Consider the following 72,089-nt stretch of genomic DNA (forward strand, 5'->3'; position numbering starts at 1 on the left):
CTATTTATAAAGCTTATAAAATTAGAAAAATAAGAAAAAAAACAACAGAGGGACCTTACAGCATCACTGCCTAGAACAACTGCTTGTTACTGTTACTTATATGAAACTACAGTCATAACACACAATATATATAGACACCTGATAAATTAGAAATTATGCTGTCAAAACTAAGCCAAGTAAAACAAAATTATAGGCAACTCAAAATAATCTCAGATAAACCTCAAACCTGTAAGACCTCAGTCTTGAGATCTTGTAAGCTCAGTACAATATGCAACAAAATGAGAAAAAAATGGTAAAGGATTTCTTATACTTTCAGACTATTTTGAAGGACCATTTATTGCTTCATCATTTTCTCACTGTTTATTGTTTTGGAGATGCAGTAAAAGTTGATCAGCAAGAAGTAACGAAAAGTATATATAATCTTGTTGGTTTTTTTGAGAAGAGGGGTGGGTTTTTTTCCATTTTCCACATAAATTCTTTAAAAAATTCTTTACTGTTACCAGACTCAGATGAGGGGGTTATGTTATTTCCTCTAAGTTTAAAGCAAATACCCCTGTTGATTGCAAATAATTCTCATTATGGGTTTACCAAAAGGGCTGGAATTGTCATAAAAGCTTTAGTTTTCTGTTCTTTTCTGCACATCAAAAAAGTGGAGTAAGTACTTGCCTTAAGGTAGTTAGTTACTCTAGTTTTACACTGAGCAGAATCAAGAACTAGTCCTGTGGAAAAGTCAGGTCTCATAAAAAACAAACAGTGCCATTTTCTGTGCCTGTGCAACATATATTTGGTGATCATCAGTAATAATTTTGTTGAATCTAACTTATTATCTCTACTACAGATAAAAGCTGCAGAAAATTACAACTAAATTGTTAAGGTGCTACCAGGCATTACCTCATGAGCAGTACCACTTATTACTGTCATTTGATGACAAACAAAGGTTCAAAGCTTGAAAAAAAATAAAAACAACCTTTACAAAGTCTAGTGGTTTCAGCTGCCTCTGAAAGGCAAGAAGAAGAGAAAAAAAGGAAAAAAAGAACAAAAAATTCCAGAACCAAAGATTTTTTATCATACAATTTTGACTGTAAACTTTGCCATCTTGCACAGAGTAATGATAACATGCATATACTCTCCTAGCCACTGTTATGTTAATTTACTGTTGAAGTTTAATTAGCCATTTGCCACCAAGCAACTAAGATGCACCCAGTTTTTCCAGAAGTCATGTCCTACTTTTAACATACTATCTGTCTATTCACATTCTCATACCTGGTTTTTATAACTGTCTGTAAAACTGTCCTTTATAACCTTAAAAACTCAGGACTGTTCTACTGTTCTGAAAAAAAAACCCAAGCCAGTTGTGCAACAGCACATTTTATAGAGTAGTTTAAAAGCTACACTAAAAGAAAATGAAATTGTATATCTGACAATGAATAAAGGCAGACTGTGAGCCATGGGACTGGTAGAGCTCTGCATTTTGCTTAAAGAGAGAGATGGAAAATATTTTCTCTTAGCTTTCTCAAAAATCAGATTATATCTGTGTTAGTTCTACTTATGGGCATGACAAGGGTCCAATAATAGACTAAACATATTGATCATTGTAGTGCAAAGCACTCTTTTATTATTTATTAGAGTGGCTGATCAGGCATAAAACCTTTTATACCTCTCCAAATGAAAAAATATTTTTTTTAATGTCAAGGTTGTAATTTACATTTACTGGTCTTCTACTCAAAGTCGAGTCTATGAATTTCATAGAATAAGACAGTTCTTTGAGGTGAGTGAAACACTGCTCTCCAGATCTTTAAGTGGAATAACCTTGAGGAACTCCGGTCTGATACCTCATGTTTCTTGTCATTTAAAGTTGTTATCTTGATATAGTAATGACACATGTACATAGACGAACAAACTCAAGTTACTTACCTTTATACTGATAATGTACACACCTATATTTTTAGAACTAGAAATTGTTAACTTTCTCCATCTGAAATGGTGTAGATGTCAGATTTCTTGATGCCTTCAGTCTTTTTGAAGATATTCTGATCTACTGGTATCAGAAATAGAGTCCTTACCCTGATGGATAACACTCACAAAATAATAAAATACAAAGAATTGAGGGAAATTAAATCTTTGTTTATTTTACAAGGATAATAATGCAGAAAATTTGTTTCCCTAATTCCTTTTCTGAAGGGTTGTCCATAAACCAGAAAAAAATACACAAATTGTTAAAGATGTATAAGATGAGGCCAAGATACACAGAAAATAAAAGATATGCAGGCTTTTTCTAGTTCTCTCTACAAGATGAAAATTAACTTGAAGGAAGTAAACTTGAACTTACTGTGTTCTGTGTCATGAATATTTTAAAAAAAAGTCCAAAACTTGTTCACCTGCAAAATGAGATGACAAAACTGTTCAGCAGCTTGTTTACTAAGCAGGAAAATGGCTAACCCACATACATGTGTAGTCTTGTACATACAGTTCCTCAGGTAAACTAATCCCATGGTCAGAATCACCTCCATTTTCCCATGTCTTAGCAGACTGTAATCTGACTCACTGGGATTCATAAAGAAGTTTTTAATGTCTATCTTATACAGAAAGAGTGAATCTTGTAATAGGATCAACACTTATTCTATTTTCAGTTGAATGGTCTTGAGTGACATACTCACATGTCAATCATTCTGAAACAACCAGCATCTATCTTACCCTGTCCAAAGACCCGAGGGAAGTAGCATCAACCCATGATGACTTGTAGGGAGAAGAGGACTACCTCAGTCAGTCCACAATTCCTAGACTTTCGCAGTGCTTTTCCTTTCACATTTCACTAGAGAGTTCTTTGGAAAGAAAAAATATCAAACCTGTGTGGTAACCAGCTTCATTCAAAACTTATACCTCATGCTACATAAAAATAGTATCTACTGTCATTTTAAAAAACATACCTATGGGAATCAATGCTTCCATGTTACACAATATCTCACAAACAGCACTTATTTAAGGCATTGAATATCCAATTTAAATTCCTTATGCGGTCACAGAGGATTTAGTTCAACAAAATCCTTTCTTCAGATGTGTGCTCTTTTCTAAGTTAAAACTTTGAGGTGAGTAAAAGAAGTTATTGAGACAGTCCATTTAACTGTGGAATATCAAGATGCACCAAAAGGTAAGCTATATAATTTGCAGGAAGGCAACTCAATTAGAAAAAAAGATGGATGGAATTCAACTGCTGTTCAAGAGACATTTTCTGCATTTTATGCTGAAGTAATCCTATAGTGAGTAGAACTTGATTCTGAAATTGAAAAATCTGTGATTCTCCCATCCTGTTGATGGGAGCTGCCTGTCTTAATAATTAATCTTAAGAAATATGATTATTTTTTGTATAGCTCTATCTAGAACACATTAGCACACGTTGTTTGTATTTTCTTTTTGTTTTAACGTAAAAGAGAAACATCCTATACCTCACTATATTATCACTGTCTATATGATCTAGAACATGTAGTTAGCTAATTCTCTTGCAAGTTTAATGATGCAATTTGAACGTGATTAGATAAATAATCTGATGTAGATTTTTCATGATTTGAGTGAGATTTTTGAGACATAATTAATTTAATAAAAGGTAAGGTTATATACTGTTTACTCATTCTTATGTGTTTTGAATTGGGATCAGAAAATTTTATTCCTATTTGAAAATAAAATGTTGGAACTTGAACATAAAGATATTTCTCCAAGTAGTACTCAGTAAAATTACTAAATCCTTCATGACAACAAGTTTTGGTAGCTTTCCACTCAGTAAGTTGTCATTCTGCTTGCCTAAAAGGCAAGTCTACATGGCCAGTGAAGTCAATTTTTTCTAGATTTCAAGATAAGCAGAGTGAATCAAACCAACTCAAATTTCGTGGGGAAAAAAAGGTATGACTTCTCCTTATTCTTAATAAGACATGGTGAAGTCACAACCAAGTAATTCAATTAGTTTTCAAGTTGAAAGGGAACAGAAGTTCAGTTTTTTGTACACCTTCATTTAGATACATGTTAAGTCTCTCTAAATGCCTCTGGGGTCAGTAAGATTTTTGAGGCAGATTTACCTATTTTACCTTCAGGGAACTCCCTTATGAGAAAATCATTCAGATTATCTAATAAATGGAGAAAATTTAAGTTAGCAGGTAAGGTAGAAATACAAATTGGATAAAAAATTTATAGAAAACCTACCTTCTGTGTTGAGACTTTGTAGAATGGGTCTCAACTTTCAGGTCTGTTTTTAATTAAGACATTTTATGAGCTGAAATCCCTTAAGGTGCCTCCCAAGTCTCTTTTGATAGTCTCTGCTTGAGTTGCAATTTTCTAGTTCCTTCCTGTCATTCTCATGTTTGCTGTTATAGCCACACCTTGTAGTCTGGTGTCTTCTTTCTTTTATATATACTTAGTTACTTTTCAAGGAAGGATTACCCTTCCCTTCTTCCTGTGTGTGACCTGTCTACAAGATATTTTAAAGGGAAAAAAATGTGCAGTCAAAGAACAAATTCTGATACTGACAGGAAGCATAGCATCTATTTGAAGACAGGATCCCCCTAACAGAAGCCAAAATGCAGGTAAAAGAATGATAAGTAGTTTGGGGTTTCTTTTTTTTTCTTAAGATATGGCCCTTAAATGGCTTATTATTTGTTTTAAAACATTTATCTACAATTGTCTTTTTAAAATACAATATTTACTATTAAAAGTTGCTGCACATTATAGCTGTTAGTGACATTATACAGATAAAGAAACATTGCAGGAAATCAGTGTGCTCAGCACAGACATTTCAGGAAATCATTAGTCTGTATAAAACCTTCATCCATTTACTATTACTGAAATATTGTAGTTTGTTGAAACTGTTTTACAAAAGCAGTTCTTCTAATATTAACGTTTTAGGGTATATTTTTCATTGTCTGTTTAATTATATGCTAATTATTTTGACATCAGAGCCAGATTCTTGCTAAGAAATTAGACTTTTTCACAGACCAAAAATTTAATGCAAAAATATATTTATGTCTGAAAACACTAAATGTTTTTGTGTGGTAGTTAAGTCACCTCTATTTACAGTTTTGCTTCAAAGTGCTTTAAATGCAAAACTTTTTTTGTAGCTGAACACTCCAATTTGAGCCCTAACCATTTCTTCTAAGCTCTTTCCTTCACACATTATAGGATTATTCTGGGGTGAAGAGAAGCCTGTTGTAGTTATGCTGATACAGTCCTTCACAGAAGGGATTTTGTTGATAAATTTTGATTGGCTTTATATTGTTTTAAGAGAAATTTAATCAAACCTAGATACAAGCATACAAAGTAGTAGTAGTAGCAGCAGCAGTAGTATTAGTAACAAAGATGGATCTGTTATTGCAGAGAGAATGCACTTTATAATATTACTGTGATTTAGCAAAGTAATAATCATGTGTAGCTATGATGTGGAGGATTTATATCCATTTGGCAGACTGACCCCTTATACAGCAGAACTTTTCCAATAAATAGGTAATTATGGACAATATTCAACTTGGAAAATGGTTTTAGAAGAAAGCCAGTACAGATGAAACTTACACTTGTACAGCTCTTGCAAATACATTCTTGCTGCTGCAAAATGTTAGAGAAGAACATTGTAATTGAACTGTGGACAAACACAACAGAGCTCTTCTGCCATTTTTACTGCAAACACTCCCGGCCTCTACTCTGTCATTTCATATCTCCAAGTGTTCTTGCAGCCCACAAGGGGTCTAAGACTCTCTGATAGTGACACATTTCTTATAGCTAAGGATAGCAGTGGAAAGCCAATTATAATAGCTTCCCTACCAGGTCCTGTGGTGTTCGAATCTTTGTAACCCTTGTGGCTTAGTTTTCTCTGAACTGGACTGTTAAATTTCTAAAGAGACCGCCCTTCGAGGCAGTCACCATTTTCTGAATCAGAACTGATGAAGAACACAGTAGAGGAAACATGCTGTGCTCTTTCAGGGGTATTTTATTATAGTTACTTCTGCTTTGTTAAGTTTAAACTTTTAAAATGAAGTTGAGGTGAAGGCAGTTATGCTACACCATCACTTCTCATTGCCACTAACTTTAGAAAAGAGAAAATATTTTTAAAAGGTTGTATATACCTGCAGTCCATCCTTCCCTCCACCTTGCTAGAAACTGAACTGTTAAATTACTATACTCTCAAGTCCAAATATTTAAGACTGTGAACTGAATGAAACATGATATGTGCTCTGTCAATAATTAATTATGAATCTTCTTGAAGTTTAATGACATGATTAAGGATAACAGCCAATTAAATCAAATTTCTTCTGACTGGCAGGAAAATTATTATTTCACACACACAGTTGGCTTCTACATCAAATGGGGAGCAGCTTAAAAATTAAACACCAATTCAATAAGAATGACCTTGAAAGGACAAAAAGTGGGTTCTGGAGGGAAAAGCTATTCAGTAGCCTGAGGTGGAGAAAACATCACTTTAGAGGTATATATTCTGTCATTTTCTTTGTTATTTGTCCATGTAAAATCAGATCACAAACATCTACAAGTTAGGACTAATTTTACAAGACTAAATTTTTAGTGACTGCGGTTCTTCATGAAATCAGTCAATAGTTTCACACTGTCTCTCCATCTTGCTCCCCAGAACTACAGGTAAAAATATGAAACTTGTAAAGATTTTATTTCAGCATTTTCAGTATAAAATAGTCCATAAGCCCCAACAAATTTACTTCTTTTCAATCTGTTTATCAAAATGAAAGATTCTTCACCACAATTTGAGAAGAAATATAGCAGGTTCCAACCTTTTCTTTCAATAGCATTTTAGGACAGATATGACACTGTCAGAAAGAAATGGAGGAGCAGTTAAGGACTTTGGGAGATTTACACTGGAAATGAGGAAACATTTCTTTACCAAGGGCACGTTCAAACCCTAGGACAGGCTTCCTAGAGAGGTGGTTGATGCCCCAAGACTGTCAGAGTTTAAGAGGAATTTGGACAACGCCCTTCATAACGTATTTTAATTTTGGTCAGCCCTGAAGTGTTCAGGTAGTTGGACTAGAAGATCATTATAGGTCCTTTACAACAGAAAAAATCTATTCTATTCTGTCATATACAGGCATATACTTTCCATAGCCAAAGTTCTTCCTTTATGCCAGCTCTGTCTTTATTCTACTGAGTCAAATTGAAAAAACATACTTCTCTTTAAACTTAGGACTTTTTCTTTTCTTTTTTTTTTTTTTGGTCCTCTTGTAAGACTTACTTTCAAAGTATTTGAAGTATATAACTTTTATGATTCAGTCTAATTTAAGGTCATCAGAAATCACACGTTCTTGCTTCACAGAATAGTTATCATTAATTTGAAAGGATTTGCTCCTTAACTTTCTGTGAAGTATGGAGTTGCCAAGAAATACATGTATCTAGGGAACCTCTTGACATAATTTTAAATGGTTGGAAAGAAGCTGAAAGAAGTGAGTTTATTAGAACAATTTAAGATTGAAGTCTTTCAAGATTAGAACAGTCTCAGCAAAATACTTTCAACCTCATAGTTTAAATATGACTAATATATTTTAGAAAAAGTTATTTAAAATTAAACAGCATGCAAAATGTTTTTGAATACCATCATTTTGCATTAATAATTACATATTTCATAATTTATTATTTCTCCTCATCTGGTCCAATTCTTTGTTCAAAGCAAGATTAAGTTCAAAATTAGATCAGGTTGCTCTGGTCCTTCTGCAGTCAAGTTTTGAAATTCTCCTAGGACAGAGATTCCACAACCTCTCTGAGGAAACTGCTGCAGTGCTTAACTGTTTTCAGAATAGTGTTTAACCCCAGCATTTACTTTATTTAACATATTTCCTGTGACACATATTTTGGTGTGTCCCTGGTCTACAGACAGAATATAGATTACAAGCCATCATGTTGTTGATTTTTAACCAATTTTCATATGTCTTAAAATTCTATGGCTTGAGGTTTTGATTTGGTTTTCTGTTTGTTTGGGGGTTCATTTTGTTTTTGTGGATTTTTGATAATTTTTTGTTTGTTTGTTTGTTTTGGGGGTTTTTGGTACTTTTGGGGTTTTTCTGGGTTTTGGTTTGGTTTAGTTTTTGTTTTGTTGTTGTTTTGTTTGTTTGGTTTGGTTTTTTTGTGGTTTTTTTTTTAGTTTTTTTTGGTTTGGTTTGGTTTGGTTTTGGGGGTTGTGTTTTTTTCTCAGTACTGTAGCACATTTTCAGTTTTGGTATTACTGGCAAGAAATCTAAAAAATCAGCAGACTTCACACTTGTGTCAGCCTTTAAACATGAATAAAGGAGTTGAGGCAGTGAAGGGTTTCTACTTATTCTAAACTGACCTGAAAGGGTATTTCCTAACTTATAGTTTTTCTTACAGGCTAGTTATTTAGGTCATGCTTTAACAATCTATTTTACTGAATTCATGATTTATGAATGGCCGCCACATTCTGTTTTTCTTCTGAGTTATGTCAGTGTTGCTTCCCAAATCTTCGTTCGCAAAGCCTAGCCATGATATATGTCAGTGTTGGAGAAAACCTGAAATTGTAGGATTTCTGCATATGGTAAGCATATCTTTACATGAACAATGAGCCTTTCATTTTAACAAAAGAAAAAGAATTTACTCTGAGGGTGCTAAACACAGGTGGCCCAGAAGGGATAATGTGTCTCAAAAGCAAACTATACACAATCATAAACAACCAGATCTACCTGACCCGGTTTGAGCAGGTTCAGATGATCTCAAAAGGTCCCTTACAACTTCAGCAGTTCTGTGATTATGTGATTTAATTGCCCTTGGTAATCAAAAGGTATATTATCTCAGCTGATGTCTTATGACATGTTTGTAAATAAAAGGTTCCTTTCTAAGGATCACTCAGAACCTCCTTGGCTCTTGAGAACAGTAAAATCCACTAATCATGCCTCTAACCTGAATCATCAAAAATAAACAAAATATTTTAAAGAGGCATTCAAAGTGATTAGAATAATCTGAGCTCAACAACAAAGTCATAAACAATTAAAAAATAGCAGCTAAAGCAAATTGAGGTAGATGTGTAATTAAGTTAATATTGTGTAAAAATCCACAGGATGCCTTCCAAGTCCATAGGAAACCATTAAAATGCCATCAATGTCAATAGACATTGAAGTAAGCTGCAGCACAAGAGGTAGAGACAGGAACTTAATCATATTAATATAAGGACAAAAAATGCAATAAAATATCTAGAAATGTGCCATGAAAAATTAAAACTCCTTTTTGCTGATAACCTAAATAACCTAAATAAGAGAAATTTCTGTACTCTTACCTTTGAAATAGCCCTTTGAAAATGTAACTGGGCAATCTTAAATAATCACGGTCATGAAAAGTTATTATCAGAACATCCAAGCAAATGTATGAAGTAAAAATTGAACTATTTTCTTTTCCCTAGATGCATATAAGTGCTATTGCCCCCAAGGTATCATTACATTAGTTCTACAAAGACTTAATATTCACTTAGTGCTATGTATTCTATTAAATCACTTTCTCTTTTGGTCTCTTTCCAGGGGGAGATATAAATTAAAAACACACCTCTAATTCATTTTCTTTCCTTTTTGGAATATTAGCATACCAATAAAAATACATATTATGTGTTTTAAAGGGAATTTCTGTAGTATGTAATTAGTTATTCTCTTTAAAAATTTGTACACTACAGTTTTCAGGATTCAAACGTTTAAGAAATTGATTTGGGCTATTAACAATTAGTATTTTAATACTGATATAGGGAAAAATACTCAATCATCCCCTCTTATAACGTCTTCCTTCTCTCAAAGTACAAAATAGAAATATCTATTATATTTTTTTTCTTAGTTAACTTAGTTTCTCTTAGTTAACAAATTTGGCTTTGTTATTTGTAAGTGTTACTATATAATCCACAGGATTTATTTGATTGCCAATATATTCAAACTCCTTACTATTTTTATTTCTATCAGGCTTTCCCTCCTCTCCTTCCAAGAAGGAAGGCTGCCATAACAATATTTTTATTGTTGCTATTTCATTTTGATTTAATTTGTAAAAAATTATAGCATGATAATTATTCTATTACAGTTCAATATATATCTAATAGTTTAAAAACAGGAGTTGTGGGAAATATATAAATAGTCAGTCCTGAACTGACTATTGGACACAAGAAGAGTTACACCGAGGAAATGGAAAAAATCACCAGAAATTTTTTACGGGACACTAGATCACAACCTGTCCTCTATTAATTGTGAGAGAAGTTAGGCTGATTGCTTCAAAGCAGATCTAGACATCTAAATGTAGATGGTTGGTTTCAGATTGAATCTCATCAGGTAACTGAAGGCTTTCATCGCTGATTATAAATGCAGAAAAAGAACTATTTTGAGCAGGAGCCATTGATTGCTCACTTGAAATAATAGTGTTTGCTTAAACACTTCAGCATCTCTGTCTTATCTTCATATAACATCTCCTAAAGATTTTATTTTTGTTTGATATGGTTAAGTGCAATCTTGGGTATATATTAAAAATGTACATATACCTATACAAATACACATGCATATCTCATATACACTTAGAAGGCTTAAAAGCTAAATTCCCTGTCAAAGGATGAATTTTTCCTGCGAAAAAACCCCAAACTAGATACTGGAATTATATATTTTGAAAATGGTGAAATGAAATACCCATTCTGAAATGGATAATTCATAGAATCACATCAACACATTATCACTAAGATGGGAAGGGACTTCTGGAAATCACCTAGTCCAACTTCCCCACTCAGAGAGGAACCACAATGCATCTTTTTAATTCACACCCACCAGGTATTTATACACATTGATAAGATCCTCCTGAGCATTCTTTTTTTTTCCAGGATGAGCAGTTGCAGCTCTCTCAGTATTTCCTCATACGACAAAAGCTCCAGTTCCTTAATCACACCCATAGTCCTTCATTAAACTTTTCTTAGCATGCCTACATACCACTTGTACTGGGGAGTCCAGATCTGGACCTGGCATTCCAGGTGATGCTTCCTTTCTAACTCTTTCCTGGGTGAGGTTTGTGTGTGTGCATGTGTGTGTATGAGCACCCCAGTGCCAGAAAATGGAGTCAAACCATGAGTTGAAGGACTGTGGTTCCATGGTACCAACGACTGAAGCAAGTGTACAAATACGTATGTGATTGCTAGCAAAAGTACAAGGTGGAGCAACTGGTGAGTGGATGAAGTCACTTGGGAGCAGGGGCTTGTGAATGAAAGCACTGGGGGATTGGTTGCTTGCACTCAGGAAGTTGTGGCCAGCTGCATGTGCACATGTGACAGTCTGTACCAGCAACTGGAGCAGGGCTGTGGTTTAATCCTAGCCAGCGACCAAGTACTATGCAGACACCTGATCACTCCCTCAATAGTGGCATCGGAGAGAGGATACTAAGGGTAGAAGGTTGAGGACTTGTGGGTTGAGATAACAACAGTTTAATAGGGCAAGCAAAAGCCACTCACACAAGCAAATCTAAACAAGGAATGCATTCACTGCTTTCCATGGGCAGGCAGGTGTTCAGCCATCTCCAGGAAAGCAGGGCCTCATCATGCATAACGATTATATTATATATATCAATACCATAACGAATTTGAAGTTGGACTTGACGATCCATGTGAGTCCCTTCCAACTCAGCGTATTCTGTGATTTTGTGAATAACCCTTTGGTCAGTTTGGGTCACCTCTCCTAACTGTGTCTCTTCTTAAACTCCCATGCATCTTGAACCTTGTTGCCAGCGTGGCAGTGCAAGGAGCAGAAAAGGCCTTGGTTCTCTGTAAGGCTTGCTCAGGAATAGCAAAAATGTCTCTATATTATCAACACCGTGTTCAGCACTGTCGTGGTTTGAGCTGGTCAAACCCAGGGGTGGGGTTCTTGGTGTTGACCCAATCAGCACCCTGGAAAATTAACATATTACAACAGACCGGAAAAGGAGATGAGATTACGTAGCTGGAAGAGGGGCAGCCATGGTTTCAGACGCCACATGTTTGAGAGAGGGGCCAGTGAGCCCTGCTGGGGGCCAAGGCCCCCAGTCCCCGACCAGGCTGCGGGGGGCCCGGTGCAGTGTTAAAACTGGACCGGTGCTGTGGCCAAAGGCTGGGTGGAGTTACTCCACTGTGAGTGGACAGCGGAAGAGTGGCGGCAGAGACAGCACTGAATAGAGAGCTGTGGCTGAAAGTCTAGAAGATAACCAGCAAACAGCAAGATGGCATGGAGCCCGGCTGAGAGATGCAGAGATGTCCTGCAGGAGGGAGAGCCGGCAACAGAGCAGAGAAAACTCAGTAGAGACTGTTTTGGGTAAGATTGAACTACTTTCCCAAAACCCTGAGACCTCTTAAAGAGGAGGGGTGGGCTTCCAAACTTTTAGGGAGTCCCAAAATATAGCAGCAGTTAGGGAGAGAGAGAGGAGCTGAAAACTCAGAGACGTCCTGTGAGCTGGACCAGGATGGAATGTGGGGGAAGTGGCCCTCCCCTGCCACTTTTGCAGATGGAGCAAAGGAGCTCTGTTAGAACACTTGGGGCAAAAATTGAAGAGAGACCTAAATGTTCTGATTCGGGGGAACTTGTTCCCCCAAGGAAGGGACTTTCATGGGATTTGCACCCCGTGATCTGATTGTGGTGAGGCGAGTTTTGTCCCTGTTTTGCAACCCACGGAGAGACCTTTGCTTGGAGCCGAAGGGCCGAGAAGGGTGAGAAAAAAACCCTGTGTTGTAATGAAGAGAGAGAGATATTTTTCCAGCTAGGACAAATCAGAACTACTGCCTTGAAGAGGAGAGACACTGCTGTCCTGAAAGTGAAAAAGACTTTTTCTTCTTTCCTTCTGGACATTTTATAGAGGGAAGGAGGGACGATCTATGTATATGTATATTGCTTTACTATAGGAGAGATAGTTAGGATTGTTATATATAGAAATGTATTATAGTATTTATTATGTTAGTAATAAATCTTGATATAATTTCCCCATGTCAGTAGTCATGTTATGTCTGAAACCTCTTTCATATTGAGGCAAATTGTGGGGATTTTGGAAACTGGATTTTTGGGAAGCTCAAATCATGACAAGCACAAATTCAAAACACGTCCCTGTGGTAGCCACTGTGAAAAAATTAACTTTACCCCAGCCAAAACCAGCACACCTGCTCAGTAAGGTAGGAGAAAAGGAGGTCTATTGGTTCTGCCTATGTTTGTGTGAGTACTCTGTGTGTCTGCCTGAGACCTGTGTGGTTGGCAATGTAGATATATTTTTACATATATATGTTTTTTATGTCTATATGTCATATATACATTCGCTCTGCATGTACATGCTGGTAATATATCTTCAGGCTCACACTGGCTGGACTTCAGAACAGAAAGCAACAACAGCCACACCTCTTAGGCCGTTGAATCTGGCATGATATATCTTCCTCTCAGCACAGAAACACTCTTGATCAGAAATCCATGCTGTGAGTTATGACTTTAATGAATTTTAAAATACTATGACAAATATATACTGCAAGCTACTAAACCCTGAATCTTAGAATTTTAACCTCATAATTACCCTTTGTCTGCGATTTTTACTTTTTATTATTACTTAGAGAAAATAATTTTTATTATAACTATTCATGAGTATATCTGCTTACAGAACCTACTTATATAACTGCTAATCCTACAATAGTAGATACCAGTTATTAATTTCTTTCTACTGATGAAGCAAAACTTCATTTTACATTTTTACCTAACAATTTCCAGAATTCTTAAGATCACAATAATCTTGAAAATAAGTAATATTTTAAATAATAGTTTAAAATTATTGATGTAATTGATAAATATAGTACTTTGACATATCAGATTTTAGATATTCCAAAATCTTTTACCAAAATCCTGACTGAACGAAAAATATGTACTAGACTCACTAGAAAGTTCATATCATTTGAGTTTTAAAGATCTTCCTTTAAACAGAGAACATCTATAGATATAACCTTTAAGAGCAGAATATGGCATTAGGAAGAAAGATTAAGGTAGTACATTCAATTCTTTTCTAAAGAGAAATATGAAGTTTCCCTAAAAAATATTATTGGAAGATATACACTTCACAGTAAGTCAAAGCAAGCGTAGATATATAAGAAAACTACACATTTCTCATGAAAACAAAAGATATCTCCTCTAATATTCAAATATTTCACATCTCTTAAACCATTTATCCTGTTTATTAGAGACACGTTGCAACCAAAGTCCCAGGGAAGTGAGGATTTTAGATATTTTGATATCTAAATACTTATTTTTTAAGGTCTTAAATTTACACAGTAAATCAGGTTGTAACAATGTCTGATGGGAAAAAAAGTAATGCATTATAAACATAGAATGTATTAACATATGTTGTCTTCTCTTTGTCTCTTTTTCAGAATACAATGAAGTAGCCTTTGCACTAAATAATTATTTTTATGGTAGTATTAATTTTATGGTTTTATTGATTTTATCCAGGTCACTTCCAGAAGTAATAAGCTAGGTTACCTTATAGCAAAATAATTCCTAGATAGGAAATGGTTTTTAAATTTTTTTCCTATACAAGTATTTAAAAAAAGGTATGATGCTTATTTTTCCAATAACAACATATTTTACTGGTTTTACTGCAGACAACAAATTTACACTGTAGACATCAAAACAGATTTCAACTCAATTCCACATTCTTATTCTTGAGTTTTTATCAAAACCCTTAAAAAAAGTAAAAAACTTTTTTTATTACAATAGTGTATTAAAATAAATTGTGTATTATGGTTTTGGGGGGTTTTTTAGATGTTCTATTCTTAAAGTAAGACACAGAACTTTACTCTTTCAGTGGATGCTACTTTGCACGTGCCATTTCTCATCATGCTGATCACTAAGCAGGTTTTCTTAGATTCTTTCAAAGTCATTTACATTATTCTCTGGTTTGATTAGCTAAAGTCAAATTTGTGTCATCTACACAATGTGGTTTAAATTTACTTATTGGTTTTAAGCAGATTTTGATAGCAGAATACAAAACAACAGGACTTCAACTCCAGTAAAAGAAAAAAAATAATCAAATTTTCTGATGTGGTTTAACCCTGTTAGGCAACTGAGCACCACACACCTGCTCAGTCATTCCCTACCCTATTGGGATGATGAAGAGAATCAGAAGAAAATTCATTGGTTGAGATAAAGATAGTTTCATAGGCAAAGCAAAAGTCGTGCACACAAGCAAAACAAAATATGGAATTCAATCACCGCTTCCCATGGGCAGGCAGGTGTTCAGCCATCCCCAGGAAAGCAGGGCTCCCTTACACATAGTGGTTTCTTGGGATGACAAATGTCATCACTCTGAATGTCCATCCTTTCCTTCTTCTTCCCCCACATTTATATGCTGAGCATGATGCTGTATGGTATGGAATATCCCTTGGGTCAGTTGTAGTCATTTGTCCTGGCTGTGTCCCCTTCTCATGCACCTCCAGTTTACAGGCTGGTGGGGCGGGGAGAGAAGCAGAAAAGGCCTTGACTCTGTATAAGCACTGCTCAGAAGTAAATAAACCATCCCTGTGTTATCAACACACTTTTCAGCACAAATGCAGAACATGGACCTATACAAGCTTCTGTGAAGGAAACTAACTCTATCCCAGACAAAACCAGTACACTCCAACAAACAAGAAAACAAAAAAAACCAAAAACCCCAGTATTATTAGAAATGTAATTTTTTTCCTGTTTACTTTCTTCAGTCTTGAAAATTTGTAGTTATTATTTTTTTTTAGAATCTAAAAAGCATAAATTGGCTACAAAATAAATACCTTACAAACCAAAACATTACTCAAAACTGAAATAACATTTTCTCCAGCAGTCAGAATACGCATAAAAAACCACTATGAGTTTAGTTGAACAATAAGGTGAAGGTGAGTACTATGGACAATCTTTTTCAGAAACACTGCTTAGGCATATAATTTTTTTGTACCATGTTATGCATGCTGTTTAATATGTGATGACATTCTCAATACATTATTTTGAAGCAAGTCCAAATGGCAACTCATTATATTGCACACGAATATATCTTTAACTCCAAACATTTATGGTTCATGAATTTATAGTGGAGATAAATTAAAATAATTTATTCCAGGGAAAGTTAGTTACACTTGTCCTTATCAGTGACTTGACCAGTGTCAAGCAGTCAATTTATAGGAGAGCCAAAAGTTAGGGCTTCCTGCTCCAGATCCTTTTCCTCATGAGTAAGTTAATTCTAAGAGATATTTTCTGAATTCCAAAAACTTATAGTCTGGAAATATACATGCTTATATCTTTCCGCTGAGGTTCAGTTAACTCACTGACATTTTTCTTTAAAAAAGAATTACAACTTATGGAAAATTAAAGAGAGAAGACCTGACTGTACCATGTGATAATTAATGAGACCTTGTTTACATCTTCACTTGGAAGACATACTTATTGTCAAGCTCTGCAGTTTAAAATATAGTAGACAGAAGTTACCTTAACACCTGTTTGTTGGTACTCGCAAATTCAGAAAAGGCAGCATTACCTTGACTGAATGTTGCCTGATTAAAACCGCCTTTCCAAATGACAAGTCCTATTGTAGGCTAATGAATACCTCTTGCTCATCCACATAGCAAAGTTCTCTGTATATATTTTGAAATTGAATTTCAATTAAATTGCGAAGTTAGACAATATAACTGCATACTGTCTAGGTATTTAGCTCTCACATTCCAAGGACCTGTCAATTAGACTTCAGTAGAAAAAATGATACTACTGAAATACATAGACACATCCACACGAGCTGTTTGAAACATGCAAATTTAATTTAACAGTTGAAACAACAGTTCTGCTGTTTCATCTCTTATCATCCCTAACAGTAACCAACAGGGGGTTTAGCGGTTTGCTACTTAATGAGTTATAAATGATCTAATTAAGTGTCTCCTTGCAATTGTCTTTACACTTCATTAGTGATGTGGTTGTTTATTAAGATTGGAATTTTATTGTCAGTCTAATAATTCATTCAGTTTTAGTTACATTTATAAAGATTTTGATGGTATTATTTGAACAAGGATTTTACAAACTACTTAAAATATTTTTCTTGTATTATTTATTCTTCAATAACAAATATTCTGGGGTTTTTTTCTTCAGTGTATTGAACTATATGTTGAGGATGATATGCATACTGTCTGTTTTGCAGATTATTTTACCCAGATTCCTTTTTCCTTTTAACTGTGGAATTTGGAGAAAATGACATTTCCTATAAAATACTTGTATCAACTTAGTAAATCAACTGACAACCGTCCATCTCAGGACAGAATGGACACAAGGAAATGATATTTTCAATGGAATTTGTATTATTAGATTGCAAAAATATTTCAAAGATTAACTTTCACTTGTATGCATCTATTCTGTGATGTACTAAACTAACTAGCAAATGAAGTTCGTGATGTTCAGCAAATGCTCCATTGAACCTAGACAAGACAAAGTCCTTTTCTAAGCTTATACTTGAATAGTCAGCATCCTACTTTGCTGAATGTAGAATCATTGCAAGGCCAGTTTACAGACTGCTATTTGTCTATAATGAAGAGTGAAGATCACAGGCTTGTCTCTCTTTTGCTGTCTTTTGAGAAAACCAGAAAAAAAGAGAAATGTAAAGGGTTTTTTTTCCTAAAATTGGATTGAAACTTTAAAATTCAGTGTTAAATCCAACTACAAAGATACATTAAAAAAAAAAATATTTTTTTCATGTTTTTGTCAGATTTTCACTTTAATATCTTCATGAACCCACACACATGGTGCCCGAATAGATAATGATATTGGAAAACTGCCAGTTCATATTTTAAAAATATACATGACAGACCATAGGAAACAGTTGGCTTACACTAAATCTTCTTGTAGACAATAGAATTTGATGTGCTAAGAAATAAAAAAATGTATAGCTATCAGACATGGAAATGCATTTAGGAAAGAGAGAAGTGTATTTGTGATATCTTAAAGGTATAGGCAAAGAGTTGTTCCAGAAGGTAAGCTAAACCCAAAGTGAATGCAAGACTTAGTAATTATACGCTGGGAATACACACACAATACAACTCAAACCAAAAGTAAATATACACCTATATTTTGGATTTAATTACTTTTTTTATTTGCAAAACTAGATCTATATTTACTTTTTTGTCATGATCTTTTCTCCCTGTGTGATTTTGGAGAGTAGGGTCAATTAGTACTGTTTTCCTCCATGAGGGCTATCATTCAACAAGATCTCTATGATGAGAAAGCTCAGCTGACAAAAGATTTAGCCACGATCTGCCAATCAATATGAGGCTTTGTGACAGAAGACAAGCAGGAATTAACCTACTTAAAATTATGTACTAAAAATTGAGATAGGTATCTCCCTAAACATCTACATTTAGTCATAGTTCAGTCACTCTAGAAGAATTAATCCTGCGTACACATTTGCTTGTACTGTGAAGGGAAAACTTCCATTGTAAGAAATTTATATTCTTTTAATCTCATCTGAACATGTAACCATATTTTTCTCCCCTTATTTTCTGTGTACCTGCATAAAGGCTCATCTTTTCATAGAAGTACAGAAGCATGCAAGTTGAAAAGGACCTTGAGAAGTCATACAGTCCAATGTCCTACACAAAGCAGGTCCACTACGAGCAGGTTACTCAATATCATGACCAGTCTGGTTCTGAATATCTCCAAGTATATCACCAAGAAGACTGTTTCCTGAGTTGAATCACTCACACAGTGAAAGACCTTTTCCTTTCATCAAGTCATAATTTCCCATGTTTCAATTTTTGCCCTCTCTGCTTTAGCAACATAATTTGTCATCCACTGTCTACCCTGGAAAAATCTTGTTCTGTTTAGTTTGTTCTTTTTAACAGTCTATTACTATTGGAAATTGTAGGCAGTAGTAAGATCCCTATGATATCCTTCAGTTTTCAAGGCTGAACAAACCCAGCCCTCCCATACTCCCCTTGTACACCACGGGGCGCAGCCCGTGTACACTTTGATGGACTTCTACCATATTCACTCCTGTTTGTCAGTGTCTTTTTGTACTGTGGAGCCCCCAGTAGGGCACAGTTCTCCATATGCAGTCTTCAGACATCGAAGAGAAGGGAATAATCATTTCCCTTCATCCTCTGGAAGAGAATTAAAGGATTAAAAGTAACAGTTCCAGTGCAATAGCTTTCTTAAATTGTGCAGCATTTCTCCTTCAGATCATGAATAAATACTTCACTTTCTGTTTCTGTCTTCTAGTTCTGCTGTGTCACTGAATGGGTTGTCTCTTTTCTGTCTTCTGAGATAATCTGGATAGCTAAACATGGGTCACATAAATAAGAATCCCTTATGGATACCCCAACTCTCCTCTCAGGAAAACCACAGTTATGGAATACATGTAGAGTCTACATAATTGAAGACTCCTTAAAGAATGAGAAATGAAAAGAATGGGAGAGTATAGCGATTTTTTTGTTCCTTTTCTTTCTGAATCTATCTTGAAGAAAGTTGTCAGGCGAAACAAAGATATATTCAAACAAAAATTACAGGTTGGTGTTAAAAGAATTACTTAAAAAACCTACTGTTGAATGTAAGGAAAGTCCTAATATTTCACAGTCATCGCACAATGAAATATACCAGTGTAGAGGAAATACAGGAGGAGACCTCTAGAAAGGCCACATAAAGGGAATCTGCCAACTCCTGTAAATATATATATATGGGAACTGCTGCTACTCCACTAAAGGATTGGGCTGACTAGACAGGATCCAGATGCTCATAATCAGGAGCCATAGAATGAAGATACTCCAAACAATGGTCACAGTATAGCCTTAGCCTTCCAAAGTTCCTTTGTAGAAAGACTTCTAGTCAGAGGTCAGAAAAACTGAGTAGGAAGAAGAAAGATCCTAAAGAAATGTCATTCAAAATTACTTTATCTCTTCTTATGTTTGCCATCAGCAGAATGTCTAAACTATCCATCTCCAAATGGTGCATAAACTAGTATCTTTATCTACTTGTTCAACTTTTAGATGGGAGAATCCAGTTCTGAATAAGCCTGGGAGAAAGGATTACTGAGTGTTGGACAATACTAAATGTTAACTATTGTGTAAAATACCCCACCAACCAGAGGAACTGTTGTTGTGGTTTAACACCAGCTGGTAACTAAGCATCACACAACTTCTTGCTCATTTGACACTGCTGCAATGGGGGAGAGAATTGAAAGAGTGAGAAAACTCATGGGTTGACAATCTAAATAGGTAAAGCAAAAACTGCACACACAAGCAAAGCTGAATAAGGAATTAATTCACCACTTCCCATGGGAACTCAGGTGTTCAGCCATCTCCAGGAAAGCAGGGCTCCATCATGCATTAGGATGACTTGGGAAGACACACACCAGCACTCTGAACATCCCCTCCTTTCTTCTTCTTCCACCAGCTTTATGTGCTGAGCATGATACCATATGGTGCGGGATATCCCCCTGGTCAGTAGGGCTCATCTGTCTGTGTCTTCTCCTAGATTTTTTTTTGCACCATGAGTCAGCTCATGGGGTGGTGTGAGACTCAGAGAAGCTACGTAAGCACTGCTCAGCAATAACTAAAACATCCCTGTGTTATCAACACCATTTTCAGCACAAATTTAAAACAATAGCACCATGCCAGCTACTATGAAAAAAATTAACCCTATCCAAGCCAAAAAGAGCACAGTTGTCATCTCTAAAGATGAATAGTTACAAAACAGACATACATATCTAAAATTTGTTACCTTAACAGCTTGATTTTTCTTTGAGTAAATGTCATCTAATTTTCCAATTTAGAGCTCTTCTTTTTCAGTATTTGTACCCTTCAAAGGTTTCAAATTACTATTCATATTAACAATTTTCTGTAACAAATTTACAGTATTCAGATTTTCTATTCTTCAATATTCTCATTAGTTCTTCCGGACAGTGAATTTGGTTTAATTTCTAATTTTTATCCAGTTTGTCAAGCTATTCTTCATTATAAAGTGTCACATCTGCTCAGTGTTCTAAAAACTAATTTCTAATACCAAAAAACAAGGAATATCTGAATTTACTTTTCTACATCTTTATTTCTGCACTTTAGTGTTGCTTTATTTTTTTATTGCTACGGTACCTTGGAATTCACATGAGGTTTGCTATTCTCTTCACCCTTAGTCTTTATTGCCAACAAAATTTCCTCCCTCTCTTATATGGTCTTTCTGAATTGTTATTCCCCAGATGTACAGCTTGCATATTTCCCAAGATTAAATATCATTTTATTTCCTTCAAATAATTCAAACTTCCTTTGGTCTTGCTAGATTATTCCTTTATCCACAATGGTATTTATAATACATTCCAATTTAATATTGTCTGAAAATTTAATTAATGTGCAATTTACTCCTCCATCCAAAATAGAAATAAAGTTGATAAATAAAACTAGGTCTAACCCCAATCCTGGCTACACCTCCTTGGCCACATGCAATTTAACATAACTTTGCTGATTGACCTTTAGCGGTTTTCTGTCAGTGTGATGGTACCAGTTTGAATTCGTTTAGTAAACAGCAATGGGGATTTCACGTTAAAAATATTCAGTACAAGATATATGAATGCTAATTTTGAAGACAGGTTGTATTTCAAGTCATGAAAACTTGCAGACCAAGTTTAAGTGTCTTTATTAGAAAGCCGAAGTTCTGAAATAGCAGAGGTTATTTGAGACCTCTGCATGATACTAGCAGATATTACACATGTTCTGCAGGAAACCACCCTGAGACCAGAGAGGATATTCTCTACTATTAAAAGTGACACTAAGAAACAATATTTAAAACAGAATTACTCCTTTATTTTTCATATTTAGTCAGTCAAGTTCAATAAGAAGTTCAGAGAATGTTCTTGGCTTATAAGCATACATTTACTGTATTTTCTCCTGGAGGAGTCCACTTTTTTCTCTTTGACTAATGGAAAGACAGTAGACTTCATTTCAGCTAACATTGATTATCCAGAAGACAAATATTAATAGCTCAATATGGCTACCCACGCAGAGACATCAAGTAACATTTCAGGTTCCCTAGAATATATGAAAATATCCTCACAGGGCCAACAGAAAAGATACAGAACCTATAGGAAAATCATGCTCATCTGGAATAGCTACGATATCCTAAACATCTCAAAAGCACTAGATTCCCATCTGTATGCAATGGAATTAAGCCTCTATTCCACTTTATGTTTGAATAGATCACCACCTTGCTTTTCCCTTTGTCTCCTCACCCTTTTACTTGTAGTTTTAGTCTATAACCCTGTACTAAGATCCCTTCACCATTCACCTTACAGCCTTTAGTCTATACATTCATATTACAATAAATAGAACCTAGTAGATAGAAAGATAATAGTAATTTTCATATTTGATAAATATTAACCAAATAATATACATGCGCAAAGATTAACAATCTATTAGCATGCAAACCCCACATTTAATTAAGTTTCTCTAACCAGCACTAATACAGTCAGAAACAGAAACTACACTGGGGATCTTGAAGTAGTCTCACCGAAGAGTGTAATTATACTAGGGAGAAAACATGAAGATCATCGTTAGCATCATCTTCATTGTTATCACTACCCAGTGTGTTGTAGAAGATGCCCAAAGAATTCTTGTCGGGTGACCCAATTGCTCTTCTGACCTGGCCACTGGAGAGAGGTTTCCCTTTAGCTTCGTCTTTTCCTTTCTTTCTCTGCTTTCTGCCTGGTAGCTTTACATTGATGCATGCCATCAATTACAGATCCTGAAAAGGAAGTTTTCTTCATTTAAGATTATTCCAGCTTTGTGCAAGAACTGTGTTATCACTCAGAGACTTACTGAAATATAAAAGCAGTTGCACAAAGAAAAAATGGAGAGGAAGATGGTACGTCTGAATTGGCTTGATGTAAAACTGGGATGTAGCTGGTGCATATATCAAGATCAGGCATCAAGAAAGACTTTCACCTTTTTCAGTGTGCATGAATTTAGATTAGATAATTTATCTCTTAGAATATAACTACAGAAAAAAACCAGATAGAGATCAACAAAACTTCTTGTAGTAATGTATCTGATGAAAAAAAGGTGTAACTCCCTTCTTTGCTTTTTTTCTCAGATTTATAGTTAGAAAATTGCCTTTTTTTCTAAAGTATCTGTACATTCTTCTTTATTGCAACATCTAGATGTTTAAAAATTCATCACAGTAAAATGTGGTATCACCCATTATTTTTCATAAGGATTTTACTTTTTAAATAACATATCCTCAAAGCTCCTGAGAATAACCCATATGTGGTTTGTAGCAATATTGAAAGTTTTCTACTTGTTTGTTATGTTTAGTGCTATAGTGTTCCTTACATTCCTACATTATTTATGTGGTTTGTAGCTGCTGGAGAAACAAGCATAAATAAATCTCAATATCTCCAGAAAAGGAGCTTACCAACATACCTTGAGAGAAAGAAGGAAGATAAGACATCTCAAGTAGATCCTTTAAAGGTCTATTGCAATATCTTCTTTTTAGCCTGAAGGTGAAATAACATTTATGAAATTATTAATCTGCTTTGGACAAAGAAAGTCCTAAGAAAGCATCTGAAGCCACTGAAATCATCTCCATTTCCAGAAAATAGTAGAAGAGATAGCTAGCTGTTTAACTTGATATGCAGATTACTTTGAAAATAATTAAATAAATTTTCTAATTTTTTGTGGTTCTTTCTGTGGAAAAGCCAGACCTCGGGCTTATATGAACCTTGATTTGAAGAATTGTTCTCAATTGTTTCTGTTTGGAGCTTTTGAGGGCCATGAGAGGAACACACCTATCTTCTGCCCCAGTTCCCTTCCTGATGCAAGTCTTGCCCTCCTGGTGACAGCATGTGTTGACTTGGGGAGCAAAGTTAGCTGGATGCAACACCCCAACAAATCTTGGGCAGGAAAGGGAGCAACAGCCCTTTGTATAAGGAGGTGAGGCAGGAGCACCTGCTATCCTAACCTGCAGGGCCCCAGTAGGGAGATATCAGGGAGAGAGGGAGGGAGCAAGAGGGGTAGAAGAAGCACATTACCAGAGCCTTGAGTAGGGTCCTGTTCCAATAGGACTACATTTGCCATGGGCACCCTGGTCTTTCTCACCCTGGGGCCTGAAGCACCAGTGAGCTATGGTCACATCTCCCAGCCCAGCAACCATGAGAACAACTGACAGTGACAACCTTTAGGCCTAGGGGGAGTGTGGAAGGTTTATTTTGGCACCAGAACTAAGGTGTGGATACTCAGAAGAGTGCATATGGAAGGTCAGTTCTGGAGGGCTAAGGGCCAAGCTCCCACTCAGCTGCTCATTCACCCTCTCTTCTTTAAGGATGGAAAATAGAAAGTTCATGGGTTGAGATAAAAGCAGAGAGATTGCTTATCAATTACTGTCATGGGCAAAACAGACTTGACTTGAGGAAAATTAATTTACTTCTTTGCTAACTAAAATAGAATAGGATAGTGAGAAATAAAGTCAACTATGAAAAGACTTTTCTTCACTTGTCTCCCAATAGGTGATGGAAGTGTGATGTTGGCATTAAAGTGGTAGATACTCAGAAGTGTGCATGTGCAAGGGGGTATAACAGTTTCTTTTGTAATATTACTAAATCTTTGTGTTCATTGGATAATTTGGATTTGTAAAACATTAATTGGTTTGGTATTCAAATTTTTAGTTTTCAACATATGGTGTTCCCTTTTGCCTGTTACATGATTCTGAGTGTAACATTCTGATGCTCCTCCTGGAGTAATTGAAACATTGTCACAGAGCATTAGCAAACGTTTGGTGACAGACATCCTTCTCTAAATTGCCTCTCTTTTAAAGTGGAAGAAAGTCAGATGTGTGTACCTAACTCAAGCCCACACACATATCAACATCCAGTCATCTTGTACTAACATGACAACACAGACTAAGCCTCTCCTGTTCTGCAGGGCCATTCGTTTATCCAGTATCTGATAAGACAGAAGTAGTACATTGCTAACCCTCTCTCTGACATTTCACTTAACAGGCTGTTTTATTTAAGAGTAAGTAATAATTACATTTATTTTCTTTATCTTCTCCTTCAAAATTATTGCTGTTCACACTACACTAAGTAATTTGTGTTATTGTTGATTAAATAAAATGGTCTTCTCATGCATCAGCATGCAAGTCACTGCATACGTGTGACCAAGCAATTGCAAAAAAAAAAAAAAAAGTTGTAGATAAGCCTTTGTGAGAACTGCAATATAAATGTGATAATAGGAATAATTTCTAGTCCACTGTAGCTTACTGGTTTTTAATACCTGTGTAATCAAAATACCAGTCAATTAGCATTTAACCGACTTATCTATGTAGGAATTTTTGAACAGAATTGTATTTTCCAGGTACTATTTTCATGTTTTCCAGGTAAACTCACTGGGTGAAATAGTTACTGGGTAATCATCTATGCATAGAATAATAAGTAGTAATACAAAAATAATTTTATTTAAACTATTAAAGTCATTGTTGCTTAATAACTTTGACCAGCAGCAAGATTTTAAACAATTCAGTTGCAACATCTACAGCTTAAAATAGTAACTTAAATAAAAAACATGTAATAGGTTCTGCTCCAGTGTTATACTATATAGAATACTTCTCCAATACTAGACATATAACTATTTTTCCATAATTTTAGAAAACTATTTATTCACTGGCATTAATATCCTTAATATCCTAGAATGCACATTACCTTAATATGGTTCTCTATCATCATCATGAATAATGTGAATCTTAGTGTGGTTTGCAGTTATTACCTACCTTCTTTATGTCAATTATTCTTTGCAATTTTTATTGCTTAATGTGAAACACTGTAATTTAAATGAGTAGTGTACTGGTTTTAGCTTGGACAGTTAGTTTTCTTCATAGTAGCTAGTATGGAGCTAATTTTTGTATTTGTGGTCAAAACAACATTGATAACACAGGGATGTTTTAGTTCTTGATGAACAGTGCTTACATAACATCAAACCTTCGCTGCTTCTAATCCTACCATGCAAGTGAATACACTGGGGGGGCATAGAGAGAGAGACCTTTAACCAAGGCCTGGAAATGACAAGGGAAGGGACAATAGGGAAACTGAAAGAGGGTAGGTTTAAATTGGACACAAGGAAGATTTATCTTTTACAGTGAGAGGGATGAGACTTTGTAACAGGTTGCCCAGAGAGGTTGTGGATTGGAAATGTTCACAGAGAGGTTGCATGGGCTTTGAGCAATCTGATTTAGTGAAAGATGTCCCTGTCCATGGCAGCAGGGTGTGTTTAAAGGCTCCTTTCAACCTGAGCTATTCTGTGCCTTTATGATTCTAGGAAGTTGTCAGGGAATACAGCAAGGACAGCTGACCTCAACTGACCAAAGGGATAACCCCCACCGTATGCCATCATATTCAGTAAAAAGAGCTGGGAAAAGAAGGAGGAAAGTGAGGGGGACTTATGATATTCGCCTTTCAAGTAACTGTTACACATGATGGAGTCCTGCTTTTCTGGAAGTGGTGAAGTAGTGAAACAATTATTTTTATTATGTTGCTTGCATATGCTGCTTTTGCTTTTGCTATTAAACTGTTTTTACCACAATCCACAAGTTCTTGCACTTTTACCTTCTTACTCTTTCAAGTTCTGCTGCAGGGGAGTGAGCAAGCACCTATGTGGGGTTTAGATGCTTGCCAAGGCTAATCCACAACAAATGGAAAACTGTGCAATATTAGATTTTGTCTCTTTCTTCTTAGACCTGAACATGCCTTTTCAAATTATTCTGATCATTATTCTCTTTAATCATAATACTGACAGGTGTTTGCTCATGAACACCATGTAGTCCTCTTTTTATGATATATTTAGACTAATATAAGCACTTTCTTCTCAGAGGAATTACAAACTAAACCAAGTAAGGCCAGCTACAGGAAAATAGGAAAGACTGATTGTAGCTTTCTTCACATACTGGAATGACTGCAGATGTGTTATCCAGAAAATGGAACCAATTAACTTGTCTATCTTACCAAGTTTGCATATTTTTTTAGGACACCTGTTAAAAAATTATCTTTCCAGTTTAACACATTAAAAATAATGAATGAGAGCAACATATTTTCTAGACTCAACCTGTGAGTGTTTCTTTTTTAAAGAACCAGATGCATTTTTGCCATATTTACTTCATTATAATATAAGAGTTTCCATTCTGCTTCCTCATTTTTCTGTGGATGAACACAATTACTCAAAAATCTGTCATACACTAACTATAAAAATTGTTTTGTATAGCAGATAATTTGAGTCAGCAAGACTTCATAGCTTTTGCTGGCAGTTTATCTTTGACAACTGGGATTAAATGACAAAGTTAAAAATCTCATAGGCAAGTAGACTGCATTGATGGAAATAGATACATAGAATACTAATATTTAAACTATGAAACAACAGATAACATTGAGAATTTCTTATATTTCATGCTACCTAGTTCATGGTACTCCATAAATGCTGTTAAAAATATAATCCAGTTTTTGTTCATACTCAGTCCCTTTTAATATGAGTTAGGACAGCCTGACAAATGATTAAAGACTTTGTACGGCAGGATATTTGGTTATGATTCTAATCTCCACTGTTTCCTTTTGTCATTTTAAGGAAATCATTTTAATCTCCCACTATTACCTGTTCCAATCCTTTGGCTATCTTTCTGTCTACTGAAGAGAGAAATGTAATCCCAATGAGTTGGTTTGTCAGAAGGTAAAACATGCTATTGGCATGAAAATTGCATAAATTCTAGAATCTGGCTTCAGGATTATGTTCTTTAGTCATCCTTCTTAATGCTCATATTTGAAAATACGTGTTTAAGTATTTTGGTATTATGATTTCTTATAGCTTTATTGGGAAATAGAAATGTATAGTTTATGCATCTACTTGCAAGATATCATTATTAATTCAGACACATAACAAATGTACCAAAACCAGAGTACAGTTTTACCATAAAATATGACTACGGAGTCTTAAACACTGGACTGTGTTTATTAATAAACTATTGGAATATTCCCTGGCATAATTTGACCCATTCCAAATAGCACTTGGTCCCTAGTAATTCCTGGACATGGTTTAGGTCCTAAGTTGTTCTCACCCAGTAGGCAGTGTTTGGGAGTCTAAGGTACTTTGCTAGCACAGAAACAGGCTGTATCATGGAATTGCCTTCAGAGCCCAAGAACAGTTCAGACCACTTTTAGTGCAGACTTAGCACTATTAATGTAGATACAGCCATAAGATCTTGCTGAAACGTTTCTTATTTCTGAGGATCTTCAATCTGAGATGTAAGAATTGTACTTAAAAATAAATATGGGTACAAGACTAAGAAATTTTAAACCCTGATAGCCTGCCAGGCAATATTTGCACTTCATGTGAATTAAAATGAATATATTTACTCACAAGCATAGCATTTTCTTATGTCAAATATGGAGGAAAGGAACAGTGATTTGCTAACATTTTAATAATCAGAAGAGAGTCACTCTTTTGACTGACTTCCTTTTCTATGTTCACAAATTTTTCTTCTCAAGCATATGAATTTCATTCTGCGTGCATGTCCAGTTGTGACTTCAATCTCATCCTCGTTCTTCATCCCTTTTTTTTTCTATTTTGAAGCAAAGAGAGGTTTAGAATTCATTGGTTTTTTTCTAGAATGTAATCTGGGGTAAATATAAAAACAGATGAATATTATCTGCTGCTAAAATCTTTAAACTTTTAGATCCTATATATAAGAAATTTCTTTTTTATATCTTTACACCTTCTATTTCTGTGTGTTCTTTTTAAGTGCAAACACTGACATTTTCCTTAATGCAGTCATTATACACTAATTGTGTGCAAAATACTGAGTATTTTGGTGAGATAATTAAATACAGGTTAAAGAAACCAAACAAACACATTTGAGTGACTTACTTGAAGTCACCAAAGTAGTCAGCAGGAAGACTGGCTCGTCTGATCTAACTGAAGGAGTCTGTTTTCTCTATAATGAGCAAAACAGGATACTAGGTCTCTTTGCAGATAAACAGAAAGCAGAGATCACTTTCAAAAGTTTGAAATATTTTTTTTTACCTAAGTATATTGGAATATCATTCTTCATTTCATATACCACTGAGCTCTTTCAAATGTTCTCATTCAATGGAGCATAGCTTTCATCACTTTCCCCTACTTCTTCTCTGAGTTTTAGACAGTGCTTTTCACAAAGAACTGGCAAAACAAATACTTATTTCATAATATTTTAATGTTGAAACCTTTACTGCTTTTGGAAGTTCACTTACCTAACATTCTGTAGTGTCATTGCTTGAAGTACTTCATGGACAGGCATCTAGAACTTGTGCCTATAAATTTACACCTACCTGAAATATTGTAAGAAGGTAGACAGGTATCAGTTAGTCAACTCTCAGAATTAACAACCCTTTTACTCAGTCTTTTTAGAGATGAGCTTGAAATAGAGTCAGTTTCTGTTCAATTAGTGAACATATAATCAGTAATATAATTCTTGCTTTGGGCTATGTAACAGCCCACTAGCAATTATAGCTTGTACAGACTGTGTATGTGCTTATGTGCATGTTATGCATGTAGCTGTATGTGCTTTGGGCTTTGTAAGAGCATAGTATCAATAATGAATATTTGAGGTGGTGTCAGCAAGAGCCTTACTCTGAGAGGTTTAATATTGGAGGAAACAAAGAATCCCATACAGGACTTAAAGAGACAGCAGTTACGGGACAAAGCTGATAGTGCCTTGTAAAGTATGTGATAAGTTTCAATAAAAGTGTACGTTCAGTGTTATACACTTTTTCCTTGACAACACTAGAATCACAAGTAATTAAGATACAACAAACAGTTGATCCACTGTTCAACTCAGTGCAACAAGTTTTTAAAAACACTGTTGTCTTATCTGGTACTTGTCCTGAGGGAGTTGCCAACTATTCTCCTCCAATGACCTTTTAAAGATTAAGCAGTTGTTACTTACAAAGGATTTCCAATGTAGGTACAGAAATACTCATTTAGCTTTTCTCTTATTCTTGGACCACTTTTTTCAGTATTATTTTTTTCCTGCTATAAATGTGTTGCCTTAATGTGCAGGCTTAAATCTCGGCATACAACGAACAGATGAGTCCTGAAAATACTATTTCATTCTTTCAACGCTTTGCAAATGTTTAGGGCCTATAATACAATTGTCATCAGATAAGGGTGTTAATGAATGTGAAAGCTGTAAATGCAATAACCATACAGACAGAATTATATTAATCTTACTTGAATTTCCATATTTACAATGAATGCACAGAACTAAGTTATAGGCTATAAATACAAAAAATGTAGATGTCTAATGTAAGTTTCTAATTAAAAGTCATGTTATCTCTTTAGTGGTAGTGTAGATTAGTTGTGGGATTCAGTTGTCTAAACATGTGCATCTAATGCCATTTAAGACATTCTATGAAACACAGAAAGTCTACTTAGAATTAGAAAACATGTTGCAGGGTTTAAAATAGTCCCATACATTTCTGGACGTGAGGCCTAATTCTGTTGCCCATATGTGGGAAGTGTCATTTGATATTCCCTTGGGGATATTACCTGATCTTCAATTGCTGCCCAGAAAAGACAGAGGTCTCCTGTTGGTGTTCAAGCTATGTACAAGGTTCTAATAGAAGACCAACAGAAAAATCCGTGCCCAGGTTGGTAGCTGGACATCAGGAGAAATACTTTAAGGTATCTCAAAGAGCACAAGCCATCTAGTTGGTGGCAGCTGCACTAACTATTTGTTTAGACTCCTAAATCTATATGTCTTGAATCTGGAGCTGAATGATAGTCCACAAACTGTGGATGCCATCATTAAGCTTTAGAAAGTCTGACCTGAAAAATAGTTGACATGAATCACACTGATACAATTGACCAGGGAATCAAGAGTCACTTCCTTTGTTAGATTAAGTCAGCAGCGTAGATGTCACCTAATATTCTCCATTTATTTTGCAGGAAGTCTACAGGATTAACTCAGCTGTATAAATGTAAATCATAGTTGCCCACATTTGACTAGATGAATGCAACTCAGGTCGTTTTATATGGCACTATTCATTCCATTCTGATGACTGTCCTGAAACGACTATTTATTTCTTTCAGCATGTAATTTCCTATGCAGTCTTGTAAGTTTAAACAATCTCTTGAAAGGTTAGACGTTGACTACTTCGATCCATTTCAACATTTATAAAAGGTGATGTTTAACATGGTTTCCTGATAAAACAAACCTCATCACTTTTGCAAGAAATGTTTACTGTATCAACCTCTGGAACTCTAGCAATTCTGAACACAGGTGACTTAACAAGGTCAGTTTTAAACACATATATGTATTCTTCCCTAAATTCTATATAGCTGAGGGAGTGTATTTTGTACACACAGTTCAGCACCAAGGAAACAAACAGACCTCCAACAACTAAGTGCACTGCTGATAACAAATATAGAGACCACCTCTGTTCTATAACAAAAAAAATCATGACAAAGAGCGCAAAGAACATAGAAGTTGCAGAGACATTACTATTAAAGTGGAAGGAGTAATTAGGTCATTTAAGGAGATAAGGGTGCACACAAAGACTATCTGGTGAAGGTCAGACAGCCTTTGCTGCCACCTCAGTGGGTGTAGGAGGACCACAGTGTTTGTTCTACCTCTTCTGTCCTTTCCATTTCATGTTATGAAACATGTATTAGTAACATTTGAAAGTCCATTCTCTATATTGTTTCTTTACACTTAGCAGTCCAACGACATGTTGGAGGGTTTACGTGTCCCACTTCTATAATCTGACTTCCACAGAATGAAAAGGGTGTATACACCCCAAATAGCTCATGACTTTAGACTGCCTTAACTGGATAATTTTAAGTCATACAACATGCCATCAGCCTACTGACTCTTCTTAAGTACACCTGGCAAGTAAGTGAAGAAATAATTGTCATTGATAGTAACTTGACCATTGTCAATGAATTTCTAAGCCTTACCAGTCTATTTTGATGGTGGGAAAAAAAGTGTTCCTCAACTATAGAAATCAGTTCATGTTGTTTCCTTGTGAACTGGTTCAGCCTTGACCAGTACATTGCTGTGTAGTATTTTTACAGTATGCAGACCTATCTTTAGAAGCTCTTGCTCTTTATATGGATACAAATTAAGAGGTGAGGGGAAGTTCTTTTGTGAGAGAATGTTAATCAATGCATTTTGCAACAGGACAAAACAGCCAAGAGTAAATAGAACATGTCAATGGAAAAAATTAATCTGAAGTCCAACTGCTGACTGAAGTCAATATTGATATTAGAGCAAAGATGTTCAATTTAAGCAGTAGTATTTGGTTACAATTACCTCCCTAAGTATGCTCACTGAAATTATAGAATAACTATACAGCTTAAAATACTCGCTGAAATGTCAGTACGTAAAGAAAGTTTGATTCATATATGATAAGAAGTTCATCCTATTGTGGCAAAACTTGTTTTTATATACAAACACTGTTTTATTTCTTGTGTTTATGATGTGCATACCAGATTTACTTTATTTTTAAATTCTTCTCCTTTTAAATATACTGGTGACCTGACCTGTGGAGGTCAATAAAGCTAAGAAGATCCCAGGGAGGCGAGAAAACTGAAATATTTATTGGACTCACAAGCTCATATTTAAAGGGTGTAGGGTTTACATATTCAATAGGGGGTTTTCATACTCATCGTGTGTTTGCATATTCATTCTATTAAAATTAGGGGATTTCACAAGGATGACATAAGGGAAAAACTCAGATTAACAAATCTTGGGGTCTTACAATTACATCACAGGAAACACCCTACTTTATCTTGAGGGATTTTACAGGGGAGGACAGGTAACACAAAGGGAGAGATAAAACACAAAAGGTTTGCTGCACAGGTTTAATATCAGGGCATGGTTTCTCCAGGTTTGGGCAGGACATTCCAAACCCATGACATCAATGGATCCTTGTCTGGACTCTAGATGGAGGTGTTTCCCTAGTCTCTGTCAGACCAAGGCTTTATTTAAACCTAACAGTTTTTCTCATATCCAATTTTTGGAATCCAACACCTGAACTGATACCTAGGAAGTGCATTTTAAATAAAAAATTCCCGAAACAGCATTATTAGCATGTGAATGATCAGTTTATCCCAGAATATAAAAACTGTCATACTTAATTGAGAAAGTCTAGTATCCAGTCACTGACATTAGTAGTAATAGTTGTCATATGAATTTATACATTAATTTGCAGCTATAAAATTTTATTTTAGCTCCATTAGGTGGATTTACATCATGGGCATAATTAAAGAAAAAACATATTTATAATATTTGTTAAATGCTCAGGAGTCTAGCTGTACACTCCCAACAACGCTGATGGCCAGACGATGGGGTGAAGAATGCTGCCCCATGTTACCTCAAGAGAGAGGAAACCCTTGCCAAAGGGGTTGAACCTACATGCAACCCACTCCTCCTGGCACGGGATTCAGGGTACTGGTAAGGTTCGATCACAGCCCCTAACCTTGCAACCCTAAGGATGTCTGACACCAATCTTCAGGCGCAAAGGTGATTTCAGCACTAGAGCAAAGAGGTAGATATTCAGAAGTGTTGATGAGAGAGGCTGTATAATTTTTATCTGTATTACTACAAAATCTTTTCTGTATTCATTTGCATGGGTAACACATTAATTGGACTAACCTTTGGGTCTTAGTTCTACATATATAGTGTGTTCATTTTGCTGATAATGAGATTTTGAGAGCATCCAACATTTCTTTTTGTGATGTTCAGGTTTTCAATCCCACTAAGTGGACCTCCTTCTCACAGAGTGAATAGAAACAATACTTTTCACTCCATTTCAATGTGTCTTTGTATTTATTCACTGTCTGACCTTCCCATTTAATAATTATATAATTATCTTTTTCAGTCACATTGAACAGAGAAGAACAACCTATTTAATACTGGACTACATCAAAAACAGACTAGAAGGAGATCTCAGAGGGCATTTCATTGTTTCCAACTGTACCATCTTAAACAATATAACAAACTATAAAATGGTGTCATTTTTCTTTCCACTTGAATCATAGCTCTTACCATCCAAGGATTTTTGCCCCTCAACAAATGCACCACCAGACTGAGGGAATGCTTTCACTTCACTCATTATTGGTTCCTTCAGGAGGCTGGCAAGAGAATCACTGCAGTAAGGATACAGCTTTTCTAGCATACCTCACATTTCAAGCACAGATTCAGCAAGAAGCACAGAGGGACACATCCTGCCACCTCAGTTTAACTCTGTTTCTATTAAAAATAAGCTATGTTATGCTTAGTCATAACACAAAGAAAATGCAGATTGCCCCTTCCACATCCCCACAGGGTGTTTGAGATCTAATGTTTCCTCTTGGGTTGTGACACTGTTCCTGGATACTCTTAGTCTAGGACCACCTAGCCTATCACTTTCTGCTACCACATTTCTCACTCTTTGCAAGCTCTGCTAGGGTCTGTACAGAATTTATGACTTCTTCCTAATCATAGACTTCATGATTTCCACCACAGACTATCTGTGACAGATCATTTTCAATCTAATGTTTTCAATTTCATGCAAATTAATATAAGAGAAATAGTAGTAAGTTGCCATGTGAGTTATGAGGACATTATCCCACATATCTACATGTAGTAAGGCAATTCAAAAGAAAAATTTAAAATCTCTTGTGACTTTGTTATTTATCATTTTCACACTTGGTTAATTCTGCCTCATTTTCTCACTACCTGATACATACAAAACTAGCTCAGCTTGAATGTTACACTCAATTATCCTGAACACTTCATAAAAACACAGTGTCTGTTCTCCTGGTGTTTCTGGGGTGATGAATGTACTTTGCTGGCCCTTTGAAACGGCTACAGAAAATTCTGTTTAAGTACAGCCTATCTCATTTATCTTTGTCTGGAAATCTTCCCCTTGCTTATGGTCATTCCTGTAGTCCATATTACTCAGTCCTCCTGCTGTTCTCATTTCGGGGAGAAATAAATTATGCTATTTCCCTGAATCAAGGGAATCATCAGCAAAGGTTACCTTGTTATATTTTTGTTTCTACTATATGAACAGACGGAGAAACAAAATTCAAGATCCATTAATAAGAAGACTGAATAGATTACTAGAAGAGTCTAATCAGTTATTACACATGTACAAAATATATGTGTAATAACAAAATATATAAATTAACATATATATACAATTTGCAAAATCACAAAGGTATTGGAAATTAGGATTTCACAGTACATGCCTGTGTCATACTAACTCTGCTTCCTGATTGCTAGTGGCTTGCTATCTTTTTTGTGCAGGATTTCATAGAATCACAGAACAGTTGAGATCAGAAGGTACCCCTGGAGACCACCTTTTCTAATGCCCTTATGCAAGGTAGGGCCCAAGTCCAGGCTGATCAGCATCTTCTCCAATCAGGTTTTGAACATCTCCAAGGATGGAGAATACACAGCCTTCTTGGACAAGCTGTGCCAGTGTTCAATCACCATCACAGTAAAAAAGCTTTCTGATGCTAAAAGTAATTTCTTTTATTTGTGTTTATGCCCATTACTCCTTGCCCTTTCACAGGGCAGCACTGAGAAGATAGCAGCAGCACTGGCTCTGGATAGGTAACAGATATCATTCAAATTTATTTAGGACAAACAGCTGGTGAAATATTTGGGTAATCCAGTAACTGTTTTCCCACCAAGACTATTAACTGAGTAATAATTCATACGAAAAGTCAGAGAGGAAAACTGTGTGTATTCAAAGATTTGAATTGAATTACTAGTCCCACTCTAAACACAATCTTTTTCCTTTTTCTCCAGCGAGCCAAGAGGAGGGAAATAGTTAGCAAACAATGTTACAGCTGCTTCTATTTACTAAAATGTCAGACAGTCTTACAGGGTTATGATATCTTGCAAAGATAAAAAAAATATATGATCTGTGCAGTGACATATGATCACAACGACATTCCTGAAGATTAGTCCCTTAGGTACCTCTGTATTTAAACAGGGATCTCTCGAAGTAGGCTGGAGAGTTATATAATAAAATCCTTGATGCTGAATAGCTCATAGACCTGCTACAGGAAGTTTGTTTCTTGTAACATTTCTTTTTTTCCTTTTTTTTTTTAATATACGTACTGCTATGTTAGCTATTAGAGTTGTAATTAGTCACAAAACCCTGTATTTATAGTTAAATCAGCCATTAATACTCATTATTTAACTCACTGTAAAATTGCAGCTGATATTGAATAAGACTTGGTTTTGACTTTGATATAGTGGTGGAAGGTCAATGGTATCATTCCATGTTGTCCTCATCCAAAGGACTGTAGGGTCTTATAAAATTTATAGCACCCAGTATCTATTTTTGAGTTTTTTAAAAAAGAAAAGTATATTTGTGAATGCGCTTGTAGGTTTGGACACAAGAGTAATGAGAGCCATGCCCTGTAGCAGAAGTTGCTCAGTCAGTCCATTACACACTATGTACCCCTCATTTTTTAAAGTGATGAACACCAACATCCTCTAGCGTCCTTCAGCCTGACATCAAAGAAACTTTTGGATTTGTTGTGTTCATTACATGGTTCTCTCTAGCTGGTGAAAGTCACTGGAGAAGAGTGATACTCTATGCAAGTAAAGTCACTTTGAGAAAACTTGGCTCCCAAGTTCTTCAAAGAATTCAGTCTGGTCCAGAGATAATATTGGTAATTCAAATTTTCACTAATGATGGTAACACTTCAGATTGCTTTTGGAAGTCCTGGTCATAGTTTAAATAGTTTGAAAAAAATAGTGGTCACCAAAAAGATCATAGAAAAGTAAAAAAGCCAGCTTGAGCTTTCCTAAGTTGTATGAAGAGAAGGGATAAGTGCCATTGCAGCAGACCTTCAATGGAGTCTGTATTCAGGTCCGTGAAATGATAGCTACAATTTATCTACAACAGTAGTGATCCTTCCAATAACCTTAATACACAGGGCAACAAATGAACCACATCCAAGTGTCTAGTATATTTACAAAGAGACAAAAGTCTAAACTGGAAGGAATGTTAAATCATTCTAATAGAGAATTGGAGGATAAATAAAGGATATCTCTTCCTTTAACATTAATTTCGTGTAACTAAAATAATTAAAAAATATTCAGTTATTAAAATTTTTTTCTTTGCTGCTTCTGTTTATGGTCTAATAATTCCAACACTGAAAGACAGCATTTGTCACTGATATTTTTCACCATTAACTTTATTGTAAAAAGACTTAATAAATAAATAACATATTCTATGCGCTATGTGGCATGTATCTGATCAGACGGGGTCTTCCAGTGCCCCTAGTTTTGGGATAGTGTTTAGGATGCACCACAAACAGAAAGGAATCGTTTGCCTGTAGCACAATTAGATGATTTTCTATTGCCCTCCTCTACATTTCCTTCAGGCAAACATGGGTGCAAAGCTTTTGTGGTTATTTCAGATCTGTTAAGAGACATACCCATCTGAACATTTTAGGATGCAAGTGGATTTTATTGTGTTTGATATTGACATCGAAGTGTGACCTTGCTACCTCGGGTTTTTTTGTGTGTTTAATTCCAGCTGGTTTAAGTCTATAAATTGCTCTCTAAGGCATGCTGTAATTTAACTCTCTGTGAAAAGCAAACAAACCAAAAAAACCAACCAAACATACTTTTACCTTAAAGTTGTTTAGAAACCACAAAGTCACAGAATATGCTAAGTTGGAAGGAACCCACAATGATCATCGAGTCCCAGCTCCTGACCCTGCACAGGACTATTCCCAAGAGTTACACCATGTGCCTCAGAGCATCATCCAAATGCTTCTTGAACTCTGTCAGGCCTGGTGCTGTGACCACTTCACTGGGGCAATAGCTTGAAAAGATGCTTAGGCCTATTCATAACACAGCCTCGAATGAGTTGGTTTCTGGCTATGGTAGGGTTTTATCTTTTGAGAATGCAGTCACCTCTTACCTGAGGTTATCCTATCGACATCCTAATGCATCTTAAAGATGTGTTTTGGAGTACCCTTTGACATCCACTAAGATTCATAAATCTGTAGTATAAACAGCTCAGAAGTGGTTCTTTCAGTACTTTGCCCTTGCTACTCCAGTTTTTCCCCCAGATCTTCTATCTTTGAAACTTCTTTTCTTACAGAATGGAGCTTACTGTAATTACAGATTCTATGAATCACACTTTTGGAGTAGAGAGGGCATGACATTATAAAAAAAAGTCCCAAACTGCAAAAAACTGGAGATCTGTGTTTTCTTATTTGGTGCCCTTTTTTATAAGAGCTCAGCTTCAGAATTACTTTTTCCCTTAATGCACGTGAATCTTTCCACTGTTTACTCTTATTTTGGTTTCTAAACTCTTATATCACCTAAGATATATACCTCACTTGAGTACTATTTATCCCAGTTTACTGAGCCTTTGTTGGTGAGTTTGCTAATCTCTGCATTGTAAAATAAATGCAGCATGAATGAGATAAAGTATTAAAAATGAGTTGAGCTTAAATAGAGCTCCTGGCCCCATGGGTTTGGGTGAAGGCCCCAGGTGAAGCTGGTCAAGATCATGAGAACATATTAGTGCACACAGGGATTTGACAACATCTATGTTTATTTCAACTTATATGTTTATTTTCAACCAGTGGAATCATTCCATCACCTCCCAGCAGAAAAGGACCTAGGGGTGCTTGTTGACAGTCAGCTGAACATGAGCCAGCAGTGTACCTGGGGGGCCAAGAAGGCCAATGGCATCCTGGTCTGTATCAGAAATAGTGTGACCAGCAGGACCAGGGCAGTGATCGTCCCCCTGTACTCAGCACTGGTGAGGTCACATTTTGAATCCTATATTCATTTTGGGTCTCTCACTACAAGAAGGGCATGGAGGTCCTGGAGAGTGTCCAGAGAAGGACCATGAACCTGCTGAAGGGTCTGGAGCACAATCCTATGGAGGAGTGGCTGAAGTTGCTGGGGCTGTTTAGCCTGGAGAAAAGGAATCACTCTCTACAACTACCTGAAAGAAGCTTCTTCCAGGCAATTAGCAGCAGGACCAAGGAAAATGTCCTCAAGTTTCACCAGAGTAGGTTCAGGTTGGATATTAGGAAAACTGATTAGACATATTTGAATGAACAAATGATGCAATACTATTTTTTTTATAGTTTCAATAAAGGAAACTTACTACTGTAAACAAGTATATTCAGTTCTATTATGAAAAGATTAGGTGGATGAAATAGTCATATTTGTAACAAAAGTAAAATATTACTTTTTCATACATTATTAAGAAATTAGATTTAACATCGTGTGGCTGAACTTGTGAAAGTAATCTTCAGAAACAGATATAATTTTTTTCAGATCTGTCTTATAGCCTACATTTTTGATATCTTTTCAAGCACTTTCTCCTTCTGCTGAGTTGTTTCCAAGAGCATGTGTTATTTTAAGACAGGAAGAACAGATGCAAAGCAGTTTTTATACTGTTGTTGTTGCTTGATGCACTGCTGTAAGCATCTCAAAATGAAGGAATTGCACACCTTGGGAAGGTATAGATGAAGAATTTCTGCAATCCCTCTTTGCTTATCTGAAGCAAAGTGTTATCTTTACTTTGCTAGAAGTTTGGATACTGATCTCTGTAAGGAAGCTATTTAGTGGCTATTGCAGTGCAGAACACCTTGAGAGTGAATTAAACACATGGATATTTATCTCATAACTTTACCCTCTAACGATCTATAAAGCAGACAGAATAATTTCTTTATCTGCATGACTTTTACAATAGTGCATACACGTTCCTGGAAACAGGAACTGAAACATACTACTATTCACTTCTAAGATTAGCCTTGCTATGTTTTAGAATATAAATTCCACCTGTTTCTTCCTGTTTTATTGTGACTTATCATCATATTTAATCAAACAATCCTTGCATGTCTGTGTTCCAACCTGGCTTCCACCTTACTCCTTCTAATAGGTATGAGCTCAAAGCTGAGAAGAAAAGTAAACAGTATCTCAGTTCCTAGCTATTTCACTCACCTAACATGACACATTCTGGAAGTGCTTAATATTGGAAAGAAAATCATCCATACGTATATCAACTCATAAGAATACGAGTTAGATAGGTTGAGTTGTAAGAAGGAATTTTCAGACAGTCCTCAACTGGTATAAACTGCTCTTATTTAAAGAAACACAGAGAGAATCCCTACTCTCTACTGCAGCCAACCAGACACACGCCAGCAGAAAGAAAACAAAGACACCATTTCATGTTGCTTAAGACAACAAGATATTCTTGGTGGCAGGAGATAACGAAGTTATACTGCTTATAGGGGTGAGCCTCACTCTCTCTGACTGCATTTCAGCCAAACTTTTGTCTATCTGCAACCTTCCTTGAAATATTTTGGGTATCTAGGGCAATCTAATCCTTCCTAATTTTTGCTGACTTAACTAACCTGGCTCAATTCAATCACCCACACATAGGTACGCAGTACCATTTGGCTGTTAAATTATTCCTTACAGCCTTCACCTACTGCTTCAGAAGAATGTGTCTGTTACAAATCCTCTGGCAGTTCTGTGAACCTCACATGATGTCCTAGACTGTTCTAAGTGACATTAAATGTCCGTGCCTTCTTAGCCAAATCACACTCTGAGAGTCTGAATACGGATGACATTTTGATTTTGCATTTATGGCATTAGTGTTGTAGGATAGGACTTTAATAAAAATAACCAATATGGCATTTGAAAACCAGAGGACTGAGAGCTACACAAATATTTGTGAGATAAGTAATAATTCTGTTTTATTTGAAAAGGTTTTTGAAAAGTATGTGGTTAATAAAGCCAATTGCTTCTCAGAGAACAATAAACATAAACCACAGTAGTAAATGAGAAGAGTACTGGAAACTGGAATGGAATAAGAGGCTCACTGGAACTCATGTTCATGGAGTTAGGGGCAAATACTTTACATTTACATCTAAAATTCTTCAGAGAACATTGATTTCACAATTCTTCCTTTTAGAAGGTTGAATTTTCAACCACGATGAAATTATTTTGAAATAATTTACGGATTTTTTTCTTGTTTTACCTCTCAAGCAAAAAAAACCCCAAACCTATGGTATGACATCATGATGATATCAGCAACACATATTAAGGAGGATGCGATGGGTTGACACGGGCTAGCATTCACTCAAATGCTTACCTCCTTCCCCTCCACCTCCCGAACTGGAGAGCAAAAAGGACTGGAAAATCAAAAGCATTTTTTATCTCATAAGTCAATATAAAGACAGCTTAACAAGCAAAGCAAGGAGAGAGAAAAAAAAAAAAAAAGAAGAAGAAAAAAGGGTAATGCAAAGGCAACCATCCACCACCTCACAAGGATACTGATACCCAGCCAGTATCCAAGCAACAACTACCTTGGATAGAGTAAACACCAAGTTCCACCTGCTGAGTGTGTTATGTGTTGTTATGTGTTGTGAAATATGTCTTCGGTCAATTTGGGTTAACTGACCCAGCTGAGTACCCATCAAACATCTTGCCCACTCCAAGGTCATCTGCTCTCAGGGGCAGAGGGAAAACAGGAAAACCTTTGATATTGTTCAGCAGTAGATAAAACATTGTCATGTTATCAATGCTGTTTTAATCTCAAATCCAAAATACATCACCATGTAATCATTAAGAAAATTATCTCCACTCTATTGAGGCCCAGTACAAAGAAATAAAAATTTTAGGTTCAGGGCACAGACCCGTCTTCTTCAGGTAACAGAGGAAATATGAGAAAAAAGACTGTATAAATCAGATCAAATACCTTTGCAATTCATACACTCTTTCTTGTGGCAGATGTGTAAGGAAGAGTGAAGGTAGCTTAAAATGTCAATACTTCCCTTGATAGGCTGTCATTCTAACAAAATTTTTTGTTCAGAGCCACAGTGTTTTCTTTGTATCTAATAGTCCATCGGGCTGTTGTTTTCCAGGAGCATTTCCAATCTTTCTTTGAAGTTTTTAAAACTGTTATCAGCCACAATAATTGATACACCTGAAAGTTTGTTATTTTAAACCTTTAACTAAAACTCATGGACAATTACAATTTATTTTCTTGATAGCTTTACATGTATTCAAAATGTACAATGAGTAGACATCATTGTCTAGAAAGATACACTAAATAATGCACACAGTATTATTACGTAGTGCATTTGTGCTTATTACAGTTGTTGTGCTTATTACAGTTATTTGTCTTAAATTATATTTAATGCACATTTATACTATGTGTGATAATGGTATCACAACCTGTATATGGAGTCATCTCTTGACTCTGCAAGCAAAATTGATCATTCAGGCTTTCTGCAACTATGAAAATTAGAAATCTTATAATCTTAGAGGGATGCAAGCTATTCTCTAACCTCTGTACAGACAAGAGTCTTTCCACCCTGCAGCACAGATGCTTTGCTACCAGAAACAAAAGAAATTTAAGGAACTTCAAAATAACAAAAAAAAATTACTAAAATGGGTTTGGATCAATGGTAAAGGTGTTAAACTTTTCCTAGGAAATGTGCTCAAACCACACACTCTTAGTGTGTCTGTCCATCAGTATTCCCAGAAGAAATTCCTGAACAGGTATTTAAATGTGCGATGTAAATAGTTATAAGAAAGATTGCAAGTATTTTATTTTAAAAATTAATTAAAACAATTTTCTCAAAAAAAAAATAGTACACAAAAACTAGTTAAAATAGGCTGTTGTGGTTTAACTCTGTTAGGCAGCTGAAACCAATGAAGATACTTCCTCACTGCCTCCCAGGATGAGGGAAAGAATTGGAAGAACAAAAGCAGGAAAACTCATGGGTTGAGATACAGAGAGCTTAATAGGCAAAGCAAAATCTGTACTCTTAAGCAATGAAAATAAGGAATTCATTCAATGTTTCCCAACAACAGGCAATTCCAAAAATAGGGATCCACCACATTTTACTTGTGAAGACAAACATTATTGTGCCCTCATTCTTCCCCCATGTTTTATTGCCAAACATGATGCTGTATAATATGGAATACCTTTCTACCACTTGGGATCAACTGCCCTGGCTATGTCCCCTCCCAGCTTCTTGTGCACCCCCAGCCTTCTCACTGGTAGAGTGGGGTGAGAAGCAAAAGAGGTCTTGACTCTGTCTAAGCACTGCTCAGTAATAGCTAAAACATCCCTGTGTTATCAGCATTGTTTTCAGCAACAATTGTTTCAATTTGCTAGAAATCACCATATTTTTATTACATATATATTCAATAAATTATATATATATAATACAAATAATCAGATCCTGGAGTGTTCAATTGTTTCCTGATGACTAGACAGTGGAAGAGAAAGGTTTTGAAGACTTTTTTTTTAATCTTCTGGAGTGCTTTTTAAGTATCTAGTCATGGCTATCAGGAAACAGAGAAAAAAATACAGGTGGATCTTTAGACTGCCAATACACTGGGATAGCTGATAGACTTTAACTATGACAATTTTGTAAATCCTTCTGAGTAAAATCCCAGAGATAGAGTTAAAAATGTACATGAGCAGCAAAACATTTTTTCATCTTCCATGCTCTCTGTCTCTTCCCTTCCAACCCACTCTCTTTTCCAATTCCTCTACCTTTCTGTTTTTATAGTTGGTAGTCAGTCATTTAAGACTTTTATATTCGGCTAGAACACAGCTAATTTAAATCAGACTATTTCTTAACACTATGCTAGAAGTATTCTTTCCATTGCTTTTCTTCATCTAAGTTGTCTCAATTACATATACTAGTTCAGCCTGCCCTGGAAAGCAGCATACTATATCACAGGTGAATCCTCAAAGCACCAGATTTTATATCCCTATATCTCATGATTAAAGCCAGCCTATCCTTTCAACCTCAGGGAAGGAATGTAATTTTCTTATCTTGCTAACATGCACCTAAAAGAAAAAGATATGATGTTGAAAAACTCAGGACCAAATTTAATTGTTTAAATACACAGTTTAGTGTTATTTGCGATGCCTCAGGGTATTCACGTGTGGCTGGCAGATAGCACAGGACTATTCTATTTCTCTATCTTTCTGACATAGCAGCAGAAGAAAGGGTAGGATGCTCAGGTACCCACATATTTTATGACTTTTTTCCAAACACAATAGCAAACAAGTATTTTTTCTGCTCTTCAGCATGCTTTAATTATTGTTATTTGGTTGTTGTACTACAAATCTCAGGATCTTAGAAGAAGAAATTACTGAAACTTAGAGGCTAACATTTTTCTTAAGGATATATTTAGATTAACCTGTGAGAATGAAACTCTGTGCATGTCCCCCAAAATGTGTTAGCAAACTTCACCTATATCAAACTTCTTGACTGGTCTCTGGAAGGGAAGAAGAGGTGATGTATATCTTGGTCTCTATCATGAACTCTGTATGCACCTCTGCGGTGGACCTATACTAGGATCTCTGGACACAATAATACAAACAGTCTGCTATGTGAATATTTCATTTTGCATAAGTAGCCAAAAACAGTTAAATTTATTGTTCTGAAATTGCTCTAAAATAAAGAGGTACCAAAACTATTTATTTTTCTTAGAAGGATTTGAAGAAAAGTTCTTAGTAGTAATTTTTTAGTACGTATGATGCTATTTGATGCTTTAATTAAAACAGAATTTCAGAAAATCTTTGCAATTGAGAATATGTTTGTCCAAATTTTTCTCTGAGGTACAATTCCTCTAAGAGGATATAAATGAGTAATATCTTAATATTCTTAAAATCTGTAGTATGTCTTAAATAAAAAAAAATATTATCTGTGTATAAAAGTTGTCAAACTGGAATTATTAAGTACTACAGTGAGTATTAAAGATGAGAAAATTCTTTGATGTCAATTTAAACTCTTTCTATCCTTATTTTTCATAAGGAAATGGAAACCAAATCAAGCATTTGTCAGCTTAAGTAAAGTACTATGTCAGCCTTGACAAAATGCCAGTCTATTGGAGAAGAGTGAAAATCTACTTTCACTTAATTTTAAGTTTGTTGTTTTTAACAAATCCATGTGTAGTATTAAAGTCAAAGTCCACAGGAGAAAGAGATAAGAAAACCATACGCAATTTGTCATGTATGGTAGATTTGCAAATATTTTTTTATGGTTTAGAGAATTGTGAATGACTCCACTAGCTTATGACTACAAAGAAGGATATGTTAACATGCATAAGGGCTGCAGAAAAGAGATGCAAAACAATTTTTTTCCTCATATAACCCAGCAGTTCCACAAAACAGTAAGCAACCCAAAAACCTATGTGGACAACAAAGTAAATGTACAGAAAATATAGGCACTCTTTCCTATTAATCTTCAATTTTCCTGCAATTCTTTTGGGAAATGACTTGAATACTATCACAAGATGCTAATTTTTGTATCAAAATATCTTGCTTCCACTTTTACCCTTTCATAGCAAAGCTGGAAAGACAGTCATTCTGGGTTGTGACACTGATAACCATGAGTATGAATGAAATATTTTATACCTCTGGTTCAGCATTAGAACAACATAAAGCAGGCCTAAAAACTAACAACACAGACACAAATAACACCCCTTTTTTCTCAGAGACTTTTCCAGGAATGGTGGAAAGGAACTACTTCCTGCAAATCCCAGCAAGAGATTTGGATCAATTCAAAGGTTGCCTCTGGAATTTTGGAGGTAAAAGGAGTTTCAATATGGTTCTTCTTCTTTCATGTTGAGAAAGAACTAAGGATATCACAGAAAAAGTGTGTATTGGTGGCTTTGGGGTTTCTTGGGGGAAGTTTTTTTTTTAGGGGGGAGGCGAAGGGGGTATATCTAGAATGGGATGGGCCACAAGAGGAACCATATGGTTAGAATTGATGTATAAAGTAATTTTTTCATCCTATCCTACCATTTTATCATAAATATAGTTATAAAGAAATCTTGATTTGCATACCTGAATAGTCAAATTAAGTGATGTGTGCCACTTTCCACACCCATCATAAATGTGGTAGTGGATAAAGGAATGTTTCCTCTTAAATGAAAGATTACACTGTGGCTTTTACAGTTAGAAAACAGCTGATTTTAGAGGTACAGGGACATACCCTCTTCTCACATAAGGTAAATATTTCTAAGTAGAATTCTACTGTTATATCATCTTGAGCTTAAATGGATGCTATATACTGTAAAGTATAAAAATAAATTGTAGAAATATCATCTTTTTCATTGTTAACAGACATATATAAATAAGTTTGATGTACTAACAGTAACTAAAGTAACTGTGTTTAAATGGAACACAAAATTTTAGTGAAAACTCCTGGTTCAGCAATTCTTGATGCATAAATACACAGTCAAAAAAAAGTATTATGAAACAAACTTAGAAACTCTGAAAATGTTTCATTTTCCCCTAAATGTTTTCATTTAGGGGAAAAAAGAAATTCTTATGTAAAAACTCCAGAAATTTTTCATACTATTTATGTATTCGCAGAAGTTCTGAGAAGAAGATTTTGCATTCATTTATTAACATTTATAATTCTAAACTACCAAACGGTAGACTACCATTTCTAAATAAGCTCAAAAGGTAAAATTAAACTATATCAGAAAGAGATGGTAAATAGTTTTCTCTGCTTTTTATTTTCATCATGGCACACAGTTCACAATGATATGTGTCCTGAGTAGGTCTCTGGTGCAAAATCTACCCTTCCTTCTCTGGCTCACCAAGGAGTAGCATCTTCATCTCTCTGGCCTGCCATCAGGCCAAAAACAACTCTGCAGCTCAGTGCCCAAACTTGGGAAATAGGTAGCTGCATGCACCCCTCTACCATGACAGGCCCTTGCCCTGAGACAGCTTCTGCCATGGCCTCAGCTTCCAGATCCTAATGCCCATCCATCCCCATGTTACGGATATCTGATTATAGTATCTCACTTCTGATATCAACATTCATTCTTGTGGGTTAATACCAAATTGATTGTGCAGAAAGTAAATGGATACCAATGCCTATTCTGTTACAGACGTGTTTAATGTTAACAAAAGATATGACCTCCTTTTCCTATAGGGAAGACAATGGAGAAGGGTCAGGTTGGTCAGTGCAGGAATCCTGTCTGTGCTATTTGTTGTGATCCTGGGTTTGGGCCCTGAGATCCCGTCTGTTTTCTCTCTCCAAGGTCTCTCAGATTTCTCCTTGTTACTCCAAATCATGTCAGTGAAAGGATTAGGTAGAGAATACTTATTTCTGATAAGTCCATTCAGATTTCTGAAGCACCTGAACAGGCTGTCACCATTGCAGGTCCTTTCAGGCTGCCCTTCTCAAATGTTGTCTGCATCTCTCACAGAAACTGGTGTGTCTCTTGCCCTTAAATTATTATCTCATTCCTGTCTAATCCCTTATGATTGAATTTCAGCTGCTCCCAACCCATATCAATTACCACAGGAGCCCATGGAGTATGAGAAGAGGGTGAGACAACTGGATTTGTTCAACCTAAAGGAGAAAAGCCTACAGGGGGTTTACTGCTGTCTGTACTACTGAGTGGGAGAACATGGCAAAGATGGAGTCTAAACTCTTCCCCAGTGTGGAGAGAAGAGAATGGAGGAGAGAACGAGAGAGATGGATTTTGTAGGTATCAAACAGAAAGTAAAAAAGGGAGATCAACACATAGGAAAGGTAAATATGAAGCAAACAACAAAATTTAAGAAGCAATCAAAAAATCACAGTATTTTTTTCCATCTTGTGTTTGCAAACCCAGTCTGTCAGGGCTGCATGTCTTTTCTTTTAAATGAGTGAAGTTACATGTTTACATTTAAATGACCTACAGTGGAGTGCAGGGTTTTCATTTTTAAGATGATTTGTGTTTGTTATTGCCTTCAACTCGCGTGTATTAACTGAACTGTAGCTTTTGAAAGAAGTAAAAAAATCCTCCATAGGAGCCAAACATTGCCATAGTTATCTGAAAATAAGTTTATAAAGACTTAAGGACCTGGTTCAGTTTTTGTGTGATCATAATCTCAAGCAACAAATGTAATGGGTTGGGTCATTTAAGGTAAACATAAGTGACATATTTAAAGTTTTTTAAAATTGTAGCACAATAAATGATTTAACAAATCAATTTAAGAAATTAAGAGACTGCAGAAACCTATTGATGCAAAAACCTATTGATACAAAAACTAAACTCTGAATTTGGTATTGAAAAGGAGGAAAAGAGGTAATGATCTGTCTCACATTGTTATTGCCTCTAATAAATAAATAAATTTCTGGATTAAAGTTTTGATTAACTCTTATTACAAGAAGTAAAAAAGCAACAGTATAAAAGGCCTTAGTTTAATTTAAATGAAGATTTCTGGATGTTACTCTGTATCCAAAGTCTAATACAAACCAGCGTCCTAGTAGATGTTATATTTTTTTCACTAGGAACATACAGAATGGGTCAGCATATTGTTTTGGGAAGGTTTAAATAGTTCAGTGAAAAAAATAGAAAAAAGAAAAAGCTCTTGAAAATACTGCAGCCTTTAAGGGAGTTATTATATGTTTTGTTTTTTTTTTTTTTCTCGTTCAAAATTCAACTTTAGTAATCACTCGGTTTGAACCTAAGATGTTCAGGTATAGTAGGATGTCACTTAAAACTGATGTTGATAACATAATTTGAGTTTCACAGAGATTAATGGTGCCTTTCTCAGGTGACATGTAAGATTTGTCTCAGAGAAATGTATATGGATCTGTGGGACTACATGTGAACCTCAGTTGTCCCTCACATGAAGTTACCATGAGTCCTCTATAAAACTGTTGTCTATGTGTGCATAGGCATAGTATAAGCTCTAAACTGGTGATGATATACAAAACAAAACTTCAACCTAATCTAGAGACTTGGAGGATTATGTGAATTTCAGGTCTTCCTAAATTGCATGATCACTTCTGAGCAGGAGTTTCTGCATCTGTATAGGTGTTCGCAGACTGCATGCCAACACTGTGTGTTCTTTGTTCTCATCTCATTCTTTTCAGGTTTTCAAAAATTTATGTTGAATTTCTTTGTAGCAAACCACAGGAGTAGCCTTTATTAGCAGTTCTTGGTGGGTGTTTTGTCTCCTGACTTTTATGAATCTTCTGCAGATTGAGAACAGAGAACAGCAAAAGAAGAACATGTTATTCTTTTTCAGCCAGATGCCTGCTGTGAGGAAGTCATTGATAAGGAAGAAAATAATAATTGCAAGATTTGTGAGGCCTTATTGAGAGAAATAATATTTTAAATGAAAAATCTATTGTATGTATTGCACTTCCCTCTTTTCAAAGATACTTACCTTATACTTATGAATGGCACATTAAATTGTGGACATTTTTGTGCAAAAAGTTATTGTGAATGTAAAGAATATGATAAGTTTTAAGAATTTTCAGGCAAATTAATGATACTCACAGTTATTAATTACCTTCTGTAATAGGAAGTGTCTAAATTACTGGCTGAAGGAAAATGAAAAGGAATAGTTAATGAAGGGAGGTTTTTAAGCCTCATTATTAACTACTGGCAGAAAAAGGAGAGATAACTTTCAATTAAATCAGTTTTGATTTTGGTCCATGCTTAACATCAGTGGTCATGTGCTCTGTTTAGTCGTAGGCAACAGATTGAAGAAAGTTTCCATGCAAGTATACAGCTGAGAGAAATGATTTTCATTGATCTTACTGATCTTAGTAGTATGTTAAGGGTCTCCCACCTACCACTTTCCTCTGTATTGCTGGTCAGTGTTCAAATGGTTGTAACTCTTTTTCACTCGATCTCACAGTCAAACCCAAGTTTACTATGAAAAGGCTGGAAATAACTTCTGATCTTTAGGGGAAAAACATAAAGTAGCATTAATCTCCACTTTCCTTAGCCTTTACACCTCTATTAATTTATCTTAACAGGGCAAAGAACTGAAAGCTTGTTAAAAAAAAAAGAGGTTCTTCTTTTTTCTTCTTTTCTGTTTTTTTTTATTATTATTTTTTACATTTGAAACTCTAGCATTATGAGTAGGGTCAACAACTTTTAGACTTTGTTAGATCATTCAACCTTTTCCAGGTTTAAAATGGATTCTCTTGATGCCCTGAAATATCTCTTCTTCCTCTTTTTTATCATCATGATCCATCAATAAAGGATTATGGAAAATATTCGAAGGTAAATTGCAATCCTCTTGTGAAATACATTTTTATTATTACCCAGAAAGTAAATAATAACCACAATATATTTCTATAACTAAATTCTAGAAAAATCAGCATCTACCTTCCAGTATCTTATTTTTCCTGTCAACACTTTCATCAAAGGTTATTCATATAACTTCATGTAAAATAAGCATATTTCTTACTTTCATTGTGTTTTGTATATATCCCAGTGTGACTCCATCTCTTTAAAATACAATTTTATTTTCAATGCCTGTACAGTAGAATATTATACAGCAAAGGAGAAAGAGATAACTCATATCATTTATATGGGTAATTTATTCAATATAATTGAATGTACAGGCTAAATAAATAATTATTTTCTCGTTAATTTGAAATTCTGCTATAATTACAGATCTATACTTTGTTCAAAGACATGTGAATATCTGTCTTTGAAAGCCTGCATATAGTTTCCTAAAATTAGTAAATACACCACTTCTTTCTTACTACTCCCAATTGTTTGAACAATATGTAGCTAGAGGTTTGAGATTACAATCCTAATTAAAATAGAAGATTGGACAACCATCAGTGGGGTTACTTTACATAACTCAATTGAACTCTATGGAACTGTGCTGATTTATGTTAACCAAGGGTATAGTTTCACATTTACAACTCTATGCATAATAATAATTCCTATTGAACAAAAATTAGGCTTTTCTAAAACAAAATTATGGATTCCGATTTCACTGTGTCTCGGGTTTGTGTAGCCAGGTTTTGATAGCAGGAGTGGGGAGAGGAGTTCACAGGGGTGGCTTCTGAGAAAAGGTGCCAGAAGCTTCCCCTATGTCCAACAGAGCCAATGCCAGCTGGCTCCAGGATAGACCCACTGCTTGCGAAGGCTGAGTCAATCAAAGGTGGCAGTAATGCCTCTGTGATAACATATTTAAGAAGAAAAAAAGTTATGACATAGAATTAATTGAGGCCAGAGAAAAGAGGAGTGAGAGTATGTGAAAAGGAACAACTCTGCAGACACCAAGGTCAGTGAGAAAGGAGGGGAAGGAGGTGCTCTGGGTTCTGGAGCTGAGATTCTCCTGCAGCCTGTGGTGAAGATCATGGTGAAGCACGGCTGTTCTCCTGCAGCCCATGGAGGAGCCCCATGCTGGAGCAGGTAGATGCCTGAAAGATGGCTGTGACCCCATGGGAAGCCCACATTTAAGCAGGTTCCTGTCAGGACCTACAGACCCATGAAGAGAGGTTTTCCTGGTAGGATTTGTGACCCAGGCTGGAGCAACCTGTTCTTGAAGGCCTGCGTTCCATGAAAGGGACCCACATTGGATTGGTTAATGAAGAACTGTAGCCTGTAGGAAGGGTTCACATTGGAGAAATTCATGGAGGACTGTCTCCCACAGGAGGGATCCTAAATTGGAGCAGAGGAAGAACTCCACCCCCTGAGAAAGAAACTGCACAGAAACATGTGATGAACTGAACATAGCCCATATTCCCCATCTCCCTGCACAACCTTTTAGCGGGGAGAGGGAGAGTAGCAGACCCCAGGAAGGAGGGATGGGGGGGGGGGGAAGTGTTTTTAGGGTCTGGTTTACTTGTCATTACCCTACCCTGATTCTTCTGATTATTAATTAAACTAATCTCTCCAAGTCGAGTTTTGCCCATGATGGTAATGGATGAATGATCTCTCCCTGTCCTTATCTCAACTCATGAGCCTTTCATTATATTTTTCTACCCTGTTCAGTTGAAGAGGGGAGTGATAGAGCAGCTTTGGTGGGCATGTGACATCCAGCAAGGGTTAACCCACCCCACACTGTTATTGATCTAAAACTAGAATAATGTCAATTAGCTCAGTCCTTATGTTACTGAACACAACCTACCCATATGCAGTGAACAGAATAAAAAGACTCACACATGAAGTCATCCTCAGGGAATTATTATTATGATTAATTTAGTTTGAATAAAAATTACCAACATTATTATATGTTCTGCAGTGTGGGTTTATTCAGTTTTCAGCAAGTCAGCTGTATGGAGTCAAGAACGCCTTCAGAGCTCCCTTCACAGAGCCCAAAGGGAAGAAAAAAGTAGCAACCTCTCAGTAAACATGCATGACCTTCAGCTAAAATGTATATAAATTCTATTATAAGATATCTTTCCATTTCTAAAATCCAAATTGAACATTGAAATAAAATAAATGTAAGTTTATACATCTGGTGTCTGCAAAAGTTTTCTAAACTTCTAAGTCTCTGTGTTTAGTTCATGATAGAAGAAGCATGCATTCTCCTCTTTGATGATAATGCCACAGGAAACAAAACCAAGCAGAGAAGCAATATAAATGCACTGTTGGAGTCTTGTTCAATGTTATGTGTTATTTTCTTAGCTTTGAGAATTGGAGGGTATGGAAATAAAAGCTTTCTGCAGAACAGCCCATATGGTGAATTCATAATGTGTGATCAGGACAAAACAATTACTGTGACTAGTCCATGAGTGTACATTTCAGTGATTTTAATTAGAGATAAAAATATTTTCATGCCCTCAGATGTTTGTCATGATTTTTGTCTTGCTATCCCAAAAATTCCCCTTCTATTTCTATCAAAGTGCAATTACAGAATGACAGTTATTAAGGAGAGTGGACTACTAAGGAGAGTAGAGCACTGCATGCTTTACATGTTCTTTTATTAACACTACCATAGCTATTGCACTCGGGAAGTGACACAAGCACAGCCATAGGCCTTTATTAATATATGAAATAACTCCTGGAAAAGTCAGAACTAATTCCTTCAAGGTCTTTATCTATGGTTTTATGATGCACTTAGACAACTTATCTGCAGACATGCTGCAATACAATCCAGGGAGGTTGACTATTAACTGAGTAGATTAGATACCTGCTGGAGCCCGAGTTACCCTTTTTGTAAAAACAAGGATACATAGTAGCTTGCAGTCAGTCCTAACCACGCTGTGGAGATGGGAAGTGGATATGGCTGGATTCCGAAGTGGAAAATGCATCTGCATTCTATAAATGAGATTTAGACAATATCTTCTGAACATGAAATTTGTGTTATAGACAATATTGTGGAAGAAGAGTTATCCAAGACAGCCCATAACAAATAGTAATGAGATATATACTGCTAAGGTGAGACAAACAGCTACCACATGTTGCCATTGATATACAGAGAGAAATTATGTATCAAGTAAAATCCAGTAAACTCTGTGCGTTATAAAATCCCTAGCTCAAATCTGTACAGTATGCAAAGTCATGGTTTTCTGACACTGCAAAGTACATTAAACAGCCTCTGCAGAATTACAGCTAAGGAGATACTCAGAAGATCACTGTTACCAGTAAGCTACCTTGTAGTAAAAAAAAAAAAAAAGAAAAAAATGCTTGCAGTAGGATATAAACACTGTTTTCCTTGGCATGCTGCCGTACTGATCAGCGCTAAGTAATGTATGGTCTATACCTCCTAATAAAGTCATAGTCAGTTGTAAATGTGCAGCAATTTTTCAATGAGCTCTTGATCATTTGTCTCAGATGATGCATTTTTAAAGGTACTTAGTGTGGGTAGAAAGGATTGTAAATGAAGACTTCACAATATAAATCTTGACTTACTACACAACAGCAATAAGAACTCAAGATGTTTGTACAAGATGGATACTAGTAGTGTCTTCCCAGTGCATACCCTTAGTCCTTAAATAAACCTACAAGAATTCACGTCTGCTGATTTTTAGAGCTTTTTCTTCTATTTTCATACTTTTTTTTTGTTCCATTCCTTCTTTTTTTTTTTTTTTTTTTTTTTTTTTTCCAACTTTTTCTCCTCAGATGGCTTTTGGTATCATAAATTACATATGCATATGATCTCATAATCTTTTTCTGTTTCTAACAAAACCACAGTCCCCATCCCACAAAAGAAATGCATTTGCAAAGAAAACAAACAAAATCAGGCAATGCCTTTCTTCTTACTGATTATTTTTTATACATGGGTCCCCATATCCACTGTTGCCTGCAGGGAACCACATGAGTTCTTCCAGCTTAACTTCCTGCTTAAACTATGTCTAATTTCAAAGCTAGATGAGATTGCCCTAGCTCCCAAAAAGTTATGTTTTGAATATTCTGAGGAATGAAGATTCCATAGAAATTTAATTCCACAATCATTATGGGAGATGACATCCAGTCTGGGCCAACATGTCAATAACTTCTGTGTGAGTTATGTGTTGTTATTAACAGTCTATATGGTGTTACAACCTGCCCTTGAAGTTGAGAGTAACTGAGTTTCTTGCTAATAGAACCCTTGGGGAGGATTAGAGTCAAATGACACCAAAGGACTGGTGTTTATATAAATATATATATATATACACACACACACACACACACACATATTATATATGGCAGATTTATTTTAGAACACTTTGGTTGAAATGGAAAAGTCATAGGTAGCCTTTTTGTTATTATCTATAAAAATGTAGCAATATAAAAGTATAAACATATTACTTAAGAAAATACATGAGGAGAAGAAAGAAAGAAAAAAAGGATAAAGAGTAGATAGTGGAGAGGAAAGATATCAAGACTTGGTTGTTGCAGTTTAGAAGTCCATTAGTTGAAGTGAAGATGGCAGTCTTGTTTTGTTGGGGATGGGGGAAGTCCACAAAAGAAAAAGTTCAGTGGTTAAATATATGTTCAGGTTTAGATAGGAATACGTAGGTACTTCCCCTGGGTGGCAGGGAGTTTTACACTGTCAGTTAGAACGCTGTGGATCATGTGCAGCCTGGTGGAAGGTCCCAGAAATGAGTCTGGGGGAACTTTAGGGGTCTTTGATGATTTATGGCTTCTCCTAATGACATGGCTGCTGTTTGGCCCTGCTTTTCAAAAGCTGTGTAGTTGAGCCAATTGTGCCTTATCAGAGGGAAATGGCATTATAGAAGACAACATCCCTCCTCTGCAGGATCTGCTTTTTATTGGCATTTTCTCTTACCTGTCCAGAAAACAGCTTGTTTAAGACATCAGTCAGAGGTTATCAGGCACATAATAAATTGCAGGGCTCGGACAGTATCCGATCAAAAGTCGGTTTGTCGTGGTCATCCCCTGGTTTTGGCTGTGCACCCCCTATGTCTTATGCGGATCAGAGGTTTCACCACCATACACAAAAAACTCTTCTCCTCTCCTTTGGTTGTGGGGTGCAAACCCTGCTGCTTTTGCAAAAGACCAGTTGTTTGAGTCATTAACCCTTAACATTTCAGTCTCTCACATATGGTATAAATGTGTTTTTTGATCTAACACACCTCACAGTTAAAATTCTTCTGAACACTGCAGAGATTTAACCTTTAAAATTTTGGGGATTTACCTCATTTGTCTCTAGTTATACCTATTTACTCTTTGCTCAGTAATAACTTTGAAAACAAAGAGGACTAGGATAGGAGTACCTTTTGCATTTCACCACAAATTCAATACTCTCTGAAAAGGTATGAAGCCCTCTCATTCCTCAGTCTCTCTAAAGACCTTTCTTTTATCACTTCTATTAGAGCATAGATGATCTGGAATGCTTTCCTACTCAGTTTAGCTCCATGTCTATTACAAAGATGTTATTTTATGGTTAAGAAACTGTTGATTACATCTCTCACATACCTATAATGAAGGCTGAGGTTCAATGCATCTTTCTGTATCCTGGTACTCTTCTTAGAGGATGTTAGGTCAGTGCTAATAATTTATTCTCTGCATTTTCCTACCACAGTAGTCATTCTTTGTGTAACCTGCTAGGGACTGTGCAAAATTACTTCATTTTAATCACGGATGTCTTGTTGTCCACCACAGATCTCAGTCAGCTCTTGTTTCACATTTCTTTTCACTTGTGATAACTGTCATAACATCCAAAATCTAGTTTAAGTTATTATTATACTGGGTTAGAGATAAATAATGAATTTGTGTTAAAGAGTCAACTATTTATCAGTTCCTCCCTTTTAATTTTAACTGACCAGATGGCTTTACAACTTGGGGTCTCAACTCAATACCACTTGAGTGACAATACCTCCCACTGCTTCTGCAAAGTGTTTGTAATTCACCATGTGTTACAAACACTTTTGGGTATCTTCCTTTACAATCAATGCCCTAGATGCTAAGGAAGCAGATTCAGAAGTGAACTGAGGGATCTAAAAAAGTTTTATGTGGGCATTCAGACTAAATACAGATGCAGAATTAACCAAATTTTACACAGCCATAACTTTATGTTTTAAAAAAAAGGAATTAAATTTGAGATACAACTTTCCCATTTCCTTTTCAAATTGTTTACTAACATTAGGTTCTGAGGTTTTAGATTTTTTTATCCTTAGAACTAGCCTAGACGAAGGAGTGCCTGTTTTCAAAAATCTACCAAACTTCAAAAATGCTGAAAAACTTACTAAAAAACCCTGTCTAGCAAATATACTTTGTACAAACAAAAACTATACAAGAAGTACTAGGTCCATTCGTACCTGTTTTCTTATTCTGTTTTCAGCAGAAGAATGCCTCCATTTCAGAGCTAATGCTGTTTTTTGTTATTACAGCCTCCATACTACTCAGTAAAGTGTAGGATACCAGCTCTTTGTTGCTTGGTTGGGCATTGCGTTGTTGCTGTCGGGTTTTTGGTTGGGTTTGTTTGTTGTTTGTTTGGTTGGTTCATTTGGTTTTTTAAATCTGGCCATAAATTAAGCTTCATACATCATTCTCCTTCTTTGTCTATGTTATTTAGAATAGGACATTTCTCTCTCCTGCACTATTTTCATTTGAAGTTGATACTGCAATACTTCATACATAATCACAAATATTATCCAAACAAAGGAGACTAGTTTTTGGAAAATGAAATCTGATACTACACCTTACAATCTTAAATGTTTCTTTTAATTCTTTCATTTACTACATTGCTTTATACATTTTATCCTTCAAAATAAAATTTAATGATGATTGAAACACAAATCATATATCTCTTGAATTTCTTGCTGTACTTTCCTATGTTTATGTAACTTATAAACTGATATATTATAGTTGTAAAGCACTGTAAAAAGCTGCTCAATCTCTTAATATTTGGAGCAGATTTTGATATCAGATAATTTCAGGACTGGATCAGTTGCATTCTTGAACACCGTCAGGAAGATGAAGTGTATTTTCAGAAGCAGACTAGCAATAGCACAAGTAGAATCAGGTAATCAGAAATGATGGAATAGTGTCAAGATTTCATGAGCAGAAGACACTGAAGGTAGCAAGACAAAGGAATCTTATACATCAGCAGAAAATGAGAATGGGAACATTTTTCACATCTCTTACCTGGTGAAGATCACAGTTAAGACAATAATATAAGAAAAGGTAAAGAGGGAAAAAATGGCAGAATGACAGCAAACAAGAAAACATATGTTGTGCTGTTCTTCTTTCACTACCTTATGATAGCACTGGCCTAAAACAATACATAGAAAGAGAGTAACGCTTGTTAATGAGAGAGATAATAAAAACCTTTTTGCTATGTAGCAGCTATATTTGGTGCTGATGAGATGGGCTCATAGAATTCAGAATTACATGACTCTTTGCTTCTCAGCGTCTTCTGGATGAGAATAAAAGCTACTTTGAAGGAAATCGGAGAAAGTCTATCTCTGCAAGTTTCTTTCTGATATTTCCACTGGTACTATGGTGCATTTTTGTCCCTTGTCTTGCACAGTAGTAAATGTAATCCATAATGAGGAACAGCAGGGAAATAGACTGTATTTTTAAGAAACTACAAACACTTAAAATAGCTTTCCATTCATTGTGTGAATAATACAAATATCTTGTATAAATTTTTAGTTCCTTTCCAATGTGTACTGTGGTTCTGAGCACCACTGAAACAAATTTGGTTTAATTCCTTTCTGTTCAAGATCACAAAATACTTTAAAAGAAATCACAAGAGAGATTTAGATTATACTTGATAAATTAGGTCATCCAATAGGTAAATATGTACACACTAAATAGGTAATTTAAGTGTGAACCTATATGTCTATACATATTAAAATTTGTCTCTACCATTATCACTTCATATGGCTCATTGTTACCGATTATAGTTGGAAATTACGAAAAGTTTGCAAGAATGAACAGTGTCTTAAGGCGTATATGTCTCTTACAGAGTCCACTATGAAAGGACTTCAAAAATCAATAAGTTGGTGTATGGTGCTGTACATTTTCTAATAGAAAAGAGCTGAAAAAGAAATGCAACAACTGAAAAAACCACTCTTTTCTCGTTACCTTCGTGAATTTTTAGACTTAGTTTGTAAATACTACAGTAAGATATATAAAATGCCAATATATCTTATATAAAATAAGATACAGGTCTTTCAAGATGGGCTTTGTCCTCAGATTCAGACACTAGAACTAATTGTGTCGACAATACAGCTGTTAATAGCATTTTGTAAGCTCTGCACTTTTGTTTGGTTTGGGTTACAAACTGAACTTTTATTTAATCTTAATTTTAAGTGGGATTGCTCATGACCTTAAAAATATCAATTGATGTTTGCACTGCAGTTTTAACAAAGGCCATTTGAGGGCTAAGTTGAAGACATCTGTCATTACACTGGGTGGTAGATAGAAGTGAAACACACTGAGTATAAGCACACAAAAATCACTTCAAAATGGGGAAAAAAAAGATAAAGGAGTCTTTGACCAAGAATATATTTTGATGTAAAAGTTATCTATATGTATCAGTCTACAGTCACGATCCTACAGATCATGATATTACATAGGGATTCTGAGTCAGCATATCCTTTCAGACACATATTTACTCTACTATTTACAGCTATCCGGGTGACTTTTATTTTAAGAATGATATTTCAAAATTAAGCATAAGCTTAAATATATTATGAACATTTAGCCACGTTCTTTAGATCTGCATTACATTTCAGGTTGATTTTCACAGAAAAATTGTAACAACTTATCAGAGTTAAGTATCCTGGTGCAGATCAACAGAATGCTGAAAACCCTTTGTTTCAGCTGAGATCCTCATATGTGTTTGATACTTTTGCATAGGTCTAAGCTGCATTAGTTAGTATACATTAACATAAATTAGCATAAGAACTTAAGTTAGATTAAGGAGTAATGCTATAAGGAAATACATGAAAAGGAAATAATCATGGGAACACTTAAGAGGTGCTGAATGTGCCACAGCTGACATTTAGATGTGTTAAAACACAGAAGGATGAAACTGGACTAGTTAGCACTAGTTTGACTTCACACTATTACAATGAAGAGCATTTTCTTGAAATATTTATATTCAGATAGCTTCAGATTAATGATTTTATGATAAAAATATGTTGGACATAAAATACTGAGTTTTGGTATTTGGATCCCAGAGCACAAGGCTGATCAAATTTATGGTTTGCAAATATTTTTTATTTGTGCTCCATCCAAAATTTTCCAGAGAACATGCATATTAAATATATTTATAATAGTTTACTTTTTTTTTATTAGCAGTCATAGACAAAGTAGTTATAGAGATCACAAACTGATTTCCTTCAGTTCTAGTTCCTTGAAATAGGTTCAGTTATTGTTTCAAACTTCTGGTTATCTTCCCACCTCCCCATGACCAAATTTATTCCTTTTCTTTCTCTCATCTTTGTCTCTTCTAACACTCAGTTTTCTGGTTTCAGGTTTGTTGTTATTGCTATTATTCTTTGAGATTTAATTGGGAATTTAATGTCTCCATTACTGCATCTACTGCTTAAGTTTTTTCTAATAATATCATCAGACTTTATATATTCTTATTCTCTTCTGTATAGCTGATGACTTGAACTTTTGATAGAATAATGTTTAACACTACTGAGCAGACATGAATAGATAGCATGGCCTAAAAAATTCAATAACAGAAGAGGTTGAGTGGGAAGATATAAGTAGAAATATTATGAGTATTGCATCTGAAATGAGCTGTAGACAAGATGTCTGATCAAGAGAGAAACTGATTAACTGTGAAAAAAGAGAAAACCTGAATTCAGAGTTCCTACTACAAAAATGATCTTGACACCCATACTTGCTTAAAACCCTTTACAGCTGTCATCCAACTACAGTCCTGTTCTGTACTGGAAAATTTAACTTATTTATGTCAGTTCTCATTATTTGTCCTTCAAATATCTTTTAGGTCAGGACTGACAAGAGTAAAAAATGGTACTTAGATAGATTTTTTGTCTTGTTAGAGGGAGCAAAAGGCTAAAAATCCAAGTTGCACCTAAACAGCTTTTAAATTTAGAGTTGCTCTATTTTCTTTTCCTCAGCAATTTAAAGAAAGTAGTGAATAACTAACAGGACACAGTGAAGTTTTTTCATGGCAATTTTCTAAGGGAAAAGCCAGAGGGAGAAGATCTGATGTTGACTCCTAGAAGCTGGTAAGCTTGATGAATTCTGAATTTGGACAGTCCAGGGACACTATTTTGGTTGTGGAGTTGCATTTTGGGTCAATGCCTGAGTTAGGCAAGACCTGCTAAGCGGTTGCTTCTGGATGTGAAAAGGATTGGCTTTTTAAGGTGATGTGATCTAAATAATGAAGCAAAGCTTTCTTTGGCCTGAGAGGATAAAAAGTCAGCTGCTAAGCAACCATGAGAGAGAGTGTAGTAAATGGTTGGTTTGAATTGGGAGTGGGAATCCCTAAGAGTACAAAATCCACTTCTCCCTATACCCTTCTCCATACTTTTAGGCATGTCTGAATCTGAGATATAAGTAACCTGCAAGACCAGGTCTCACTTTGTTGTTAACTTATTGAAGAGGTACTGTAGAGTAAAGGAAAAGGGAATCTTCAAGAGTGGAAGAGGAAGGTGTTGGTAGCAGTAGTTCTGGTAATTATTTGACTGCAGAGTTTGTAGTACTAAAGATGACCAAAAAAAACTATTTGATTTTGAAAGGCAGAACTATTTGTCCTAACCCATGCTGGCAACAATAAAATAGGGAAACACAGGAGGAATATTTTAGGGGTGAAATTCAAGTTGCTAGAGTTCTGCCCAGCCGGGAGTCCATGGCAACAGCTTGTGTAACACTGCCAGCTACATATGTAAAACCTAAAGAAACTGTACAGGAAAGATGTGTTTCATATTCATTAGAAGAGAACCAATCTGGTGGTGATCAGAATAGAAATATTATGGAGGAGTATTTTCAGTAAAAGCAGAGGGGAAGGTAACAGGCATGGAAGAGAACTTGAACTTGATAAAGTCAAAATCTTTTTATAGACAGAAAGGAAGTATACAGTAAAACGACACTGTTAGTCCAGCTACAGAGCCCTACCTGTGTCTCTGGGGCCCTTGGGACAACAACACCAGACCCCTCAGTACCAGGCAGTGGGTGTTGTCCATGAACATTGTGGAATGACAGTCAACCTTACTAGAAGAATTGATTAAGGTGGTGAAAATATTTTAATACTTTATGGTGACTTTTCTTAACAGAGAAGGGTCAACAAAAAGATCACTTAGGATGGCTGGTATGATCAATTTTATTCAATATCTTCATTAATAGCCTGAAAAAGCACTTGGGGTAACATCTGTGAGTTTGGAAAAGATACTAAATTATTTAAATATTATATTGGTGGCTAGAAGGTCTGAGAAGACCTTACAAAACTGTGCCTGGGGTTGAAAAAAAACAACAAAACTTTAAATGCTAGGCAAATTCTTTGCATCATGCTGAGCACAGAACTGATAGTTAAAACTCAGGAGAGAGACATTAACATTATCATCTCAGAGATACACAGCAAAATAATGAAAGACAACAGTCAGAAGTTGCAAGAAAATTATGAAGTTGCCAATAAACCTTACAGGAAAATAAACTACTCCAAGGATATTTAGAGGTTGTGGAATCTTCATCCTGGGAGACAATCAAAGCTTGACTAGACTCACCTGTTGTAAGATCCTGGACCCAAATCTCACTGAATTATTGATATGGGTCAGAACCAACTCACTCTGTGTGTGTGTTCATGTGGGGAAGGGCTGGGCCTGGACCTGTAGGTACATGGCAGAGCTGGAAGGCCTGCAGCCCACACAGAGCACATGGCATCACTGAAGGCCCTCGGCTGGGTGGTCAGTCAAGGCAGACCTGCCTGGTAGCCCACCCACACCATGCAACCTATGACTGGCTACAGCACAACTTCTTCTTTTACTTTTCCTTCTCTTATGGGTAATTTAAAACCAATGAATTATGCTTTACTAAAGCTGGTATATTGATCGTTTGTAGTGGGTGTTTTCTGGGCAATGGGTTTTTTGTTCTGAATATTTTAATGAAATGCTTCTTCTTGGTTTTATTTTACTCCTGTAAAAACCTTTTGCTAAAATACCTTATTTTTCTCACTAAATTAAAAAGAATTTCTCTTAGAGAAGAGTGTGTGACTCTTTCTCTGGACACTGATTAGAGCTTATAATAAACCAAAAACCTTTTAAAAAGTCTTAAATAAAAATCTAACCCCTCTGGGCAGTTAGTTTATAGCTTAATCCAGAGTGCAACAACTGTGAGCAATTTTTTCTGAACAGGTCTGGCTTGCAGAAAGGGGAGAGATGGGGAAAGATGACTCCTAGAGATTTCTTACAGCCTATGTTATTCTTTAAGTTGGTTGTCTGAAGTAGGGCATAGCTGAGAGTTATGAAATCATGAAATCAATGAACTTAGGAACATGGTTTAGTGGGGGACTTGGCAGAGTTAGGTTTACGTTTGGACTTGATTATCTTAAAGGTCTTTTCAAACCTAAATGATTCCATACTTATATGACACTATGATCAGAAAAAAATTAGGAGTAGAAAATAGTTGGTCCATTGCTGGTGATGTTCCACCAGTAAGTAAACTTGTGGTAAAAAATATGGAAAAGGTCAAGGTATTCAATGCCTCCTTAGTCTCAGTCTTCATAGAATCCCTTCCTGAAAACTGAGACAATATTTGCCATCTCCCATTTGAATAGGACTTCCCCAGACTCCCAAAACCATTGTAAAATAGTGGAGACAGGTCCTGCAATAACACCAGCCAGATATTTCAGTACCCTGGGATGAATCCCATCAGGTTCCATAGACATATATGCATCCAGCCGGAGAAACATGTATTGAAAAAATTCAGGGTCATCTGAGAGTTTATTATTCCCTGGGAATGGTCTTCGAACATAGGGCTCCAGGGATCACATCTCTGCTGTGTCTACGTCCCTATAAGAGAGGTGACAGAACTACTCAAGTAATGAATCAATGTTATCTCTGACTATACTTTTGATGTAACATATTTTAAAAAACCCTTCACAGTACTGGACAACATGAACTTTAATTGAGTTTTGACCACATGAATTCTCTCCCTACAGAGGAAAACAGCACCTCTGTAATCCATGTCACTTATACTTGCTTCCAATGATCATACACTTCCCTTTTCCACTTACATTCTAGAAGAAGCTCCCTGATTGCCTTTGAAAATTCATGGTAACTAGAAGACGTTCCCAAGGACTCGAAGAAGGCAAATGTCACTATTATCTCCAAGAGGGGAAAGAACGAAGAGCCAAAGAATTTCTGCTCAATCTCACATTGATTCCAAGGATATGAAGGACAAGAAGATGACTGGGAGTTATCAGTAAGAATTTATGAGCTAGAAATTGTATTAGTCTATGAGGTAACCTTCTATGATGAATTGATTGGCTCTATGTGTGATGGGAGAGCACTGAACATTATACTTGGCTTGTCGTAACATCTTACTAGACTTATCGCATGAAGTACAGATTTGGTAAGACAGTGAGGGGAATTGAAAACTTAACTGACCCATCGTGGGTCGGGTGGGTTGGACTAGGTGGTCTCCAGGGGACTACTCTGATTTCAGCAATTCTGTCATCCACAGTGACAAAGATGACGAATGTATTGTGGTGCTGTATCAGGGATGTTGATACTTTTGGTCTGTGTTTGGCCCCAGCCACTTGTAAGAGTTTATATTTTCCCTGCCAAGTTCACTGATAAAACGGTACCTTTGTCCTTGGAGAGGGAGCTTCTTGTATAAACTTATATTAATTGGTGTTCTGTGATTGGTTCATCATCTGCCAAGGAAATTTGAAGGAGAAACCGAAGATGAGGGGATGAAGTAACAATCTCCGACTCAATTAGGAAAGACCCCCGAAGCAGACTGCGCATGTGGAAGGAAATTCCAAAGTACTCATGCATTCGCTGAAGTGATGCACTTCCCACCAAGGGGGTGGGACTGAGAACCTCTGGTGGGATGGTGCTGACCACACCTGCCTAGGCAGACATACTCAGTTGATTGTATAAAAGCAGATAGCTGGATTTTTGGGGGAGCTTGCTCCACATGAAGGACCAAGTTGTCTTTAGCGGGGACGCCTGTTACGTGTGAACTTGCTAACCATCCGAAAAACGCAGCTGCTGCAGAAGATTTTATGGCATTCGGAGTTGGTGAGATGACCCCATGAATGACACCTGAGTGAGTAGGGTGCCGTATTTCCACATTGGTTTCTCTTTCTCTCAGGTTCCTGTTTACTTCAGCCACTTCTTTGTAATAAATATCAGTTTTGTTGAGTTTTCAACGGTGTCATGGTTTTCAGATTTCAGTATGATCTGAACCCTTCCCTAATACAGGTTCTTTTTGTTGACACAGAGAACAATAGACATAAAAACTAAGGTCTGAATGAGATGGGTACAGCAGATTGTTAATGATTTCTCTGTCTCACACACCCTCATGACAGTAGAGGTGTCCACACCAGGGTCTTTGAAAATCAGACCACTCACTCCAGCTGGTTAGTTTGTCCACATACTGAGAGACATGCAACAGTTTCAATGTAATCTTGGACCTTCAGCATGATTTCAGTTGTTCATGTATATGTGGGAGTTGTGTGTATGAATGGAGACATGTATTTTGACTATTCTTTCTTTTCAAGTTTAATAGTTGGCATGAGCTGCCAATGATGACTGAAGAAGTTAGATTTTGTGTAGATTTTCTATTTTTTTTTCAGTTTATACTCATGTGAGGTCTAAATATGATCAAGGACTGGGCAATGTTCACATGACCTCCTAACTTGGTGAAGTATGTTACTCTATTTCATTTCCAATGAGCTCAACAAACACTTGTCTAATGGTTGTGTCCTCAACGTAGTTCACACACATTGGAAAACACTTCTGAGACAGTAACTTCAATAGAATTCCTATGAATATGTTTGAAGTTCAGTATGATTAGGTTGGAAAATTACTGCATCATCAGTCTTGGGACTGCAATATTACTGCTGTTAATATACTAATTCAAACTAGGACTGAAAAAGGTCATTTCAGACTTCGTGGGCTGAAGAAGCATCCACAGAATAAATGCATTAGCAGAAATTGAAAGATAAACCAAAACCCACTTCTCCAGTTAAAGGATTAATTTTATATTTCTTTGATGCATCAAGGAATTTGAAAATGGATTATAGCCTTCTATAGGGGTATAGATGGGTACATATTGTACAACACTTATAGTTATTTGTGTTACTTGTTACATGTTGGTAGAAATAGTGCCATATTTTCAATAATACTTTTTTTTCCCAAATTACTAAAACACTACTCTGAAACATTTATGCTGAGCTCTTGTAACAGACACATACCCAGAGGGAGAACCTGGTTCTTTTAAAACTTCTAGAAAAATTAAAGCAGAAAACAATTGGGTTATTTTCTTAGTTTCACTGTCTTTGACATGAAAAAGAATATTCGTGTAACTCTTGTAAACTTGGTTAAAGGAATAAGGAAAGATGAACTATAAAAAATCAGAGACAGTATTACCTGATAATAAAAATAAACATTTTTGGCTTAAAAATCAGTTCTGGATTTCTTACATGTATTTCTTTTATTCATGTACTAGCATAGCATTGCATAATTACAAGCAACCATTTAGAGTCAATTATGACTCTCTCTATAAGACCTATCAAAATGTTCTTTGTTTTCACCTCCCTGCTTCCCATCCAGCACATGCATTTACTCATGGATCCTTGTAATCTGAAGGCATGCTTGTATGTTTATTACCTTTCTATATCCAAAGGTCTTAATCGATCCATAGTTATCTGTTTAAAGTGACTTAGTAAACACAGCAAAATATTATTTAAACCTTTTCAGGAAATAAGGAGGTAACAGAGAAGAATGAATGACTCAGATAGTCCTAAGCATAATTGTTAGAGTTTGCACTTTTTCTTGTACATAACACAAGAAAAATAATACCTGTTATCAGAATACAGTCATCTCTATTCAGTTATTCTCATTGTTCAAGTAGTTCATATTATTGTATGAAATGGAATATTATGTTAACTTTTGTTATTCTGATCTAAATCATTAGTATTTCCAGAAATTTTAAAAATACAATGTCATAAAAACTAATTTATGAAGACATTTCCCTTTAAATACTTATTGGCCAAATCTAGGGCTTATATGTAGATACATTTTTAGGTAAATATGAGATTTCCAAGACATATGCTGAATGCAGAAATCTTTTTTTTTTTTCGGTTTTTGTCTCTCATTTTAGGTCTGTCCAGATGATAATTAGCTAGGCAAACCGTCTTAACTTGCCCCATGTAACTTATGTTTGGGGGTTCAGAAATTTGGTTTACAGGTTATTATTTGCTTGACTTTAGACTCTGACTTATTGATTTACTTTATTTTCAGACTATTACTATTGTAGTTGTTGTTATTATTATTATTATAAATAACCCATTAACTGCATAAACAGTAATAGTTAAGATTCTCTGTTTTGCAAATGATTTCTCATTTGATAAGATCCCATGACCACAAGCCGTAGGCATTATCCCAAAACTAGAATTTCAAACATCAAAATCTATAAATTCATCTGTGATCATACTTAAGAGTGAATAATCTTTGTGAAGAGAATGAGGCCACAGTCCATCTTTCTCTTCCTGTCAGTTTTACATCTCACATGGTCATTGCAACAGCTACTTTTATCATTTAGATCTATTTTTTCAGGCCCACATTCTTTTATCACTTTATTTCTTGAGTTTTTCATATAATGTTAAGCTCATTCATATGTTCAGGTTTACTTCATGAACTAAAGTGAGATTCCTCCACACGTAGTCAACTCAATCTTTATCCTTGCAGATGTTCCTTTTAAACAACAGCTTGTTTTAGTGCTTTATTAAATACCACAACTCACACTCTGATTTTCCAAAAAAGATTTCAAAAAGAGAGAAGAGGTTCTTTGGTTAAAGCTGAAGTTCAGGTTTACCTATGCTTAACTTGGCAGATTAATTACTTTAAAAAAATGAATGGTTTGGAATTTATACTTAAAAGAGCAGAGAACAAAAAAAACAGGGGGCAAAACCATTTTTAATGGCATGTAAAATGTTGCAAAATATAGGAAAGAAAAACTGTTTTTCCCACATGACAATTTCAGGTGGTCATGATAAGAAGATAATAAAGCAAGAAACAAAAAACGAATAAAATCTTTATGTCACTAGTGAAGCTGACACACTTTCAGATTTAATTTCAAGACAGTATGTAAAAATTAGTCCACGCTTACTGGAAAATCTGAAAAAGTGTCCTTGAATAATAATAATTTTCTATTATAAAAGCCTTTATATCTCACTCGTGAGTAAAAAAGTTGCATCAGTATTGCTAGGATGGTGATGATCCTAAACATTTAAACTCAACAGCAATTGAACCTAACTTTAGTTTGATAAATTAATGATAATGATAATACATAAGATTTATGGGTGCAGTTACCTACCACAGCAACAGTAGACATCAATGTAATATTAGACTAAATATGTTATCCCACTAACTCACTTTTTAGTTTCTGATCCAAAGTATGAGGTTCAGTACATCTTTGAGAAAATGGTAGAAGAAATCTTTGCTACTTCTATCACAAATGAGAAGTCTTCCTAAATTTCATTGACCGTATCAGTTAATTACTAAGAACTGCTAAGTATCAGACCACATTTTCATATCTTAATGCTTAAACTTGTCCTGTGCAGCTCACAGTGAGGATTTAAAAAACAAAATTGTTTATGGTTGCACTTTTGGTCGCATCTGTTGGTCTCACCGACTGACTATACATTAACACTACAAAAAAATTCACCTCCATTTTTAGCTATCTTATCAAGGACTTGAAGAGTGGATGAATCCACAGGTGAAAAATGTGTTATCAAATTCATAAAATATTTGCCAATTCTGAATTTAATCACATGCTGAATACCAGACATTGGAAACAGTCAGTCTATATTAGCCATTCCATGATTCAAAAACATGTTTATTACCTGTCAGTGGGTGTCAGTTATTTCAATAACATGGCACTGGCAATCTTTAGCTTTAAGGAACACGTAAAGTAGAGATATGAAGGAAAAAAAAGGGTTTACCTTTAACAAATCGGCACCTGTGTTATGCAAAACACATTACTTGTAATGTTCTAGGATGCAATCTCTTTTAAGTCCAGCTGGTGTATCATGTCGAGACAGATATAAATGAACACGCACAGACACACACAAACACACAGAAAGACATTTTAGGAAAAATCTAGAAGGTTTTTTTTCAGACTCGAGTCCTGCTATTATGTGGTTACTCAGGTTAATATAACCTGTCAGAGAGCAAAGGTGTTACAACTAGGCTCTCATAGTCATGGAATCATCAAACTAGTATATGCTTGGTACTCTACTCTGCAATCTTTTTAGTCAGTGTGTTTGATGTTTCTCAAAAAGCATTCTTATCGGGAACTTTAGGTGCTCTGCAGCTGCTTATCTAGTGCAGAGTACTCATCCGGTAAAAGGCTTTCAAAGTTTTGTTGAAACAAGAATAATATTTAACTTATTAATATTTGTTGGTAGTCAGTATTGTCTGGCAGAACTCTTTATTGCTTCTTTAGTGTTTATTTTAGCTTGTAAATGTTGCACTTCAAACAAATCTACACATTACTTGACAGTATACAATTGTCAGCAGTCAAGGAGGTGTCTCATATTTGTGTGATAGAAACAGTGTAAACTTACTCATGGAGTGGTAGACCTTGTTTTTCATGGCTTAACATAGGCTATGCTTAGCTGTAAACAGTTACATCAATTATATGAGAATCTTATATGTGTAGGGCAATACTCAGTAGTAAGGAAGGTGACAGATATCAATGCATTATGTTTGAAACTTTAAGAAAAACAGTATTCTTATATTCCTCCATTTCGTCTCAAGCACTGATGTAAATAAATTTATAAAGTTAAAATATTTTTAAAATGTATTTTTGAGATGGTTTTCAAAATTTATTTTCTTTAATGGTATTTATATATATTTGATAGATAATATGAAGACACAAAATTCATTCTGCAGGTCTGTTTTAGCAGGAGTTATTATATATGTCTTAAAGTCATTATGAAAAATACCTACAAGTAGGAAAGTGTATAAGATAAATCAGAAAATTGATATGGGAGCTTGGTTTTTCTGTTGTATGCTGAAAGATATGGAAGTGGCCTGGTATCCACAGTTTGTGCATCTTGAAGACCGTCCTGTTTCAAAGTGAAGGAGACACCATGAGTGATGGAAATGGAGTGCTGAGAGTCAATTAGAACCCTTTACTCCCTTTCTGATCAAGTGAAGTTGTTATTGTAACCTGTCAATTACCATTTTATCTTAACACTCAGGATATATGCAATAGTAATACTGTAATTTGGTTGTAATAGTAATACAGTAAGTTGCTTTGCTTACAGAAAAATGTGGCAAATTGCATGATACATCATACATATGTCATACATCACACATCATGCATATGTCCAAACTGCCAGCTGTGTAGCTAAACATGAATGTATTTAGGGGTTAGAAAAGAGAAAGTTTTAAACACATGCTAAACTGATGCTACTTGACACAGTCCTGTGTTCCATGTCCCAGACAGTAACTTGAGGCTGCCCTCTGCTTTTTAAGAACCATTCACTCATGCTGTGATACTGCTGCCTTTGACTATTTATTGGGTTTATGTGGCAAGGTTCTGGGTATTGTGGGACTGCAGGGATGGCCTTTGTGAGAAGGAGGCAGGGACTGACAGAAGAGATACAACTGATGCCAGACAGTTTTGCAATTGAGCCATAAGAGTGAGAAGGAAGGAGCAGGAGAAAGTTGCTCTTATGAACTGATCGCTACCACCCATTCTCCACCCTCCCTTGTGCTGCTGAGGGTAGGTGTTGGGGAGACAGAAGAATCAGGAAGGAAAGAGTGAAGCTGAGCCTGGAAAGAAAGAAGGTTAGTTTTATTTTTGGCTTTGTTTATCACTATCCAACTTTATTTTTGACTGGCAATAAATTTAATTGATTTTCCCCAAGTTTTGTCTGTTTTGTTCATGATGGCAATTATGAATTATTTGGACCCACAAGCTTTTGCATCTTATTCCCTATCACCACCTCTCTTGATGAGGGAGAGTAAGAGAGTAGCTGGGTTGAGGTCTGTGAGCAACGCTGTAATGGATAATAATTACCATGCTGTAATGGATATAATTTAAAATAATTTTAAAAAATTAATAATAAAAATAAATTAATCTAATATGTATGCTTTTCCTAAATAACATTATTGTTTAAAAATATTTTAATACATGAGAATAGAATTATAATTATATTAAATTAAATAATACGAAATTATTCTGGCAAATTCTTATTGTTTTGTCTTACTCCTTTCGCTATTTTCACCCTCTTCTGTATTCTGGTTTATTATTTATTTATAAAACCCTCATCTTTTTCTGTCCATATATGCTGAGGGGCTCTATTGGGGGAAACAGGTGTCATTTGTATTTTATAACCTCTTTCCATTTGCTTCTAAGAAAGTATGGATTTTTTACTTGAATGTTATCTCTATTTATTCTTACACTGAATTAAGAAATCCAAGATATTGATTAGCTTGGAAATGTTAAATATTTACCAATTCATACATTTCTGCTCATATTTGTTTTCAAATTCATGATGTTCACTTTTGTAATAGCCAGCCTTTTCCTTTTACCAAACATTTTGGGAGATCTACCACAGTGCTCTTCCATACTGGATAAAGGATTCTCAGTGGAAGAAAATGTTCTCTGAAACTTAAAATTTTGTAGAAGTTTTGTATTTGCAGTTTGAATCTCATAGTATATCACAAATTTAAGCACTGAATGTTTTATTTTTCCCAGATACTGTAAAATACTGTTTCATGAACTGACCAACCTTCTCTCTAATGTGTTTTGGCAACTTACTGATATACATGTTGGTAATGGACTCTAAACAGTAAAGCCTTCCTTGACAAAATGCACTCTCACTTCACTTGTCCCAATTCAGTTTCTCGATTTTAATATTTCAGTCATGAGAATCTTCCTAACAGAGAGACGTATTTAGACACTAAAATAGGAATTTTCATATACTCTGGGTTAGCATTCTTTTTTGTGTATATGGAATCAAATAATTTTTGAAACACAAATTCAGGGTCATAAAAGTGTCTCTCTTGTTATTAAGGAGAAAGGAAATCTTCTAGTTTAGATGAAAGTACTTATTCCATTACTATCCATAATAAAATTAAAAACTGAATTATAGAATGAAAAGAGATTTTTCATATGCTGAATCTAAAGCTTTGCTTTTAGCTGTTCTGCTCACAATTCCCAGGATCACTTGACAGCTGACTTGAAGAGTAAATGTTACCATTCAGCTGCATCTTTCCTCAGTGATGGGTATTTCAGCAGCTTTTAAAATTTTATTGAGGAAAAACTGAGATGTTCTTCATCTTAAGAATACGCCACAGCAATATACAAGAATAATAAAAGAACATTTGATACCAGCTGTGATCACAGGATTAACATCTCTGCGATCTATATCTGTGTCTTCTGAATTCCCTGATGCAATGAACTATGTAGTGCGCTTCTGACTAGTGCTCTTATTGATATGCTGATTGAGCAGATATGAATAACCATTTCAAGACAGTCAAGAAGGAATATGGAAACTTCATACGAGATTTTAAGAATGATGCCAATTTTGACATGTGAGACATGAATGTTTTACTATCACAGCTATTAGTTAAGTCTGATTAAATGTTAAAATTCAGGAAAGTATTGGACAATTTGTCTAAAGAGTTTTTTAATATGTTTGTTATGTTCTTTAATATCTTTGACAAGAAATATTTCATG

The 72,089-nt window shown here is 35.6% G+C and overlaps 1 long non-coding RNA gene across 1 annotated transcript; it reads left to right on the forward strand.

Moving 5' to 3' along the window:
* Nucleotides 1-4,446: 4,446 nt before the first annotated feature.
* LOC127467611 (uncharacterized) lies at nt 4,447-48,402 on the forward strand. The gene is made up of 3 exons (XR_007903218.1): nt 4,447-4,571; nt 45,516-45,608; nt 47,313-48,402. It is a non-coding gene; the product is annotated as an uncharacterized LOC127467611 (long non-coding RNA).
* Nucleotides 48,403-72,089: the final 23,687 nt, after the last annotated feature.

This window comes from Manacus candei, unplaced genomic scaffold (assembly GCF_025592945.1).
Source record: "Manacus candei isolate 608988 ecotype Guabito, Panama unplaced genomic scaffold, ASM2559294v1 h1tg000014l, whole genome shotgun sequence".
Taxonomy (NCBI): Eukaryota; Metazoa; Chordata; class Aves; order Passeriformes; family Pipridae; genus Manacus; species Manacus candei.